A 72,089-nucleotide genomic window follows, 5' to 3' on the forward strand; every position below is an offset into this window, starting at 1 on the left:
GTAGGAGTGATGTAGATTATTTTGCAGAGTCCTTCAAAGCAACCCTTATTTAGCTTTTGAGCAGCATTGTTTTAGTGTCATTTTAATCAGGTACATTCAGACTGCTCTAAAGATTCAATTTATTCCTTATAATCACAATATGCAATATAATTATCACTCTCAGGAGTAATAAAATGCTTTCCATATTTCAACCTTGGCACTGACCCTCACAAACATATCTTGATTGGACTGTAATTACATAGAAATTATATCATCTCTGTGAGAGAGACAGAAAGGGGTATTTGCCCTCAGATAATCAGTTTATCTCCCTAGGACATGTGATGTTCTAGTAGGGAGGGACCTTCACTCGAGTTTTGACAACCCTTCTCACATTCTCCCTTTCGGTTCCTTGGCCTCACCTGTCCTTAACATTTCCATCTCCTTACCCACCCACCAGCTACACCACAGCTACAAACTCATCATCACGCAACCCTACTCTCCTGCCAAATTCCTGGACCTGAAATTCTTCTCTCTGTCCCCGTCTCTAACTTCCTTCTGTCTCTAACTCCCCGTGCTCCTACTTTCTCAATCTCACTCATTCTTCACTCTCGACAAAGTTCTTATATTCTAATCCTTTCCACTTCTCCCCCTCCTGGTCCTCCAGATTCCCACACACCACAATCCTTTCCACGTTATAAGTCCTGCTAATTCTCCTATAGCAATCCCTTTCCACAAAGGAAAATATGCCACCCAGTACTTCATACACTGTACTTCTGTCATTGCAGTTGACATATCGTAAGTATTTTTTCACAAGGCTCCTTTTTTCTGAGTCCCCTTGAGGACCATGCATTACTCCATTCTGTGTCTCCAGTGCCCCACAGGCTGCCTGGCACAATGCAGGCATTGGGGAATGTTTGGTGGGTGGTTGGTTGAAGAGATAAATGACTCTTTTTCATATCCATTTTGTGGCTTTTCGAAATCTGCATAAATGAAGGCTAACAAAATTAGGGATGTCATCATAAGTGTGGTGATAATAGAAATCAACCAGGGCACCTGGGGGGCTCAGTCAGTTCAGTGTCTGACTCTTGATCTCAGCTCAGGTCATGATCTCGCAGTTCGTGAGTTTGAACCCCATGTCGTGCTCTGCGATGACAGCACAGAGCCTGCTTGGGATTCTCTTTCTGCCCTTTTTCTCTCTCCCTCTCTCGCTCTTTCTTCCCTCTCTCTCTCTCTCTCTCTCAAAATAAACTTAAAAAAATAAATAAGTAAACCAGAATTTCACATAGCATGTAAGATGCAGGTATATGTATTCTTACTCATGCTCCAACTGCCCTAGAAACGCTACGCGCTATCTAATCACTATACCTCAAGAACATTATCACAGAACTAAGGAAGACCAAAGTAAGCACCACTACAATGATAAAAAGGCATCATGAAAAGGCACTAAATAAGAAGAGGTGAAAAACCTGGGGCTTTTGTCTGTGAGTTCCATGAGAACAATACCCATGTCTGTCTTGTCACTGCTGAATGTCCAGCCCAGTGCCTGGCACCTGACATAAGTGGGCTTTTGTACATGTTAGGACAAAATGTCCAGGAATGTCAGGAGGATCAGTGAGTAATGGATACAGGAGTGTTTGTGAACTATTGTGTCACGAATGATATTGTCATAATCATCTCTTCGTATCATGTTCCATTCATTCTATCAATGTTTATTGGGTGCCTATTTTGTGCCAGGCACTTGTGCTGGGTTCTAGAGATTCAACAATGAGCACAATAAGATCCCTGCCCTCCAGAGCTTACACTGTAGTATGGGAGGCACCAAACAAGTTACCAAGTAAATACATGATATGTTCCAGGTAGTGATAAATGCCATAGACAGAAATAAAGCAGGGTAGGTATATAAGGAATGATAGGGTTTTTTTTTCTCTATGGTGGTCAGGAAAGGCTTTGTTGAGATAGTATCTGCATAGAGTTCTGAATTAAGTGAGGAAATGAGACCTTGACTTAAAGAAGATTGGGGAAGAGAGTTCTAAGGAAAAGAAGCAGCAAGTGCAAAGGCTCTGAAGTGGGAGCATTCTTAGCTTTTTAAATTTTTTTAGTTTATTCATTTTGGAAAGAGAGAGAGAGCGAGCACAAACAGTGGAGTGGCAGAGAGAGAAGGAGAGACACAGAATCTTAAGCAGGCTCCAGGCTCTGAGGTGTCAGCACAGAGCCCGACGCAGGGCTCAAACCCATAACTGTGAGATCATGACGTGAGCTGAAGTCAGAGACTTAACCTACTGAGCCACCCAGGCACCCCTGTTAGCATTTTAGAGGAACACCAAGGACATCAGCATGGCAAGGCCAGAATGAGTGGAGGAGTAGAAGGCAAGGATGATCTAGGATTTGTAGGGCTTGAATCTGCAGGGAAGGATCCCCCTTAGGAAAAAAAAAACTGAAAATACGCATACAAAATTAGGTGCAGGGCCTTGAAATGGTCTTGCAAGTAAGCAGCCCTGAAGCTTAAGCTCATTAGCTTTGCAGGGAAACAGCTTCTGGTAGAGGAAGCTGGGGTCATAGAGACAGAGCCGCATCAGAGAGTATCCCGCAGGCCATTGCGAGGACTCAGAATTTCATTTTAAGGGTGGCGGAGAGCCATTTCTTTGGAGCAGGGATTTGAAGTTATCTGATTTATGTTTTATAAGCATCCCTCTGGCACTATATAAAGGTAAGTAGGATGCCAACAGTAGGCTCAGGCCTCAGGGAGACCAATTAAGAGGCCATTGTAGTAATTCTGGTGTGAGACCATAGTGGACCAAAGTGTCAGCAGGAGTTAGTAAGTGTTTGAATTTGAGATATAGTTTTTAAAGTTTATGTATTATGTATTTTGAGAGGGGGGAAACCAGTGGGGGAGGGGCAGAGAGAGAGATGAAGAGAGAGAGAGAGAGAGAGAGAGAGAGAGAGAATCCGAAGCAGACTCCATGCTTCCAGTGCAAAGCCCAACACGGGGCTCACACCCACAAATCGTGAGATCATGACCCGAGGCAAAGAGTCAGACACTTAACTGACTGAGCCACCCAGGTGTCCCTGAGATACATTTTAAGAGTAGACCCAGGCTGGCTCAGTTGGAAGAGTATGCTACTCTTGATCTCAGGGTTGTAGGTTTGAGCCCCATGTTGGGTGTAGAGATTGCTTAAAAATAAAATCTTAAAAAAAATAAAATAAAATAAAGTAGACCCAAAAGGTTTTGCCTGCGTATTTGATGTTGGATAAGAGAAGAACAGTTAAAGATAATTCAATTTTTTTACTTGAGCATGTAGTTGAATGCAGACGTCTGTAATATAGAGAAGAGTAAATGGAGAAAATAGAGGTACTTAGCAAAGGCAGGGTGCGTAAGTGGGTTAACAAGGGACTGGAGCAGGGTCCGAAAAGATGGAACGTTAAACGGTCACCTATAGCCACTGGGCAGGGCCTAAACTTCAAGGTCAGCCTTTGGAGAGCATTTCACTCTGGACATGAAAGTCCACGGAATCATCTGGCGATTGCATTTCCTAGACTTCTCCCAGGGCTTTAGCATGGGTCACTCAGAGGGCAGCCCTAGCCCCACGTGTGTGTATTACTCCTGCAACTTCGCATGGTGATGGAACAGAGTGTGCCAAATATACAAACTTTCCGGATTATGGCATGCATGAATGAATGATTTGATTAATAAAAAATGAATCATTTGCACGCACACATGGCTTTTCAAGCCCTCACTAGAATCCAATAAAGATATGTTGAAACATAGTGTCAAATGAAAGCATGAAACAGGACTTCTTTCAATGCTTAAAAAAAAACAACTCTGATTTTCATAGATTAGAAGCAGTTTTCTTTAAGAATAAACAGGGGTGCCTGGGTGGCTCAGTCGGTTTAAGCGTCCGACTTTGGCTCAGGTCATGATCTCACGGTCCGTGAATTCGAGCCCCGCGTCGGGCTCTGTGCTGACAGCTCAGAGCCTGGAGCCCATTTCAGATTCTGTATCTCCCTCTCTCTCTGCCCCTCCCCTGTTCATGCTCCGTCTCTCTCTGTCTCAAACATAAATAAACGTTAAAAAAAAAAAATTTAAAAAAAATGTCAGACTAAAATAGCAGCACCTTTGTTAGACTGAGTGATAAAGACACAAAATAATGTGATATAGAGTAGCTGTTGAACAGAATTATTTCTATCCCCTCGGCAGAGCCCTGTTAATACCTGGATGTCCACGGGGATGTTGAAATAGCCTGGTTATGTTAAATTAGACTTTGGAAGAGTATTGATACAAATAGATATCTGCTTTTCCCCCATCTCTTACATCTTTCTCTCTGGTTCCTCTCACACCCATGTGGGATCACCTGCCCCTCCAGGGCTGCTACGAACTCATCTCTGGACCGATGAACAGACATGCCTGGGGGGTTGCCTGGTTTGGATTTGCCATTCTCTGCTGGACTGTGAGTATTTCCCTGCACAAATTAAGGAGAGGACTTGAGATTAACCCCTGGTTAATCCAGCCACACTAGACAGTCTGGAAACAAAACCTTGGACCTGAGGGCTAGTCAGGACCAGACCAAGGACAGTGGATTCCCCTGACAAGTGGGTGTTTATATCCCCTACCAGGGAAGAGATGTGCCCTACTAGCCACATCCTTCTTCAGGCTGATGGGGAAGCATTTGCCTGCCCTTCCGGCTCTCTAGATCTCATGAATTCATTATAGTTAAATACCAAACACTGTCAGCTCCCTAGATGGCTCCTGCCCAGCACTGATCTGCGTTTGCTCCTTCCAAAGAGCTGCCTCCTCCAGGCTCACCTCATCTACTTTATGTGATGTTCATGCAACAGAAAGGTAGGGCAGTGGTTCTCAGCCCTGGCTGCACATTAAAACTTCCTGGGAAAGCTCGGGGAAAAGAAACTATGCATGAGCCCCAAACTCTGAGATTCTGATTCAGTGGATCTAGGGGCAGGACCCAGGCATTTAAAAAAAAAAATTTTTTTTTTTCCACATAATTCTAATTTGCTGTCAGGATTTAGAGCCACTCATTGCATTCAGGAAGAAGTTCTAAACTTTTGGTTTCAGAACCCCTTCACACTCTCAAAAATTACTGAGGACTCCAGCAAGCTTTTATTTATGGGGGCTATATCTATTTATAGTTACGCTATTAGAAATTAACACAGAATTTTTAAAAATACTTATTAATTCACTTAAAGTAACAATAATAAACTGATTACATGTTACTGTTAACAATATATTTTTGTGAAAAAAGTGCCTATTTTCTAAAACAAAAACAATGAGAAAAGTAGCATTGTTTTACATTTTTAAAAGTATCTTCGGTGTCTGGTTTTAATAGAAGACAGCTGGGTTCTCATATTTGCTTCTTCACTTCCTCTGTTAAAGTATATTGCTTAGGTTGAAGGATTTTAAGAAAATCCATCCTCACACTGATAGGTAGTGAAAAAACCAAGAATGTTTTGATAGCCTTATCTAAACGTAATCGTGAATATTCTTTGATATTACACAAAGCTTGACAACTAGTAGTTTTTAAACATTAGTTGCAACGTGGATTCTAAAATTATGTCAACAAACTTTTCAGACTGTTATATTAAAATAGGTTACATCAATTTGTCTTGAAATTTGCATATGTTATTTACCCATTCGTGATTCTATTAACAACATGCATCGGTTATTTGGGAAAATATTGGTTCACTGTGTTATGCTGATCTTCCAAATGTAGGCTGAATTCTCTATGCAACCAATAAATCACATTCATTGTTATTGCCATATTGGAAAGGACCTTAAGCATGGGGGTGCTATGGGCCCATCATGACAGAAACAAGTTTCCTGAGTTTTGCTTGAGTGCCCAAATTTATCACTGGCAACAAGTATTGTCAGTTGTTTTCCTCAAAGTGACAGACTCACTTTGTAAAATTTTGAGACAATGTCTGCCAAACATCCAATCTGAATAACTGTAGCTTGTCTATTATTAGTCATTTTTTCAAGTAAAAGTCATGTTGCATGAAAAAATGGCTGGTTTAGTATACAACTCAATTACACAAGTGCTTTGCCTTCAGACAACCATCAGGTTTCACTATGCAACAAACTGTTTTGTGCATACTTTGTTTCAAGAATATTAAAAAGATGTATATTCAAAGGTGAACACTTAATAAAATTAGTAATTCTTACTGCTTCACCAAAAACAACCTTAAAATTCTAAAACTCTAAATCTCTTAAGTCTGCCTTTTTTTTTTTTTACTGCAAGTACACAGCAGTGAAGAATACACTGACTACTAACACAGTTTAGTGCCTCTAACTTAAATCCTGCTAAGATGCCAGCAGTTTTACTTTCCACTGCTTTGCATCATCAGTACAAATGTGAAAACAGTAAAAAGGGCAAAAAAAAAAAAAAAAAAGTCTTAACACTGTTATGCAAAAGGTCTTGACCTCATGGACACCCACAAGGGTCCCTTGGGTGGTTATGCACCACACTTTAGGAAATGCTGGGTTTGGGGTGAGAAGCTGAGTGAGGCAGGCAGGAAGGGAAAATCATTTCCTCTGAGAAGTCATCGGTGGTCCCTCACCCACCCTCAGGAACTCCCACAACACTCTGCACACACCTCTGTCATGTAATGGTCACTCTACTACAATGTATTTGTCTCCGCCAAAAGCCTGGGAACCAGCAGCTTCTGTATCCCCAGGGCTTAGCAGAGCACATGGCATGTGCTTGATACTTTGTTGAATGAATGAAAAATTTTAACAGTGAAGTTCCTATTCAGCCATGCTAGCAGGAACTGTGGGATGATGTTTAAAGGCTCTCAAGGACCTTAAAACTCCAGACCAGTTAAAAACCCTTGACATTTCCACAAGCCTCAAATGGACTCTGAATCTAGGAAGCCCCCCTGAATGAAATTCAAAAGAGGGAAGGGAAGGAAACCAAGTGTAGTGAGGACCTGCTATGGACAAGGTGTCATATCCAATGCTTTTAGCATTAAATCCCTAGAATAATAGCTAGGTAGGTAGCCAGTCTCCTTGGTTAAGTTCCTCACTCTCTCAGTCTCTTCACTGGGTTCTGGAAGCACTCAGTGGAGTTATATGCGCAGCACTCACGACAGTGTCTGATGTGTAGTACGTAGTCAATAAACATCAGACATTAGCAGTAATGCTATTTTATGATCTCATTCCATCTTCTAACTTGGGGGGTAGGTGAAGAAGATGGTACTATCTCTACTTTCCAAATGTAGGGAGGGAGGAGCAGAGCTGCAGAAGAACCCAGATATTCCAGCCCCTTGCCTGAGTCAAATGCCTTGAGTTCTGTGGCATTCTGCAGGGGAGGCCGTACCAGGTCATAAGCATTTTTGGGAAAAGAGGGAGTCCTGTGGGAGGAGAGGTTCAATAGTAGAAGGTAAGAAAATTGTACCTCCAAATGGTACATACGAGAAATAGGAAGCCACTGGAGGGTCATTAGCCCTGATGGGAAGAAGAAAGGATTTCCCCAGGGGGGCTAGTTTAGCACAGAGGTGAGAGGAGCAATCCCAGAAGACGGCAAGTCTGGGTGCAGTTTGGGACAGGGAGGTGGGAAATGGGGAAGGTGTGTCTGAGTGGCAGGATAGTTACCTCTGCCCCATGAGGTGTTGTTTGTTTGTTTGTTTTTAGTTTATTTGCTTATTTACTAAGAGAGAGAGAGAATGCAAGCAGGGGAGGGGCAGAGAGGGAAAGAGAGAATCCCAAGCAGGCTCCATGCTGCCAACGTGATCTCAAGAACTGTTAGATAGTGACCTGAGCCAAAATCAAGAGCCGGTCGCTTAGCAGACTGAACCACCCTGGTGTCCCTGCCCCACGAGGTTTCTTAAGGTGAGATTACTCTTAAAAATTCAGCATCATCTAAGCCTGAGTGAACCTAACATCCTTTTTTTTTTTCTTCTTCAATATATGAAGTTTATTGTCAGATTGGTTTCCATACAACACCCAGTGCTCATCCCAAAAGGTGCCCTCCTCAATACCCATCACCCAACCTCCCCCCCCCCCCACCCCCCCACAACCCTCAGTTTGTTCTCAGTTTTTAACAGTCTCTTATGCTTTGGCTCTCTCCCACTCTAACCTCTTTTTTTTTTTTTTCTTCCCCTCCCCCATGGGTTTCTGTTAAGTTTCTCAGGATCCACATAAGAGTGAAACCATATGGTATCTGTCTTTCTCTGTATGGCTTATTTCACTTAGCATCACACTCTCCAGTTCCATCCACGTTGCTACAAAGGGCCATATTTCGTTCTTTCTCATTGCCATGTAGTACTCCATTGAACCTAACATCCTTTTCCCCCCAAGTATGAGATGTTTCTAAAACAATTCCTTATTTATTTTTTGGCCTTTCTATTCTAGTTTTGGGTTCTCCTGGGTACCATGTTCTACTGGAGCAGAATCGAATATTAAGAATGAAGTGTCACCATTATACCACCTTCCTCCAGCGACTCTGGACCGCGTGCTGCAAGCTTGCTTTCCCAGTATATATCTCACATCTGAGCCCTGAGGGGATGTGTGCATTCTTACTCAAATTACCAAGTCAGTTGGTGTGGTGTTCCTCTGAGCTCTCAGCCTCTCAAAATTCTCACTAGTGTTTTCAGCTTGGTCTGGGGTTCTGCGACATTTTTATACATGGTAGGAAAAGGAGACTTTAGAAAGACGGTAACTACTTCCACCCCTGTTTATGTTTAATTTGGGGGCATAAAGACATCCACAGGAACCTGTGATATCGCAGTAAACCCAAGTCTGTATTTGGAAGGCAAATATTTCTCACTGCTTTCTAAAAGAGACTTCCAAAGGCTTTTATTCAAGTCAAATTTGCACAGGTGGGAGAACTAAGGAAAAGTTGGCCTTTGTTCTATGGCCTTTGTCCTTTGGTGTCTTTGGCCTTTGTTCTATGGTGTCTCCCATCTACGCAGACTCATGTGATTCCCTTAATGCCAACTTAGGACACCTTTATTCTCCAGGACAATATCCAACCTTGAGTTAATAGTGGTTGAAACTTCCTCTCAGACACAGCAGAGTGATATGTTGTGTATTAAGCTCAGTTCTCCCATGAAAAGTATATGGACTTTTGGGGACAAAGAAGGGGCTTGTCACATATTCACCCATGTCAACTTTTAAAACACCTTTCAAACAAGAGAGAAGCAAGCTGGCTATTAGCTACATGATTTATGGTGATTTCTGTTACTGTCAAAATATTCCTCTTCTGAACTGTTTCTATTTGTGGTCCTGAAAGAAATTCTTATAATTCAATATTTGTTTGTCTAGTCTTATAAATAAAGAAGGCTTTTAAATATGTTCACCTTGTTTTGTGTTTACCCATGGCATAATTGGTCATATACAAGTATAACAAAATGAGTGGACCAACCGCAGAGCCTTTTAGGCTCATGGGAATTAAAGTGTAGGAGATGGAAAATGCAATAGGGTGAGGTTTCCTGCTGGATACTCTGTAACCCTGCTGTGCAGTTAAATGGTTGGAACTTCTAAATTTACTTTCACTTTTCACTCCTGCTGCACTTAGCCCAATAGCAGTGATGGAGCTCCAGCTCTTCAATCCTTTTCTTCTACAAAGGAAGCATCTCAAACTTCCAACTGCTGAACTGTGTCCCCTAGGAAGGAAATGTATGTTTCCTTCATGGTCTTACTCGCAGATGACTCACAGAGTGCCCTGATCTCATGCCCCGGCCAGGTTCTGGTGAGTTGGGCTGAGCCCTGGGATGCAGGGCGGGGGGCGGGGGAAGAGAGGAGTGCCTTCGCCATGTACCTGCTGGTAAAACTGGGGTGACAGCCTGATACTTAATTCCCAGGATAGGGGACCAAAGGCTCATGTCCTGATGCCCAACTGGCTTGCCCTCCCCTGCCTCACCTTATATCTCCAGGAGAGTGCTTGGGATGTCAGGATAAATGACACCTGTATTTGGCTGAGATTCTCTCCATGGTCTTTTAGAAGAAAGAGAGGGAAGGACCTCACTCTGGGGAAAGTTTTGAAATGCCTCTCTCATGTGTTCCGATGCCTTTTGCTTCTAGTGCTAACCAGGTTTTCCAGTGCCCTCATGCTCTCTGCTGACTGAGCAAATTCTGCCCCAAACCACTCCTGACTTTCCCTCTAGGGTTTCATGCTCCAAAAATCTACCTACAAAATTTCATTCTTCTTGTGATTTGATCTCTTCTAGGTTAAGGGAAAGCTTTGTACAGACTAATTCATACTAAGGAGTGAATGACAGCTAGTTCCCACTCCCTTAATCTTCTATGTGGATTTTTCATTGATAACTGAAAATGATTTCTAGTTGGTAAAAATCCAAGGCAGCTGTGGGAACAGGAAAGAGCTGTTGTGGGGCAAGATGGCCCGCCTGCTGCTCTCTAAATCTTACCTCCTGCCTTCTCTACCAAGAATTAACTAGAAAGAGAACAGGCCTTCAGTTAGTAAGTGCCCCTTGTCACCTCTCCAGCTAGCCTTCTACCTGGAGCCTCAGCCTCATCTTCAGAAAAGGTGCAAATTCCACTGTGAATGTGGACAGACTTCGTTCCTCCAAAAACCAAATAAGGCCCCGAACTCAGGTACCACTACATCCAGGCCGCTAACACTCGGGTAGGACATACCCTTCAGCTGAGAGAATCCCAGGCCTGGAGACTTCTCTGCACTGGAGAAGTTCAGCCACTCGGGACTGTGCTTTGTGCCCCAGGGGTCTTCAGTTTAACCTCAGGGCAGTTTCCACTCTGCCTAGTTTGGGCCTCCACCTTTCTCCACCTTCCCCGGAAGCCCAGCCTTCCTCACTTCCTTCTGGCTTCTGGGACTGTTAGTGGGACTCATACCACCATTCAGGCCCCGGGGTGAGGCCCAGGTCCAGCCTCAGCAGACCAGGGAGAGTAGGAGCACCTGGATCTGGGGAGCTGGCAGGCTGCTGGGCTCAAGACCCACCCAGACAAACCGTCTTGAGAAATTCCCACTTCTCCAACAGTCCATGGGCCTGCTTATCAGGTACCAAAGAGCAATTACTACCTAACACCAAAAACGGGTCAGGCTAACTCTGGGGTAGGTTTCACTTGGCGGCAATGGCAGATGGGTCATCGCACTCTCTTGGTTCGCCGATTCATCCCAGGTTGTCACCCGGGCTCCTGGCATGCTGCGTACACAGAATGTTATAAAGCCCACTGCTCAGGTTTGTTAGCCCTGTAACTATTTTTCCTACATGAGCTGGAATACACAGAAACTGCTCCAACTCTAAGCAGCACATCAGATACTTCCTGGCTACCCATAAAGAGAAAGAATAGTGGTCACGTGAATTCGAAAATCCAATCTCCTCTCAAAGCTCCACCCTACGCCCCCACCCAGCCCACTGAGGAGCAGGGTTGTGGCTGAGAAACTGGAAACTGAGCTGGTTTCTTATCTCTACTGAATGACCAATTGTCTTTCTCCTTCAGAATCAAGTATTTCCTTCCTTTTGTCTTTTCTGCTTCACCACACCCAGATCCTTATCACCTTCTATACTTGAGACTCAATCAAAAAAGAAACCCAGAAAAAAAAAAAAGCCAGAGAAGACTAGTTGTAAGCTACTGAGTTTGCTTTCATGTGTGACATTTTTATCATAAGGCTTGAATGATCCCATCTGATGAGATCCACAAACATCTTAGAAAAAGGCAGCATTGCTGAGAAATGCATAGTTCCCAGACCCTTCTCCAAGCAACCCTCCCCACAATCCCCAACCAATGCCCAACACACACACACACACACACACACACACACCCCTACCTTTGACGGAGACAAATAACCAAATCCTGGGGTTAGAGAAAGCTTGCCATCATGCCCTACTTTCTAATGGCCTCTACCCTGGGTTCCTGCTGAAAAAGAAAACAAGAGCAGCCCAACAGTCAGAAACTGGCCTGCACTCATACCTATAAACAATCCTATCAGATGTAAACAATCTCACAGAACACCAACTTCAGATAAGGTCACATAAAATGAGGCAAAGCAAGTCCACTTCATCATTTTGTCCAAGCACAAGTACAAGGTCACTGGGCCACCTGCAAAATACCAAACACACCCAATTTGGCTAAAATAAATGACTGCTATGAGTTTACCAATTACAGCTCTATTCTCCTGCTAGTCCCTATGAATAAAATGTAGACACGCTTATAGAATTGCCCCCACTTTCTGACAATGTCCAAACGTAGAGCACACCCTGCTTGCTCGGGCCCTCCCCAAATGCCCCAACAAAACCCAAACGCCATAATAGGTTCAAACTCCCTTTTTCTAAGACACCTCATGATTCCTTATGGCGTGTTCTCCCTCACTGGGAGTCATAATCCCAACTTATTTACTGCAAAAGTGTTCCTGGGGGTCTCTGAAGGGCGTAGCCATTCCAAATAACTGTCCATCCCTCTTTCCTTTCTTGGCATATTTGTTGGTTTGTTACCATGAAGTGGTTAAGAACACAAACTCTGGAGTCAAATATCTGGCTCCAAATCCCAGCTCTGCATGACTTTGGCAATTTACTCAGCCTCTTGGAACCTGTTTCAGGAAAACGGGTCTCTCCGAAAAGGAGACTGAGAGGACTAAAATATGTCAAGTGCGTTAGAATGGTAACAGGCTGTAAGAGATGCCAATACGAAGTTATACCATAAATCTGGTCTGAAGTACTCTGCTTGGCCCATAATTCCTGGGAACATGCCAACTAATGTCATGTTGCTTCAATTTATTATGATAAGCTTGATAATCAAATACGCAGTCCAAATTTACTGGCCCTGAAACAATAGCAATGAGTAATAGCTTTTTAGCAAAATTCCTACTCTATGGTGGAAGAATGTACTGGGGTAGTCCAGATAAGGCATTTTAATGGATACATCTCATGTACTGTATGTTATTTCTAGAACCCTAGCTACAGATGAGATCTCTGCCCTTGCTGCCATCACAGAGAAATTTCATAATCTCCTGAAAATGTGATATTCAGGGTGGGGGAACATAAGATACAGGGGTCAAGAAGAATGGATTCAAGTGACTTATCTCCTCCTCCTACCAACCTCGGTTAAGCTACTTAACTTGAATCTGTTTTTTTCTTTGCAGTACATACATACCTACAGGGCTACTGGCAAGATAAAATTAAATAAAATAAAATCACACAGGTAACTTGGCCAATACAGAGCAAGCATTCAATTATTATTATGACCCACCCTTCACCAACTTCTCTTCCAAGGACCAAAATTACACACACACACGAGGTTTGATTTTGAGTTTTCAACAGTCATCAATGGAACAACGGACCCTTTGCTGGTACAGTCAAGCTCCCTGAGAGTGAGACCCTCTCAGCCAGTCCTCTGTGAACACCTTTCAGACCTCTGAGGGCCTCTTAGCAGGTATAAGATGGTCTTCAGTGTACTTAAAACCAGTGACGGTGGCAATAGCTTAAATAAGGTACTAAGGAATACATTTAAAATTTGGAATGTGATTGGCAAAAAAGTACTTATGTAATATACCTGAATATGTTCCATCTTGTAGGACACGTTAATGGCTTTTGAGAAGAACTGTGTATATACAAAAATTGGAGAAAGTAGAGGTTTTGAGTCTAGCAGAAAATATCTTTCATCTCTCCTAAGAGTCCATCCACAGAGCATCTGGGACCCCTCGACAAACCTGTCCAATTGGGGTTTGAGTGGAAGTGAGGGGGCTAAGGGCAGAAAAACCAGGAAGGGAGTCAGGAAAAAAGTTCAGAGACCAGATGAGAATGAAACATACTTTTTAGATCACAGAAGATACCAGACTTCTCTGGGAAATAGGACAAAGATATATACACAGGAAAACTACCTTTGAAAATGAGAGAAGCCGGGTACCTGGGTGGCTCAGGCAGCTAAGCATCTGACTTCGGCTCAGGTCATGATCTCACAGTTCGTGAGCTCGAGCCCTGCTTCTGGTGAGCCCCACTTGTCTCTCTCTCTCTCTGCCCCCCATGGGATTCTCTCTCTGCTCTTGCTCACTTGTGCCCAGTCTATTAAAAAAAGGAAAAGAAAATGAGAGAAGCCAGCCCCCCTCCAAAAATTAAAAAATGAGAGAAGCCAAGATGAAGGCAATGTGGTCTTGAAGTCAGGACACCTGAGTGTGTGCCCTGACTCTGCCATTTACTAGCTGTGCCATTTCTGGCAAGTCCCCCACCTGTTCAGAACCTCTACTTCCTCATCTACCCTATTTGTCTCAAGAGTCAACAGGATCAATAAAGTGTGCGTAAAAACATCACAAGAGCATAAAGAATCGTAAAACTGAGTGGAAGTGGAAGTGAGAAAAAACCAACCCAAACTTTTAAAGGAGCACACTCTTCCAAGTATTTGTGATGTCCAAATAGACTGCACTCCTAATCCTTAGCAATTACGGTAGGCAGATCTACAAAGCTCAAAAACCTTGGCCTCTTTGTTGCAGTTGACAATGAGAACATACAGGGCAGGTATTGGGGAAACTTGGTTCCTTTGAGGCTGAACTCCTCTGCCCAGCTGTGGAGAGAAGGAGGTGGATGGCAGCCATGAGCAGGCAGGTGTCACACCCCAGTGCAGGTGAAGTGGCATGGTAGAGAAATAGAGGTCTTTTTTTTTTTAATGTTTATTTTTGAGAGAGAGAGAGAGAGAGAGAGAGGAGCAGAGAGAGAGGGAGCTGGAGAATCTGAAGCAGGCTCTGCACTGTCAGGGCACAGTCAGTGCAGAGCTCAATGCAGGGCTCAAACTGAGATCGTGACCTGAGCCAGAGTCCGACACTTAACCAACTGAGCCAGTCAGATGCCCCGAGGTCTTAAAAAATTCTGTTCCACCTTGAGAGGTTTCACAATGAGTCATTTCAATGACTGGTGCATTATATTGGTTGCAAGAATGATCTGAAGAGTAATAGGCATAGTACAGTGGTTTCTAACATTAAAAAAAAAAAAATGCAGATGCTTACTCGTCATTGAAAACACAGAATTTCCACATTGTAGTGGCTATATTCTGTTGCTATTTAATAAAAAACTGAATTCTCAAATACGGATCCTCAAATTCCTTGCACATATTATTCTCTTTCTTTACCCTCCCAACCATGACCTGGGACCCACAGCCTCCAAAGTGGGGATCCCTGGCATGGGCTTTTGGCAATTACAACAGGGCAGTCTGCATATGATTATAATTAAGAGAATGTGGGGCAGCATGCTAAAGATTCTGCAGAAAAGAGAGAGAATAGGAACATGAAAACCACCATTATTTTCTTTGCTAAATGGAGAAAAAACACAGCTTTTACTTGTCCCTACTAAGTTAGACGTAAAGCAGGCCAGCCCTAGGTAAACCTGTCCTATCTATAAAATGTATCTTCCTTTCAAATTTTCATTCCCCACTTGGGAGGTGACTGCTGCCTTTCTTGGGAGCCCCAAACCCTCCTATTCCCTCCCTCTCCCTGTTTGGGAAGGACATTATTTACACTTACTGGCTAGCACTCGTTCATGTTAAAGTTTAACGATTAAAGTGTCATATAATAAGGATGGATGGAGAGACCCTGGGGCACGGTTGCATTAATGCTTGCTTAAGAACATCCACATCTACCTTATTTATGTGCCCATTCATTCATGCAAACAAAATATTATTTCTGTTCTGACCCAGAATCCATCTCCTATTACCTTCCTTAGATAATCCTTGCACATCCCTGCCCCCCAACCCCAGGAAGCTCAGCGGTATTGGTGGATTCTCTCCCAAATCACTGCTGCTGCCCAAGTCAGTGCCCCAGCTCCACCTTCCTTATCAAAGGCTTCCCAAGCCCTGGCCTCCACCCCTCCTATCCTATAACCAACCAGGTGCGCCCCAGAGGCCAGTCCTGCTGCACCCAGTGCTGATGGTGGGGAAGGAGCAGGCACAAGAGGATGAAGAGAACAAAGACATGATAGGCCCAGGAGAGGAGATGCAGAGGCAGCTGCCATGGGCCTGCCGCCAGTTGACAAAGGGGAAAAACAGGAAGAAGGAACAGAAGGATACAAAAAAAAAAAGAAAGGGAGTAAGGGGACTCAGTCTCATTTGCTTGTAAACTGCTGAGGATTATGGATACTGAAATAAACACATCTACAGGCCTCAAACAACAGTGACAAACCAAGACTAGGCACCAAAAGCTTTTCCATATTTTACTACAGAGGTACTTTTGATCTATTATGAGTTAATATGTAATTTGTAAACAGCTAATTCATATCCTACACGTACAAAATCACTTTTACAAAAATACTTTAAAAACTAGTAGATAATGTGTTCCCTGCTGGGCTATTCCTGGGAAGACATGTCTGGGCAGGTAACCCCCAGGACAGGGAGCAGCAGCAGTGACCGGCACAACTGTGGCTGCTTCTCCATCACTGTCCTCCTCCCAGCCATTCATCCTCAAGTTCACCGCATCTTGATTCTTCACCTCTCTCCTCTCTTCTGAGGCCTTCTTCCCACCTGGGGCCCAGCTCTTCAGAGGAGCGTGCCGGATAAATGAATAACAGGTAGACTTCTTCGTACCTTTCTACCACAGACGAGAACAATTCTGGTTCTCTGAGACATTCAGCAATCCTATTTCCTGTGGGCTTTCTTAGCCCAAACTTAAATATCCTTCAATCCAAGTTCTCAAGTAGCTAGGCTTCATGGTATTCTTTGAATAGTCCTTTTATACTCAGTCCTTCAAGTATCTGTATTACAAGATTTAACCCTCAGGGGGAAAACAACCAAGAAAGCTGTCTTCTTCCAATTGTTTTACATCCCATATTACTTGGAGCTCTGCTAAGAAAATACAAAAAGAAAAAGTTCAGCTCGATAATTAGCTGCAACAAGTTCTTAATGTGTGCTACTAGTCCGAAAATTATTGGTCTCTAGCCCAAAATTATTGCAATGAAATATTCAGTTCTTCCGAATGTGTCTAGTCCAAAATTACTGCAATAAAATATTCAGTTCTTCCAAATGTCACCAGAAGATCCAAGGTCACGTCATGCACCAGACCAGAAATCCACCGTGATGTTGGTATATAAAGGATTATAATCCACAGAGAGTAATTTATAAATACAACTAGTCAACCCATCTGTTCTCCAGACTTGTGACACCTGATGTAAGAGCTTCATCCTAAAGATAAAAAGAACAGTGTAAATGGTAATGCAAGAATTTAACATATATTTCCATTGTTTTTTGCCCTGCCCCCAAATTTGACAAAAACATCTTTGTCAATTATCGTACCATCTGGATTTCCTGCTGCAAAAAGTTAATTTTCCCCATCTAAAGTAACAGGACACCAATGATAGCCATGTGTTCACGTGTCAGACCTCATGTTAAGACCCTAGGGGCCCATGATGGGAAGAGTCAATGCACCCAGTCTACAGGACAGAAGGACGCACAAGTAACACGGACACAATGCAATACGCACCATCCATTGCTAACAGGTCCTTGGCTAAGCTTCAGGGTATCTATGAATCCTCCCATAGTGCTGTCTGTAGGCAGGAGGGTACACACCTCTCCTAAGAGTCTCAAACAAAATCAGGATATATGTAGAAGAGGATGAATGAAGCAGAACCTGACTTCGTGAAGGAGTCTGGGGAGGGGGCGCGGAGAAAGTAGACATGACTGAGGCTTAGGAGAAAGGTGCAGGAAAGGACAACCAGGCAGGGTCATCATCCCATGCAAGATGCAGAGACATGCAAAGCAGCAGGATGCGCTTCAAGAAGCAGCAGCAATTGCATGGCAGGAGCCCGGGATGTGGGGAGTGGAGCAGGTGGTGAGCTGAATTGGTCTCTAGGAATTTGGGGTGAAGAGCAAAACGTTTTGGTGACAGTATCAATGTGGACAGAGATCAGAAACACAATGAGCTAAGTAAGGTCAGAGAAAAATAATACAGTATGATTTCACTTGTATGAAGTTGAAAAACATATAAAACTAAACAATCTTTTTTACAGGGATACACACCTCTGGAAAAACAACAACAACAACGACAACAACAACAAAGAAACAGCAGAAATAACGATCATTATCACAAGTAATAATCACAAAAATTCAGGAAAGTGTGACCTCTTGGGTTGGGGGAAGGAAATGGGTATGGGGGGGGTGGGTCACAGGTAACAAATATAATTTGGGTGGTGGGCACTACCACTGTTCATGGTACCAAGAATCTTCACACTTTTCAGACAATTTGTAAGTATTATTTTGCATCTATTCCATAATTAATTTTTTCTTAATTTAAAGAGAAAAATGCACCTCCATGGACAAAGACTAGAAAGACGCATGGAAAACAGAAGTAGCTGTTTTGTTAAAGTTGCAGATTCTAACACATGGGCTAAAAGACTTTTTTTTTTTTTTAGTTTTTATTTTTTTTTAATTTAAATCCAAGGCAGTTAACATATAGTGTAATAATGATTCCAGGAGAATTTAGTGATTCATCACTTATATACAACACCCAGTGTTCATCCTAACAAGTGCCCTCCTTAATGCCCACCACCCCTTTAGCCCACCCCCCACCCAACGCCCTGCCAACAACCTCAGCTTGTTCTCTGTTTTTAAGAGTCTCTTATGGTTTGTCTCTCTCTGTTTTCATATTATTTTTGCTCCCCTTATGTTCATCTGTTTTGTATCTTAAATTCCATATATGAATGAAATCATATTTGTCTTTCTCTGACTTATTTCACTTAGCATAATACACCCAAGTTCCATTAAAAGCCTTTTAATATTGTTTTAAAGTATAAGCTCTAACAAAGCCCTATAATATTTTAATACTGTTTTTTTTAATGTTTATTATTTATTTTTGAGACAGAGACTGAGTGTAAGCGAGGGATGGACAGAGAGAGAGGAAGACACAGAATCCGAAGCAGGCTCCAGGCTCTGAGCTGTCAGCACAGAGCCCGACATGGGGCTTGAACCCACAAACCATGAGATCATGACCTGAGCTGCAGTCAGACGCTTAACTGACTAAGCCACCCAGTCACCCCTAATATTGTTGTAAAATGTAGAAGAAAATATCAGAACAAAGAACTGTAGATTCTTCAACTACAGTCCCATAAAGAACTGACTTATCTGTCAGGTTCCTGGGTGAAAAGTCTAATTCCTGGGGCAAGAAAAGTATATGGTAAGCCTAGAACAGCTCATCACATAGGAGCACAGGTAAGGGAGCTCTCAAAACTAGTGTAGTTATGTCAAAGGACTCAGGAGTCAGCCTGAAGAAGATTACACTTGCCAACAATGAGATAAACTGAGCATTGAAAAGAATATTAACTACATCCTGAAGGATGCTAGGGAACATCAAGTCATCATTTTGAAAAATCAGCACTGATTCTTTCCCTTTATCTGCCTTTTCTATAAGAACCATACCTTGGCATACTCAAACAGATGAAGGCAAGGCCTTCTTTGCAGAAAAATCTAATAAGTGCAGAAGGCATGATAGAATATCAGAATTTTATGATTCCCAATGGAATAATAAATATATTCAATGAGCACCGATGGCTGATAAAATCATCAGGTGAAAGACTGATGGGGAACCTGGATGGGACTGGTAGCACCTAAATCCACAGATCAATCTTAATATCACAAAGAACCAACAAGCCATCATATCTTCCAGTTGTGATACAAGAAGAGAGATGTGACATCATTGATGAAGTGTTCTAACCCTGAACAGTACTGCACTCTGTTCAAGCCTCCAGATCTAACTCCCAGCTTACAAGGGAATATAGAGGTCAGAGGCACATATGAAGTTATACCACCAGGATGCAAGTCACAAAATCCACAAGGTATAAAATTGCAGGAGACAAATGACCTGATTTGTTCAACAAATAAAATGCAGCAGGCAGAAGGTAGTAGAGAGGTAATCTACAGACTGAGAGATTTCAGAGAGATCATCCAAATGCAATGTGTGGATTGTGTCTAGATTCTGATGTGAATAAACCAACGGTTAAGGGAAAAAAAATTATGAGACGATCAAGGAAATCCAAACACTAAGTGGATATTTGATGATATTAAAGAAGTACTGTTAATTTCATTTGAGGTATACTGGTTTCATTTTAGGTATACTGGTTTCTTTAAGACTTCTTATATTTAAGGATACATACTGAAGTATTTACACAGGATATGCTGTGATATCAGATTTGCTTATAAATAATCTAGCGAGGGAGGAAGAAAAAGCAGGAGAAGGGAGAGAGGATGTGAGTTGGTAACTGTCGCAGCTAGGAATGGGGCACATGAGGGTTCCATATACCACTCCCTCTACTTTTGTGTCTGTTTGAAAACTGCCTTAATAAAAAGCTTTGAACAAAAGAAACTGGCTCATCTGATTGAATTCAGCAGACCTCACTGACAGAAGAAACTAAGCAGGTAGCCTGCCAGCCATATGAATCCAGGACTTACCGTTCTATATTCACCTCATTGCCTCTGTCTCTAGTGTGGAAGATCATTGTATATTTACCCACATTAGGCATTGGCCGGATTATTTTCATTCTATGAAGCTCAACCCTAGAAGAATAATAGAAGTGTTTTTTTAAAAAAAGTCTATCCCACTTCATCTACCACTAGATACTTAAGAAGAATCATTTGCAAAAATTTACATATATGCACACACACACACACACACACACAGTCACACAGAGCTTGATTATTAGGATATTAGAATATTAAAATTAGGATATTAAAAAAAAGCAATCTTTTAACATCCGGCCTCAGGCAGCAAGTCTATAAAAGAATCACATTTAACCTTTATTATTGGGGTACAAAGGGGAGGTGTCAATTTACAGTTTGTCATTTTCTAAAACACCTCAGGAAACTTTTATGTTCAAGTCATTGGTTTATTCATAGTTATTAGTCAAGAACAACTCTGGAGACCATGATGTTCTTCTCAAATGAAAGCAAAACTGGGGTCTCCCCCCTGCCTTGAAGCTGAGGAGGATCAAGAAGATAGTGAAGTCACATAATACATGCAAGATTCTATTAGTCATCCCATCTGGACAGTGAAATGATTTGGGGAACATGAGGGATACTGTTTACCTCTAGTCCTTGTTACTCTTGCCCAGAAATCTATCAGGTGCCCTGTGTTTACTTCATAAGCCACAGCCACACAGGCTGCCAATGGGCCGGGCCTTAAAGTACTGATGCCCATCACTATGACCATTCCTATGGAGCCTGTGGTGAGGGAAATCCATTCTCTCCCGCCAGAAACATTCCAGAGACTCTCAGCCGAGACATGGGAGCAAGACCAACATGGAGCCCTGGCTCCTTCACTCTAAAGCACTGGGGCAGTTCTGGCAGTCACACATCTATTACTTCAGAACCCCAGCTAAGAAATGTCCTTCAGAGGGGCACCTGGGTGGCTCGGTCGGTTGAGCATCCGACTTCGGCTCAGGTCATGATCTCACAGCTCATGAGTTCGAGCCCCATGTTGGGCTCTGGGCTGACAGCTCAGAGCCTGGAGCCTGCTTCTGCTTCTGTCTCCCTCTCTCTCTGCCCCTAACCCACTCGCATTCTGCCTCTGTCTCTCTCAAAAATAAAGAAACATTAAAAAATAAAATAAAATAAAAAAGAAATGTCCTTTCTAAGAGGCAACAGTAGGAGGAAAGAGGGTCTCCCAATAGCCCCAAAAGCCTTATTATTAGAAGTCTGAAGATACTCGCCTCAATTGAGGCTACTGAATACTTATTCTTGGGAGCTAGGGATAAGACTGGGTCACAAAACCCAAGTTTGGCAGGGAGGGGGGAGCTGAGAGAAGAGTCCAGACATACTCCCTTTGAGCCCCCAGAGCAGAAAGTAGTGCAAGAGAACTTGAGGGTAATGCCAGCAGCCCTGAGTCTGGCTGGGGTGTCAGGCCAGCAGTTGCTCCCAGTGTGGGGGCTGGCTAATGCATAAGGGTGAAAGGGAATCTTGGTCTGATCCTGGGTGTGCCACTCCTCACAGGCTGTTGGCATTCTCTGCTCTGGAAATTGAGAACTGTGCCAGGATTCCCTGGTGTCTGGTCAAAAGCACAGGCTTATAGGAGTGTCTGGGTGGCTCAGTTGGTTAAGCATCAGACTTTGGCCTAGGTCATGATCTTGTAGTTCCCGAGTTCGAGCCCCGCATCAGGCTCTGAGCTGACAGCTGTTGCAGACTCTGTGTCTCCCTCTCTCTCTCTGCCCCTCCCCCACTCAGGGTCTGTCTCTCTCTCTCTCTCTCTCTCTCTCAAAAATAAATAAACATTAAAAAAAAAAAAAAGCTACAGGCTTACAATAGGCTCTCTGGCCACTTTCCTCAAATTGCAGTTTTGCAGAGTTCTGGACCCTGTCTCTGTAAGTAATACCCACCAAGTCCGCAGAAACCCCCATCGACACTTCTGGTCTCTAAACACCCGCGAGCCAGAAACAAACGACCCTCCATCATTTCTGAACTGCCAATGGCGAACGGCAATTTGGGCCATCCCGCCCTCCCCCTGCCCCCTGCCCCCTGCCCCCTGTCCCCTTTTAAGCCGGACTCCACGGCCTTATGACCTGCTGGACTGGCATCTAGAGGAACTATCCACAAATGAGGGTTTCCAGAGCCACCACTGATAGACAGCAGAGCCCCATGAAGGGGACCTATCCCTGTTGTTCACCTGAGTCTGAGGTCATCGTCTTCGCCTCCCCATCCCCAGTAGTTGTTAGAGAATCCATTCACCTTGAAAAATTGCTCTCTGCTTAGGGCAGTAACACCCCCAAAATATCCGTTGTAACGTAACCTGGAGCAAAAGAGAGGAAAGAGAAGGTAACATTAGCACAAGGCCGTCTGTTCTCCACACACTCTTCAGAAATCTCTATTTCAGGCCTGGCATTCTAGGAACAGTCTGAGGACCAGGCACTTTCATCCATCCACTCCTACTTGACATCCACCTCCCCCAACGTTCCTGGCCTTCCCTGTCTGCCCTTCTTTCCTGTCAACGTAAGTGCTCACGTCCGCTCACTAAGCAAAGTGCTATCCACCTGTTACTGTGAATGTTTGTGTGTGGAGGTCTACAGAGGTACCTGTAAATGTGCAGCACGACATCAGGGTGAACAACAGATTTCATCTCACGTGCCAATCCAGTGAATAGTAATGGCTGCCAAAGGCATGGGGTTAAGGATTCTGAGGCAGCCTCCAGGTTCAGCATGAATGAATGCCATGATGAATATACTGTTTTTTTATTTTTACTTTTTTTTTTTTTTTTGGCGGGGGTCAGGTAGAGAGGACACAGCTCCTGCACACACTTTGTATGCAAACTCCACTTCTCTGCATGCAAATCTCCATCTCATTGTCCGTGTGGTGGAGAAGCCAAGGCACCTCAACAATCCTGAGGTTTCTGGCTTGGGTAACAAGGTAGATGACACAGTCTTTAAAAAAAAAAAAATAGAGGGGCGCCTGGGTGGCTCAGTCGGTTAAGCATCCGACTTTGGCTCAGGTCATGATCTCACGGTGTGTGGGTCCGAGCCCCGCATTGGGCTCTGTGCTGACAGCTCAAAGCCTGGAGCCTGCTTTGGGTTCTGTGTCTCCCTTTTTCTCTGCCCCTCCCCCACTTGTGCTCTGTCTCTCTGTCTCTCAAAAATAAATAGATGTAAAAAAAAAAAAGTTAAAAAAAAAAAGAGTACACAGAACAATAAGAGGAAGACAGTGAATTATGTTTTGGATAAGCTGAATTTGAGATACCCCTAGTGCTTTTACTAGTGGGCAAAAGGATATAGGGTTCAAGTTCAAAAGAGAAGAGTGGCTACAGATACGGCTTTGGAACTAAGATGTCAAGAGGCAGTAGCTGAAGGGGCAGGAGTAGGAGACATGGCCTGAAGACAACATAGTAGGTGATAAGAGAGCACAGAGTGGAGCTATGTGGATACGATAAGAAAAAGGGAAGGGAGAAGAGGTCAAGAAGGACCTTCAGAGGTCAGAGAGCACCTCCCAGTCATACGGACTCTTATGGATTATTGGCACACAAATTAGCATATCTGAGAAATAAAGATGACCCCTGAATATCACACTGTAACAATTCAGAAATGCAAATGAGGGCAGCTTAATAACTTAGATGTTACTAAATAAAAAGGTATGAATATATGGAGAATTTCTAACTTTAATTAACTTCACTTCAAAGTATTCCAGGACCAATTAAATATTTCTGCTTTGCAGAGCACCTGGGCAACTCAGTAGGTTAAGCATCCAACCCTTGATTTTGGCTCAGGTCATGGTCTCACATTTGTGAGATAGAGCCCCACATCTGGCTCTGTGCTATCAGCAGATAGCTAGGGATTCTGTCTCTCCCTCTGTCTCTTATCTCCCTCCCCCGCTTGCACTCTCTCTCTCTCAAAATAAATAAAAATACACTTTAAAAAACAAACAAAAGGAAAGATCAATAAACACATAGGCATTGCTATCTAACAGGTGGAGTCAGTCCCAAAAGCCAATTTGTAATTCAGCTATTTCTATGTTCTGAGTATAGATGGGGAGGCCCTGTTTAACCCACAGGGGAATAGATTTACTTATAACCCCTCAACCTAAAATTCTAGAAAATGGTATTACAACAACCTAAAGTAAACAAAAGGAATGCAGGGCTCAGAAAGCAGCTGTTACTGGCCAAGACACCCACTGCAGTGACTTGAAGCCATGGCCACTGGACTCTGACAAGGGATTAAGGACCTGAGACCAGCAGCTTCATCAGGACACAGAGCAACATCACTGCCCAGGCACAACCTGCCAAGCACCAACAATGGGTCACCAGAAGAGAACCAGCATCACTGATTTGGGAGTGATGTATTAAATAACCACTATCCACTGTGTGCAAAACCGCTGGCTAGATGCTGTAACAGGTAGGCCCTGCCCTCAAAGAGCTTATAGTCTAACACAAGAGGCAAACTTCATCAGCGTTCTGAGGAAGGAGATGCCGTGCATCAGGGGGCCAGCAGGTGGGTCTGGGAGGATTCAGATAGGTAGGAAAATGGGGAAACTCTTGGTGGTCAGAACTCCATGAGGAAAAGTGGAGAGAGACACAAAGGAGGGCTGTCTGGGAGCACCCAGAAAGCAGTGCAGATGCAGTGGGAGGTGCCGTAAGAAAGGTTTAAGGAACTCTTAGTTTCCCAGCTGTTTCTTAGATGGCTAACGTCTATGTGTTTATTGATCTTTGCTTTTGGTTTTTCTTCTTACCAGGAAAAGCTTAAATATTAAATTGGCCTTGGAACAGTTTTTTTTTTTTTAAAGGGCTGTAAGGCCCAACGGTAGGGAAAACATCGTCATAAAATAACAGTAGAGTCCTTGAAGAAAGCAGGCAGGTACCAAAGGAATTCTTGGCAGTAAAATTTCCCACAGGCTGGTCCAGGGCTTCATCACTGATCCATAGTCAGTAGGATAAACAAGATTTATTTCTGGCCTCATCAGAGTCTGAGACAGTTAGGGCAAATTACTTCAAGTTCTTCCCTCTGCAGGGTAAAAACTTCTTGTACTTCTCCTCATGGGGCTGTGGTAACAATGATTAAAGCTAAAGTGCGTGGGGTTTTAAGCTCTGTGACTCAGTGAAACGTAGTGACCAGCAGGGAGAAGACACTTAGCTACCTTCAACCCCACCTGCCCTCCAGGCAAATAGAGGGGCTTTGCCCAAAGTAACAAAGGTAAGAAGTAGGTAAGCGGAGATAAGAGCAATTCCTACATTACTTGCACTCACCTCTCTCTGGCCCCAGAAGATGAAGCGGTTTACATGATTCATATAAAGAAGTAGAAAAATGTAAATAACAAACAACGAGGACCAGAGGAAAACTTAAATCAGAACAGAAGATTAACATGGGAAATATATTAGAACTGTGATCTACAGATAGATTCTTCTCTCAGCTTCTGAAAGAAAGCCATGGGTTTGGCTCAGAACTTCTTACATCCAGATCAGAAGAGAAGACACATTCAATCACCTGATTCAATCACCTCCCCTATTAAGAAATCACCCTACCAGTTACTCAAAGACGACAAAGGCTCTCTGATATCTAGTTATAAAAGAAATGTCTGGCCAGTTACGAGAACAAATCAAAACATCAAGATTCATACAGGGGCTGTTTTTAGAGTAAGTAGCATCTGATTGTGGCACTGAAGTTTTGCTGAAAATTTATTTCCAGCAGAAAAGCCCAAGAATTCAGATTCTTGAGGTCTGGCTTAAAAAAAAAAAATCTAGAATCCCAACAGAAAGCCTTTAAACAATCCCGTGTAGCTACACTCTGAAATAAACAACGAAAACAATCTTGTGTGATTATAATGTCTTGTCACAGATGTTCAGAAAGAATTGGACCCTATGAAAGGGTCAAAGTACAGGTGTTCTGTGTTATATACATGGTGATAGCTTATTAATTTTACGCAGATGGTTGACATGCTTCTGAAAATGCCAAGGTACCCTGACATAATAAGCTGCTTTCTTCCATGCAGAGGTGGCTCTAGGAGACCAGAAAACAAAACGTCCAGGTAAGAATCAGGATATAATTCCTCAAAGGAAAAAAATCCTGTGATTCTCTTCCAGACCCCTCCCCTGCCCTCTGGCCCCACTATTCCTGCCTAATTCAGGAGCATGGCATCTCCTCTCCCAGCTTCTCCCCTCTGCCTCGCTCCACTCAATACACTAAAGGCCAGCAATGAGCTTTGTCCTGTCATTCTGCAGCTGTAACCATGGGTCAGATGCCCCCCAGTCCCTTCCACAGGAAATCCAACTTCCTCAGCAGACTGAACGAGGCCTGCATAATCTGCCTACCCTCATCTCTTGCCTGTCCTCCCTCCACCATCCCAGACATTCATTTTCCAGCCCGAATGAACTACCTGCGTTTCCCCCCAAAACCACGCCATGTTCTCTCTTGCTTCCACGTCTTGGAAGCTGGGAAACTCCCACTGTTGCACAAGATGAAGGTGCCATGTTCTCTGGGGAAGAGCTTTAGACCCTTCCGTAAGTGTTTCTTAAAGACCTTGTGTGCTCACCCATTGTGGCTTATTCTAGGCATTTGTTTATATCCCAAGTGTATATGGGGCTTGGGTTCAAAGTCAGTAAGGCTGAACAGAAGCTATGTGTCTGCTCAGAGGTGGAGGGGATGGAAACGAAGATAGAAATGATGGTGGTGTCTAAGCAATTCTCACAGTGGTTGTGAGAGTGAGGAACTTGTCCTGGGTGTCCTGCCCCTGAACAGACTATTCAGTGGATATGCCCTTCCCCACTCTCCCTCAGAACCCTGGGAAGATGTCACAGTCTGAAAAGAAGAGTCAGTTTCACAACAGAGGCCTAAACGTTGACCGAAGGGGCATGCTCTTGTTGCCTGCTAGAAGGGGAAGTCAGGGACACCTACTCAGTGTGGACTTGCTTGTGAAAGCTGCACCGTGGGGGCACCGTGGGCGGGGCTGGCCCTCATTTGCAATGCCTGGATTGCCTTCCCTATCCTGTTCTTTCCCTTCCTCTTTCATCCTCTGCCAGGGTTGGTATAATTCCTGTTTTGAACTCTAAGTGATACGTCCTGGACCATTTTTCCTGTTCTTTATTTTTCTATAATAGTCTGGACACTACGCCCCCCACAGCTTTGATGACAACAGAGCGAGTTTCTCCGCCTACGCAAGCCCTGGGCAGAGCCACCGTACCGCTTACCTATACCCAGTGCTGTTCCGGCCAACCACCAGATGCTTGGGCTGCTCCTCACACTTATAAATGTTCAAGTCGTTCTCGGGGACCAGGTCCACATCGTGGAAAATAAAGCAGTCCCAGTTTTCATCCTTGAGAGCTTCTAGATAGCCCACATTCAAGAGTTTGGCTCGATTAAACTTTTTACTTCCAGCCTATAGATACAGAAATTAAAACTTGAAAAGCTCCGGAGATAAGGTTTCACACCATGCCTCTCTTCAGTTCAGAGGCAAGAGCTGGAATTATTCTTTCCAAAGCACAAGAATATACTTGTGACATGAAGATCTAACAGAGTAGATGTGATCATAAATGACCACTTGCTTGTGTGTTTGTTTTTTTTTCATATACATTTACATTCTAAAAGCTATAAACATGCCTTGAAATGGACAGTTGCTGTTTAATGCGTATAGAGTTTCAGTTTTGCAAGGTGAGTAATTTCTAGAGAGTGGTTACACAATACTGTGAATATACTTCACACTACTGAACTGTATGCTTAAAACCAGTTAAGATGCACTTTTAGTGACTGTGAACCTGGGGAGATTCCGGCAGGGCTCAGGGTGTCAGATTTCACTGTTCTCCCAGCCCATCAACCTTGCCTTGAAGCCCCTCAATAAAATAGTTTGATCCAAAAAAAAAAAAAGTTAAGATACTAAATTTCATGTATATTTCACCACAATTTTTTAAAAGGTCATACTTTTAAAATACAAATAAAAATAACTCAAAAAAAATTTTTTTAAACATACATTTATTCCACATAAAACCATAAACCTTCTTACATGGTAGTCATGCCAATTACCATCATTGCTTTACTGTTTAACCTCTAGCTAATCCAATCTTACCCTATGTAACAAATTTGCACTAAGCTTCTAAGAGACACAGCTTGCCAGAAAAACAAAAACAAAAAAACAAAAAAACAAGAAATCTGGACCTATAAACAGAAGTTATTGGGGTGAGGGGTGGCTCAGTCAGTTAAGCATCCAACTTCAGCTGAGGTCATGATCTCACGGGTCCGTGAGTTCGAGCCCCGCATCAGGCTCTGTGCTGACAGCTCCCGAGCCTGGAGCCTGCTTCAGATTCTTTGTCTCCTCTCTGCCCCTCCCCTGCTTACATTGTCTCTCTCACTCTCAAAAATAAACAAACATTAACATTTAATGGCAGAAGGTAATCCTCATAGTGACCTCATGGAAAGGGATTCATCACTGGGTAAGAAGAGAACACAATTCAAACAATAATATGAACAAAGCTATGTAGTATGAAAAAGATTTTACGGAATTAATTTTTTATGGCTATTTGGATCAAATTCCTTATGAATAAATTCCAGTTTAATAAACAGTTTATCATAACAGAAGTACAGGCAATTCTCAAGTTACCACAGTATTTTCCTGAAAAGAATAACAAAGCACACATATTTTTTCTAGTCACAAAATACTGTACATTGGGGGTTGGTGTCCTGAGTAAGGATGGAGAATGACTAACAATGTTAAAAAGAAAAATAAGCATAAACCAATAGTAAAATTTTGTTTCAAATCCTAAAAAATGGCCCCTGGTTATTAAAAAGTATACACTGCAGAACTGCATCTTCTGATTTGTCGAAAGTTGTCCTAAAACAAATACTGCTCGTTATAAAATGCAGTTAATGATTTTGAATATGAAGCATGCAGTTAATGATTTTGCATTCTTGTCATCTGTAAGGCTTTGAGGGGAAATTATTTGGATGGTCTGGGACAATTTGGGGGAGCTAGACACGGATATTTAAGTGGATATCTTATTTTTTTTTTCAATAAACATTAATACCAAATACAGGCATCTTTCATCAGCCACTCTACTTAGAGCTAAATTCTTCAAAAGCAGCCTACACTTATCACTTACTGTATACCTACTAAATTGTCCTCTGGAAGCCTAATACATGAGTTGAGAAAGTGAAAATGAAACATAAAATGTTTTATATAATAAAAGTTATAGTCAGAAAGGAGGAAACAGTCCTAGAACTCCATGGCTATTAACACAGTAATCTGTAGGATCCCCTGCCTAGATCCCCACTGAATAGCAATGCTCAATAATGAAAAATTCCAGCATCTCATCGTGCAGTGTATAGCAGCTGCAGGAGGAAATATAAGGTAAATCTCAGGAGAAAATCTTTGGGCAGTCATTGGCTAACAGAGAAGGGCTCACACAGACAAAAATAAAACAAACCAGACTTCCTCCAGAGGTTCACATCAGAGACAGTAAAACTCCCAGCACTTAGTCTGATTATTCCACACTCTGAGACAAGAATTTCCTTTACTCCTTTCATGGATAAATGAGGTAGGAGACCTTTTCTTTGGTGACAGTTTGGTGCTCCTTTTACCTAAGATACCCAGAGGGCCAAGTCCCTCGGTCTCTCCTCACAGAGAGGAGGACTGGGAGGGCAGAGCCTGGGTGTGCCCCCCACACTCACCTGGTGGATGACGTAGATGCCATAGTCCAGCTGCTGCCTCTGCAAGAAGGGATGGAGGTGTTCGAGCAGGTACAGCAGGTGTTTCTCTCGGTTCCGGTGTGGAATGAGGATGGCGACCCGCTGGGAAGCCTTACATTCCTCGGGGTGATACCGGCCTCTGTGCACTTTGGGATTTTTTGCCTCCACTTCTTCCAGAGTGAGATCTGGTTTGAAAACAAGCTTGTTTTGGCCCCCTACAATAAAAACAGGACACAGGAAAGAACAGTAGCTGTCTCATCAAGGGCTGATAGGATTATATGAGCACTGACCTAAAGCCCTTAGAACATTGCCCAGCACACAGTGAGGACCATGAGTGTCAGCTTTTATTATTATTACTTTAAAGCCTCTTTTGGTCATGAACTATAACCAGAGTCATGTGACCCAGGGTATTTTCTGCAAAAGCAAGTAAATGACATATGAGAGCATTCTCTTGTGGCGGGGTAACCAACTCTGGGTCTGTGATTCATCCGTACAGAGGAGATGCATCTGTCCCACTGACCATGGTCAAGAGCCAAGATCAGGGCTAGACTGAATAACTTCAAATTTGCTCGATCCCCTTTTCCTTCTCAAAATTAAAACTCAAGAGCATTCCATGGAATCAAGCTCACGCTCAAGGCCATTTTCCCATTCTTTCCATGAGCTCCTGGGAGCTATCCTAGCTCCCTGAAGGTAAAAACCATGAAACGAAATAGCAACTAGCCTCCTGCCTAACCCAGCAGTAACATGTATGTGCAACATCACAATTCTCCCATTGTGCATGGTAGCAGACATCCCAGTGGAGCATTTGCTCAGCGAGTCTGGACACAGCCTAACTGGATGAAACCCAGCGCCACCCATGGGAACCGACCTCATGCAAGGCTTTACAGATCAGGCTGAAGACACTGGCCCTCCTCCTCAATCTGAATTAACAGGGAATACTGACTGGTAAGAGAAGAGGCAGAGCTTTGGATAGAGAACTCAGCCACGCTTTTTTTTAACTCCATATATACTGGCCGGGCCATAACATCTCAAGATGCTTGCATGTTGTGCCGTCCTCTCCTGAACAAAGCAGTCACAGCTCCCTCCAATGTGTAAGTCACCACGCCTTGCTCCATGTGACCACTGCTGTCCTGGCCACAGCTGCTTAGACCAGGCTCCAGTGTCCGTGAAGTGGCTGAAAGACTCGGCCTAATGGCACCAAGGGCAAATAACTGCTTCCAGCCACCTACAGACAACAACCAGCCTCTAGGAAAGAGCCTTTCCTGAAGGTATGACACATGGAGTTGGCAGGCAGAAATGCCCTAAAAACAAACAGTAAGAAAGGGAGGGACGTGAAAGGCAAGCTACCAGAGCTGCTGCCAGGCCGTAGAGCAGCCAGAAGATGATGGTGTGGCTGTTGGGACGGCTTCCCATGTAGCCTGTTATCAAGCCCCACCATGTGAGTTAACCCACGCCTCTATTCTTGGCCCCTGAAAGAGCCCCATGCGACAAGTCTGATATAAGCTAGTCCCCTTGCTCACTTTCTCATTGTCTTAACTTTTCAGGTGCCCTACCCTTCTAGAGCCTGCTTCCATTCACTATTAGTCTCCCTACCACTCCTTTGGGATCTTCTCCAATTTTGTTTCTTCTTGGGTCACTAATGGCCCATGTTACTTCATCACTACTTTTGTCACCTTCTTAATCCAGGTACTTCCTCAGTATTATGTCATGGCCCATGTATTTTTATGAAAACTTTAATTGCTTAAATATGTTGTAAGGATTTTGAACAAGGGAGACAGTACAGTCAGATGTGCAGTTCAATGCCTCATTTTCCTATCTCAACTTGTGTAACTTGTGAGCAGAACAATTTCCCTCAGGTAATCAGGAGTGATATTTTGGCTGTTCCATGACTGAGTAAAGAGAAGCAGTATGCCAGTAGAAACACAGCACAAGGCTGTGATTCAGTGAGGAAAGAGAGTCTGCAGGTTTTCGTTCAGCTAAGAGCAAGAAGCTACCCCACGGGGGGCTACTTTAGTGTATGTACTTTTCTGAGACAGAAGGAATCTCAACTGGATTTTTGATGAACAAACAGGAATCCACCAGGCAGACAGAGATTGAGGAAAGGCATTCTGGAAAGAGGAAACAGTATAAGGCTCAGAGGAGTATCTGGAGAACTACAAGTGCTTTGATGTTCTGGAGAATCAGAGGTCTCATATAATCCACAAAGATTCTAATATTGCTGTGGAGCTTTTCCTCTCTAATCAGTGTGTTCCATAGAACCAATTTACCATTAATTTATTTTTTTATTATTATTTTTTTAATGTTTATTTACTTTTGAGAGAGAGAGAGAGAGGCAGAGTGCAAGCAGGGCAGAAAGAGAGGAAGACACAGAATCCCAAGCAGGCTCCAGGCTCTGAGCTGTCAGCACAGAGCTCAATGCCAGGCCTGCACCCACGAAACACGAGTTCATGACCTGAACTGAAGTTGGACACTTAACCGACTGAGCCACCCAGGCACCCAAACCAATTTACTGTTAATTTAAACTGAAAGGCAAGACATCAAAGGGGAATCAGAACATACAATATATTTAAGAAATAAACACTAAAGATGACATTGAAAAACCTACTCAGTCCTGTCCCTTGACTGCATACTTCTGGCCATGGGAATGCTAACAGATGTGACATGAGTGGATTTCTCCACCTGTGCTCTTATGTCCTGTGGATGCCAGGAGAAGGACATCCTCAAGTGAGCTCATTGGTCTCAGGTGGAAAAGGTAAGACATATGGAGCAGAGCCACCAGCCTAAATCAGTGCACCCCCCAATTCATCTGGCAGACTTGTGAACGAAATACATGCCTGTGGATGTGAGACTTCTGTGGCTTGACAATAAAATTGGGTATGCTCGTATAATGGAAAACTATACATCAGCAATATAGACACATCTCACAAACATACTGTTGAACAACAAAAGCCAGACACAAAAGATTACACATCGTGTTTCTAATTATGTAAAGCTTAAAAACAGGAAAAATCTAAAGGATGGTGTTAGAATCTTGAAGTAAGGGTCATGACTGAAAGAAGCACGAGAACTCCCAGGGTTCCAGAAGGATTCCAGTTCTTTTTTTTTTTTCTTTTTTTTTTTTTTAATGTTTATTTATTTTTGAGACAGAGAGAGACAGAGCATGAACAGGGGAGGGGCAGAGAGAGGGAGACACAGAATCGGAAGCAGGCTCCAGGCTCTGAGCCATCAGCCCAGAGCCCGACACGGGGCTCGAACTCACGGACCGTGAGATCGTGACCTGAGCTGAAGTCAGACGCCCAACCGACTGAGCCACCCAGGCGCCCCAGGATTCCAGTTCTTAATGTAACATACTGATGACACAGGTATATGCATTTTGTGAAACTTAACCAAGTTGTACACTTCTGATTTTTATGCTTTTCTGTATCTATAAATGTGATATTTAATTAATAAGTTTACACAGCACTTGAAAAAAAGAAAAAAGAACTTACTGAGGTATGGAGACACAGAAGGGCAGTTGTTGAGGTCTGCTTCTTTCACGGATGCTTCCTGAGTCAGAGTTTTTCCCTTCCCCCAGACTAGGACCTTGTTGAAATTGGCCATGAAATCCTTTGCTTTAGGAATCTCTTGAATAGCACCCACAAAGTAGTTACTGGTGGCCCACCCAAGCACTGTCAGGCATAAGAGAAAAAGCAACAGTAACCGGAACTTGTAGGAAAGGTGGAAAGTCACGAAGAAGCCCATGTCTGTTATTACGTGAGGATTATGTCTCTCTCCGCTTCACTGCAGGGGAAGCTTCGAGTTCAACTCTTGTAATCTGATGGCAAACTTGGTGACAACTGAAGATGCAATGCCTGCTTTTGTTCAGTAATTCCGCTCCAACAATCTCTGGAAGGCAATCACAAAGACATGTTGTTTCACATGGAAATCCTATCCTGAATGATTCACATCAGTGCAAACTGAAAATCTATTCCCAGTGGATCTTGACTAACAGGAATGGGAATTCTCCAATGAGGGGTTTGAGATCAGAAAATCGGATTTCAGAGGTCGAAGGTTCCAACCAACTATACATCCCAGGAGTTACCACCCAGGCTGTCTGTCACCCAAGAGGAAAAGGCATTTCCAGATGTCGCACAGGAGGAGAGGGCAAAGAGGAAGCTGTGAAAGCCTCCTCCTCAGTACTGAGTCGGGCATGACCCAAACTACAGCTCCCCAATTTTTTCTTTAGTGGCCCCTTCCTAGCACAGCTTTAATAGACAGTTAGCAACATGTAAAAATCTTGTATTTTGACTCAAAGAGAAAATAAGGAGAAAGACAAAAGCTCTTCTCTGTGACAGCTAGAAAAACACGTTCCTCAACAACAGGCATTAAAGTCCAGGATGTTGCAGCTATAAATGTTACATTCACAACAAGGCACTGGCACAGGGCACATCCCAACAGGTGAGGGTGAGGGCAAGAAACATAAGAGAAGGCCAAGACAGGAGCTCAGTAATCTGTAAGACTAACAGGTGGAACTACAGTGCAGTGTTTAAGATCAGTGGTTTGGATTTAGGCAGAAACTACAGCTCCACCACGTATCAGCCATGACACCTCAAGTCAGTCACTTGACTAACTTCAGTCTCTTTACCTGTAAAATCGGGATAAAAACCGTACCTCCCTAGAGAGGTTACTGTATGACTGAACAGCCTAATGTATTAATACATAAAGTGTAGCCCATGCCTGACGCACAGCGAGCACCAACTACGTGCTGACCACCACTGTTGTTATTGTCCTGTTACTTACATAAAGTGACTCTAAGGATGGCCAACAGGTGGGCACACTGGTGGCTGCCCCAAGCACCACTCTATCATACTGTATTTCTCACTGCCAGCTGATGAACTGCCATTCTTCACGAGCATGTGGTGGAATAGCGTGAACTCACTTCTGAAAGGTCACTATCCTCTCAGTTCTTGACAAAAATCCAGTTTCTGAAGCCACAAAGCTGATGGCCCACTCTGGACCATGTGAACATATTAAGGTGATGAAGGCTACTTGGCAAGTCCCCCAAGGACACAGCCAGCAATCCCCCCCCGCCACATGTTCTCTGCATTGCCAAAACCACATCTGCCCTCAAATTCTAAGTGTGCTATCAGAAGGGGATAGAAAATGCTAAAGCCACAGCAGCAATAATCTCCACAGCCAAACATGCCCTCAGTTAAATGGATAGTTAAATGGAGACCAAAATATTTTCTGTGCCAAGTAATAACATGAAAACAAGTATGATCAAATCTTAAATAAAAGAAAAACAGAAATAAACTGTACATGTGTATGATATTACTCAAACTACAGAAATAAAACTCCAGAGAGAAATATTAGCCAAAAGCTAACGAGAACTGCATGAAGAGTAGGGATTAGCCAAGGGTACTTTTTTCTATTTTTGGAATTTTGTATGATATACTTCTGCCCTTTTATAGTGAAAATTTAGTTGTTGAGTTTTGTCCGTTTTTTAAAATTAGACATAGGGATCCCTAGGTGGTAATTCAATGTGAAAAATAAAAACAAAACAATCTTAGCACCTCTTGAGATAGTCCCCTAGTTACTAAAGGGTAGGATTCCAAAAATTTAGCTCTAGGCTAGTTTGAAGGAAACCTAGAAAGCATTTCTCTGTAGATTCAACGTTATAAATGAAGATTAGATTCCTGAGTCAAGCCACAAATGAGATTTGACTCAGGAAGCAACTAAACACTATGGCCTGTGTTTAGGGTCTTGTGAAGGCATCATAAGAAATGATGCCGAAGGCAGTAATAACAGCTAATAAGAGTGATTGATTTGTGCATCTACTCTATGGCACGCGCTGAAGTGAAATCATTTGTATTAACTTACTTCGCCTCTCAACTTTGCAAGGTAAGAATCACTAGTCTCATTTTATAGAGGGGAAAAATAAAGGGAGATTAAGGAACGTGCCCTCGACCACACAATTAGTAAGTGGTGGAGCTGGGGTCTGAACCCACAAGGCCAGGCCCAAAGCCTACCTCTGACACACCCTTCACATAGGCATTTCGATCTCTTTCCTCATCTAGGTACCTGGGTGCACCCAACACAAACCCTTAGAATATGCAGAATTCCCTTTGGCAGCCCCTCTCTCTGTCAGCCTCCTGTCCCTTTCCTTGGGACTGTGTTGGCATGGCTTTCTGTATCTGTTAAGTCTACAGGTTCCTGGGGCCAATCAGACAACATTTGGGGACTCAACTATACGAGGCTTAACTGCTAGAATTGGCAATAGTGGTTTTTTAAAGTTTTGGGTTTTTTTTTAAATTCCAGTGAACATACTGTGTAATATTAGTTTCAGGTATACAATACAGCGATTCAACACTTCCATCTCAATCTTGGAAAGTTTAGACTGAGAACACTGCTCTTCTAAAAGCTGCTTATGGAGGGATAGCCCCCTGACAAGCCAAGAGATTTCTGATCACAGAGGTACTATAGTGTTAGAAGCAGAAACGAGCAGAAAGCACACAAGTCCAGCACCCCCTCCTCTTACAGAGGGAGGAAGAGTGGTTTAGAGAGATTTATTTTTTTTATTTTTTATTTTTTTTTAACATTTATTTATTTTTGAGACACAGAGAAAGAGAGAGAGAGCATGAACAGGGGAGGGTCAGAGAAAGAGGGAGACACAGAATCCGAAACAGGCTCCAGGCCCTGAGCTGTCAGCACAGAGACCGACGCGGGGCTCGAACCCACGGACCGCGAGATCATGACCTGAGCCGAAGTCGGACGCTTAACTGACTGAGCCACCCAGGCGCCCCTGGTTTAGAGAGATTTAAAACCTACCCAAGCAGTGGCAAGCTGGGAATAATCGCAGACTAACATAGCTAAACTGCAGCCTACAGAATTTGTCCAAAGATAAGAAATTTATTACAAAAGCAAGGAACCATTCTTAATGATTACTTCATAATTAGCCCTTCACTGCTAACTCCATTTCTTAAGACATCGATCTAGTTAAAAATAATCACTTCCCCTTTTTCCCAAGCCTTGGTGCTATCCTCAAACCAACTGTACAGGGAGCCAGCACGAAGGAAGTTCAAGTGTGAGGTCTCCTTGGCACCTGGGAGTAAACATCTGAGGTGTGAAGGGTCTCTAACACTGGTCCAAAGATCTTTCAAGAGAGATCTCCTGCCCACCCTGCTTATCAGCTGAGTGACTGAGGGCAACCCCTCTCAACAACTTTATCAAGCTATTAAACATAAAGATATATATGTACTTATCTTAAAATGTTGCTATAAGAATTTAACGAGATGTTGCACCCAAACACACCTGGTACATTCCCAGGAACATAATAGTTATCAATCAAATCTATTTACCAATGTGATTTATGCTCAAATTTTATCAGGGTGCCAAGCAACATAATGTTAAATTTGGAATTACATTATGAAGTCCAGATAATTTTCCATTTCTCTGTAATTTATTTTTCTTTTAATCTTTTTTAACGTTTATTTATTATTGAGAGACAGAGAGTGAGCATGGAAGGAGCAGAGAGAAGGAGAGACACAGAATCTGAAGCAGGCTCCAGGCTCTGAGCTGTCAGCACAGAGCCTGACTTGGGGCTCGAACTCACAAACCGCGAGATCATGACCTGAGCTAAAGTCAGACGCTCAACCGACTGAGCCACCCAGCACCCCTATTTTTCTTTTAATGGGTAATATATTACCTTTATGATTTAAACAAATCGTGATTTTTAAAAGCAAGTTCTTTCTAGGGCAAGTAACTCTAGGTTAATGTTTAGGGAACTGTCATTAGACTGGACTTATTTATAATAACATTAAGTAATTGACAGACCTTGAACCTACCCTTGAAAAGTTTCCTTTTTCAATCAAAAAACAGACAGGAAAATCATGACTGTAGGCAATAAATTCAGGTAACGTGAAAGAAGTTATTTTAGGGCAAGACTCTAGAAGTCTGTCTTATAGTTCAAAATGATGAGGCTTTCAAAACTGGTTTTTCCTCCCTCTCAATTCAACCAGTCTTTTCTGAGCATCAGCTATTTTCAGGCATAGTGCTAGGCACTAAGGGGAGAAAAGAGAATTAAGGTAGAGTCCTTGCACTTAGAGTTTATTTCAATCCTTTCTTAAATTTCAATGAGTCTTTTGTTTTAAAATATGCCAGCCCCACCCCTGAAAATGGAGGAATAGATGAAATAAGACTGACAAAATACTGAGATGTATTGAATTAGCTGATAGGTACCCAAGGGTTCATTTTGCTTTCCTCTCTACTTTTGTGTATGCTTGAACTTTTCCATAATAATGAAAGAAAAAATCTGGCAAGGAAGATAAGCTATAACTAAAGATAAATCAGCATTTATGCTAGGTATCATTTTTGGAGAATCTCTACACATACACATCTCTGTACCACAGGGGATGGAGGGAGAATACTAGGTGCAGTCCACAAATATTTACTAAACATTAATGCACCAGAAGAAAGGGTGTGGTCTTCATTTAGCTGCCAAGAGTGCCAAGTCAGAGTTCTAAACCCAGCTGTTTTCCAAACCCATCTGGTTGTCCTTTAAGCACAGAGCCTCTCAGGGCACGGCCCCAGGCACATGATCCTACTCCCATAGGCCTCTCTGGAGCAGCAGCAGGGGAAAGGCTGGTATTATGCTACTCGTTTTACTCTTGCAGAGTTCCTGAGAGCTGAGTGTCTGCACACATGTTGTCCTACCTTCTTTGGGCCTCTGGTATTCGTTCTTCTATTTATAGCTCCCTTACCTGGCTGCTAAGTGATCGCTGCCCAGACCCTGAAGAAGCAATGATTCCCTGGGTTGGGGGTAAGGATGGGATAGAAATGATGACAGCCACTTACAAGCACAAGCCATTTAAACTCAGAGCCTGAGCCCCTAATTGTAAGCTCCAAAACTGTAAGCATTTAAGCAAGAAAATGATGATGGCATTGCATGTTAACTCACAGAATACAATGAAGAGTCCACAGTGATACAAATGATCAAATAAACAAATGGGAGGAAAAAGGGCAGCTCTTTCTTATAGGAAACTCTCAATTAATAAGGAAGCAGGAGGTAGAAAAAAATCACTAGGCAAACACCACTGCATCAATTGTTGCAGACAAGATCCATCAATGAGAATTAAAATTAGTGGATGAAAAGTTGAGGATAAACAGAGTTTGCATAGTCTCAAGTATCTCCCCCAAGATAATTATTAGTTGCAAAGGGAAAGACAATAACTTCACAGCAGAGTAACATAGATTTCACCCTAAGTGATCAGGTTTAGTATCATCAGTGTTAAGACCTATCAACCTCATGAATCAGTGATATATTGAACTCCACAAAATAACCAGTACTCTCCAAAAGGGTCAAAATAATGAAGGACAAGGAAAAACTGAGAAACTATCTCAGATGGAAAAGACAAAGGAGAAATAACTAAATGCAATGTAGATCCTGGATAGACTATGGGAACAACAACAAAAAATTATTAGCAGGAAAACTGATGAAATCCAAATAAAATCTGTAGTCTAGTTAATAGTACTGATAATTGAACCATGGTTATGTAATGGTCTAATATTAGGGGAGGTTGAGTGATTTCTCTGTACCATTTTTGCAACTCCTCTCTAAGTCTAAAATTAATTAAAAATTAAAAGTTAAAATTTTAAAAGTCAGAGACTGAGCAAAACCCAAGTCAATATACAGCAGTTAACTTAATTCTCAAAGAGAACCATTGTTTTTTGTATTCCTGGACCTCAAAATGACCTGACACATAGCAGGTGCTGAATTTGGTAAATAATCAGTGACCTTCTAGAGTATACTAGTTGAAATACATAAGGACATACCATAATCCCAGGCTACTACTAAAAACAAATGAGAAGGCAGGAGAAGGAAAAATAAAGATTAATAAAGAAGAGAAAAAATTAAGTGGGTCTCAAATTCCATTTGGGGAACGTTTTAAAAACTGAAAAAGGCTCACCCCCATGCTGGCTCCCCTCAGGTAACTAACACCAACACTCTTCTAAGAGTAATGAGCCCCATCTCTAATAAATGGCACTTCTTCTCGGTCATGCCCATCGCCTTCTGCTCCTCTGCCATTGAGTATTCAAAAGCAGTGCCTCTCTCACCTGATTCTGAAAGGAATTGCTGCTTAGACCATCCCTTCCATCCGGAATTCACAGAGCACACAGGAGCAGTGTCTCGCACTCTAGGCAAGAGCTTCCCGATGGTCCTGCAATAACTGTTTCACGGTAAGAGTCACCACAAAACAATCAGGAAACAAGCAGTAAATTTAACTAGCAAAGGACTGACACTGTTTTATATAGTAAATGTTATACAGCATAACAGAGTCTGTAAGAATTTCTGATGGGGGCTTTGAATGGAGATTCATTGTGTATGTCTGTGTCAAGTTCAGGTATCCCAGAGAACCCTGCAGGGGGGTCAGTCAGAGTTCCCTTTCTGCAGTCCTTAGGGGCACACCAATGAGAAGGTTTGAGAAGGCCTAAGGTAGTGGAAAAAACAAAGGCTCTGAAGTCACAAAGAGCTGAGTTCAAATCCTGTTACCAGATGCATGAATGGCTTTCGGCAAGTGACCTAAATTTCTGAGTCTGTTTTGCTATTTATTTAAAAAGCATGTTTCATACATGGTTCCAAGAATGCCTCTTACCAAATATGGCGGGGAATGTTAAAATTGAAGATTGCTGGGCCCTACTCCAGAGCTAATGGGTCAGAACAGCTGGGCCTGGGACTCAGGAAAATGATTTTTTTTTTAATTCAAAAATTGTTTTAATGTTTATTTTTGAGAGAGAGAGAGAAAGAGAGGGCGCATGCACAAGTTGGGGAGGGGCAGAGAGAGAGAGTGGGAGACAAAGAACATGAAGCAGGCTCCAGGCTCTGAGCTGTCAGCACAGAGCCCAATGCTTGGCTTGAACCACGACAACGAGATCATGACCTGAGCCAAAGTCAGGCGCTTAATTAACCGACTAAGCCACCCAGCCCCTGGGAAAATGAATTTTTAACAAGTTCCCCAAGTGACTCTTCTACCCATTAAAATTTGAGAACCACTGAAATAAGAGAATGAACCTAGAAGGCAATAGATCCTTTACAAATGTTAATTTTCCTTCTAGTGAGGAAAAGTAGTGAGAAGATACGTGAAAATGAGATTTTAAAATGCATTTGAATAGCTTTTAACTCCATCACTTAATTTATTCTAAGGAAATAATCAGAAAGGCAGACCACGATATTCAAGCCAACATTATAAAAATAAACAAAAATTGAAAAGAATCAGAATGTTAACGATATAGAGCTGATTTAATTAATTATGGTAACTCCATATGCCAGAACATATGCTTTTATAAAAAGGTGTTTAAAAAACTTAACTACATGCGAAGGTGCTCATGATAGCAAACTGGAAAAAAAAACCAGAATATAAAAATGTACACAGAATACAATTCCAGTTATTCTCTAAATGTATGGTGTGCATTTATGTCTTTTACATATATATATATATATATATACACACACACACACATACACATATATGTGTGTATGTGTGTGTGTGTTTGTGTCAGAAAGAATGGTGGTTGTTTGTTAATTATAGGATTTGGGAAATTGTTTTTTCCCATATGTTCTAATTGTTCTAAAGTGGGGTTTTTGTGGGGCGCCTAGGTGGCTCAGTCGGCTAAGTGTCCAACTTGGGCTCAGGTCATGACTCACAGTTCAAACCCTGCATCAGGCTCTGTGCTGACAGCTTGGAGCCTGGAGCCTGTTTCAGATTCTCTGTCTCCCGTTCTCTCTTTCCCTCCCCCATTCATGCTCTCTCTCTCCAAAATAAATAAATAAATAAACAAACATCAAAAACTTAAAAAATAAATTAAGTGGGGTTTTTGTGATCAGAAACGTTTTTTTTCTAATACAATGACTATATAGATTTCCTTCAAAATACATTAAAATTTATAGGTAACACAATAGATAGTTGTACAAGATACAAGACTGTAACCTTCAGCTCTGTAAGTTTGGCAGCATTCACATAACTTTTAAGGAAATCTGTTCTAAAGAGGCCCCAACAAGCCCAAATCTGAAAGAAAAAACTCAGAGGCTGTCAATAATTCTCAGTGCCACAAGAAAATCCTGTGATCTCTGTTTGAAATTCCTATCCCTAGGCTCTACTCCCAGAGATTTTTATTTCAAAGGTCTAAGTGAGGTCAGAGCATCCATATTCCATATTTTCAATAGGAACTTAGGTATGTTTGAGAAACCACTGTCCCTTGACGACTTAAAAAAGAGAACAAACCCGCCACTGACTTGCTTTTGATGTTTCCACTCTGAATAAAAGATCTTCAAAGAAATGATTAGTGCTCAAATCATTTGCATGCATCTCTGGAAAAAGCACCCATTATTATTAGCTCAGTTTAAAGTAGATACTAAACACTTATTTGATGTGGCACATAAAACACAATATCAGAGCTAGTTTTACTGCCCCCCCCCCCAAGATTATGTGGTCAAACAGGTCAATATTTCTAACAGATGTTTCTAACCTGATCAAGGCATAGATCTTCTCTCCCAATAATGCACAAAGACAGGAACCTGAACATTTTTGCAATTTCGTGGGGGTTAAAGGCCAACCAGAAAATAAAATTCCAAAAAGATAAACTATGGTCCAATCAAGCATTATCTCCTCGCCCTAGAGTCACATTCCAGAACTCCTGCCCAGCCCTCCGGCCTAGGATAGCCTTCTCCCTCTCTTTTTAAGCCCAGTCTCTTAGCCTGGACCCTGAATAATACTGATGCCTGGACTTTCTTGCATCCCTAACATGTTACCTTCCTTTAAATTAAAAAAATTTAGAAATTAAAACACACACACACACACACACACACACACCTCCTGAACCCTCAAATTACTATCTTCTTGCTCCTCCTTTTGATCACCAAAGGGCTGCAAAGCGCTTCCTGAGCCCTGGCCACCTCCACGTCCCCATCCCTCTCCCACTCTTGAACACTATGCAACCCAGCGCACACCCACTTTGTAACTGCTCTCCAAGGCTAGCAATCCAAAGGCCTTTTCTCAGTCCCAATCCTCCTAGACTTTTCTATTCTTTTCAAACTAGAGACAGCCTTTATCTTCTAATGGAAGCCAATCAACAGACACTGATCGACAGACGGGGGATGGCCTCAGAGCCCACTCCGGGCAGGCGTCTCTGAAGTACTTTAAAAGCCAGGTGACTCTCACAACTCTCCGGCGCCAGCAGGCCGCAGGCTGGGATCAGCTGATCGGTTTCCTAGGAGAAACCCTGGGAGAGAGGGCTCTAAGGAGGAAGGGGCTTTCTCACGTTGATGTGCCCGCGGGGAAAGAGGTGCTGGGGGACGACCCCAGATTCGTGAGACCACCCCTGAACCTCTCCCTACCTGGCAGCATCTGGCCCGGCTTCCCCGCCGGCAGCAGAGGGAGCGCCGCGGAGGTGCTCGCACCTGAGCCGGTGCCTCCCGCCAGGCTCGGCCTCCGCAGGCCCCCTGGCCGACCTCACCGCTCGGACTCGGGCAGGACCGCCCCACCGAGCCAGGCCGCGCCGCTGCGCTGCGTCCGCCCCACCGCACGCCCAGACCCAAATTGGTACCCACCCCGGTGCGCCCCACGGCGGTGCCCACCAGGAGCCCGCCGCCGCCCTCCGCACCGGACTGCGCGTCCCGGGCGCCTGCGGAGCCAAGGCCCGGCGCACTCACCGTAGACGCGGCCCCGGCCAGCACCGCCGGGAGAAGGGAGGAGGCATGAGGGCCCATGGGGACCGCCCCCGCCACCCCAGAGGAGGTTCCCGAGCGCAGGCTCCGCCCCCCGCGTCCGCCCCGAGAGTCCGGTCCTCCGGGCCTCGCGGGCTGGTCTGCCAGTTTCTCCGCTAGCGTGGCGCTCCACCCCAGGCCGGCCGGACCCCACCCGGGCAGTGGAAGAACGAGGAGGGAGAAAGAGGGGTGGACATCTTGTCTTTTGGAAGACCTAAAGCCTGGTGCCAGTAATACTGAGCTAGGTGCTGGGCGCTTCCCAGATTCACCCCGTAAATGCTCACAAAGCATTGGCTCGTTCAAAGAGGGGGTTAGTTCTGGTTTTACAGAACAGGAAACTGAGGCTTCAGAGGTTAGTAAACTTACATCACCTGACAGGTTTCAGCTTTCTCAACTACGTAATGTACCAATTCACCTGCCTTCCCATTTCACAGGACGATTGAAAATATTAACTGAATCAATTATTCGAAATCCTAATATCTTCAAAGATATTATTATGGAAGGTCAAGACAGAATGATGTTTATACTAAAGATTTAAGTGAAAAATCATCCTGGGTTCTGCTTAGGCAGGCAGGATAGCAGGCCAGATTCTCCAGGACACCCACCACTGACAAGAAACTAAGAGATTCTCCAAGAATTACCCCGACCCAAAAGGAACAAACCGTGGGAAGAACCAGCACTGGGTCATTGACCTCTGAGCACCAGGCTTTGCTTGAGAGCACGTGGAGAGTTTCTGCTGACACTGTGATCTGGGACTGGAAGAAGGAGACCCAAACATGAGGCTTTAAAGAGTTACCAAGTTCCCTGTGTTCTAAGCAGAAGCAATAAAAAAAAAAACAAAAAAACAAAAAAACGCACTCTGGAGGACGCTTCTTTGATTCAGTCCCATAAGATTCATGCAAATGCAAGTTAATGACAAAATCCTGAAACACAGGAGGTCACACATAAGTGACAGTCAGCAGAACTGATACACAATAGATTAAGGGCTTCTCTAACACAGAATACAAACCTTTTGTTTGTTTGTTTTTTGTTGTTGTTGTTTTTAATTTAAAGGAAAAGAAAAAAAAGAACATCCTTGGCTATTACTTACCAATTATGATGGAGATAGAGTGCCAGTACATTGGAGAAATCTTGCAGATACCACCTTAATCAAGTACTCAAAGTTAAGTTCACCAGTAGTACAAATTGGCATCACACATGAGGTGGTGTTCTAAGAACATGACATCACCTTTATTGTATTCCAAATACAGAACTGGAATTTAATCACAAGGAAACAGATAAGCCCAAATTATGGGACAGTCTACAAAACAACTGGTCTGTACACCTCAGATATTTCAATGTCGTAAAGACAAAAAAAAAAAAAAAAACTGTTTCAGGGGTGCCTGGGTAGCTCAGTCGGTTAAGCGTCTGACTTCGGCTCAGGTCATGATCTCACGGTTTGTGAGTTTGAACCCCACGTCGGGCTCTGTGCTGATGGCTCAGAGCCTGGAGCCTGCTTCAGATTCTGTGTCTTCCCCTCTCTCTCCTCCTCCCATGCTCACGCTTTGTCTCTCTCTGTCTCTCAATAATAAGCGTTAAAAAAAAATTAAAAAAACAAAAACAAAACTGTTTCGGATTAAAGACTGTTCCTAGCCCAATGAGACTAAGGAGATTTGACATCTGAATTTCTGGATTGAAAAAAAGTTGCTGCAAAGTATATTATTGAGACAACTGGAAATGAATATGTACAATGTGATAGATTTAAAATAACCTGTAATTCTTTGACATTCCTCTGGCTGAGAAATGGGGACATATTTCTCCTTTTAAATCTGGCTGGCCTAACGGAATGGGAAAAGATATTTGCAAATGACATATCAGACAAAGGGCTAGTATCCAAAATCTATAAAGAGCTCACCAAACTCCACACCCGAAAAACAAATAACCCAGTGAAGAAATGGGCAGAAAACATGAATAGACACTTCTCTAAAGAAGACATCCAGATGGCCAACAGGCACATGAAAAGATGCTCAACATCACTCCTCATCAGGGAAATACAAATCGAAACCACACTCAGATATCACATATCACCTCATGCCAGTCAGAGTGGCCAAAATGAACAAATCAGGAGACTATAGATGCTGGAGAGGATGTGGAGAAACGGGAACCCTCTTGCACTGTTGGTGGGAATGCAAATTGGTGCAGCCACTCTGGAAAACAGTGTGGAGGTTCCTCAAAAAATTAAAAATAGACCTACCCTATGACCCAGCAATAGCACTGCTAGGAATTTACCCAAGGGATACAGGAGTACTGATGCATAGGGGCACTTGTACCCCAATGTTTATAGCAGCACTCTCAACAATAGCCATATTATGGTAAGAGCCTAAATGTCCATCAACTGATGAATGGATAAAGAAATTGTGGTTTGTATACACAATGGAGTACTACGTGGCAATGAGAAAGAATGAAATATGGCCCTTTGTAGCAACATGGATGGAACTGCAGAGTGAAATGAGTGAAATGAGCCATACAGAGAAAGACAGATACCATATAGTTTCACTCTTATGTGGATCCTGAGAAACGTAACAGAAACCCATGGGGGAGGGGAAGGAAAAAAAAAAAAAAGAAGTTAGAGTGGGAGAAAGACAAAGCATAAGAGACTCTTAAAAACTGAGAACAAACTGAGGGTTGATGGGGGGTGGGAGGGAGAGGAGGGTGGCTGATGGGTATTGAGGAGGGCACCTTTTGGGATGAGCACTGGGTGTTGTATGGAAACCAATTTGACAATAAACTTCATATATTGAAATCAATCAATCAATCAATCACTCAATCTGGGCTGGCCTGTCACTGCTTTTACAAATGGAATAGAGTGAAAGTCAAGGGATGCCAATACTGAACCCAACCTTTATTTTATTTTATTTTTTTCTGAGCTCAATCTTTAAAAGGCAATTTCTGCTTCTTCCACTTATACTCTTTCCTGAATTTGATCATTGTATTGTTGTTATATAGGAAAGTGATTTTATTCTTAAGATTTATTTAATGATTAACTATCACGATGTCTGCAATTTCTCTCCCATAGTTCAATTAAAGTGTGTGTGTGAGAGAGAGTGAGAAAGAAAGCGTGCACAAATGTGGCAAAATGTTAACAACTGATGAATCTAGATGAAGTGTATACAGGTGTTCCCTGAATAATTTTTACAACTTTTCTAAGCCTTCATATTTTCCCCCAAAAAAGTTAAAAGAGAAAGGATTAAATCTCAAAGAGAGGGAAAGAAGCAATGACTAGACTTCTCTTTTTGGCCAAGATGAACACACAAGGACCATCCCACCCAAAGTATCTAAAACAAACAAACAAACAAAAAAAACAGACACAATATCTAAAACAACAGTTTTTAAGGTACTCTATATGAAGCAACGGAGGACAGTGATCTCTGAGAGACAGGAAACTGACAAGGTGAGTCCTACAACTGCCCCAGCTTGCTACTTTGAGAGTTTCCAAGCATGGCAGAAGGAAGAGAAAGTTGAGACAGAGTCTGGCAGACTCCCTGAGTTCAGAAAACAGACCCTAGAGTCCAGGGAGACTGAAGCAGCTAGAGTTCACAGGACAGAATAACAGAAAAAAGACAGCTTCACAGAAACAGAATACTGGACAGATCTGCAGAGAGTCCTCCCTCAACTATTTCTGATCAGTGTATGCATCTAAGGAAATGGTCCTAGGCCAGAGAAAGAACCACCTGTAAAGATTAGAGGGAAGCGTTCTTGTCATTCACATTGGGCTAGGAACAGCACCTATTTCAATCAGGCTGGAAAAACTCAAAATTTACAAGGCACTGGGTAGAGTATTCAGGAAGGTCTTGCCTCAGTAGTGGAGAAGCAGCCCTACAATGAGCACCGCTCCAGACCTACCTGGCATCCAAACAAAGATTACCAGCTATACAAAGAGTCAAGAAAATACAACTGATAGGGGGAAAAAGAATTAGTGAAAAGCAATCCAGAAGTGACATAGATGTTAGCATTTACAGAAAAGAACATTAAGACAGTTATTATAACTGTATTGTATATATTCAAAAAAGTAGAGTCACAGAAAATATTAAGGAAGACCCAAATGAAATGAAAATGAAAAATGAAAAATAAAATGCATGACAATATCAAATAGGCCAGGAGGGGATAAATGAAAGAATATATTGTAAGGTTCTTATATTACGTGTGAAGAGGCATAATATCACTTTAAGGCAGACTATGATAGATAAATACATATTATAAACCATTAAGCAATCACTAACATATCAAAATAAAGAATTATAATTAATAAAGCAACTAAGGAGATAAAATCATATCAAAAAGAAACTTGATTAGTCCAAACGAAGGTAGAAAACTAGGAATGGGGCAACAAATAACAGGTGGGACAAATAGAAAACAAACAGCAAAAGGAGATACTCAAATCTAACAACATTAATAATCAAATTAAATATAAATGGTGTAAATAGCCTGATTAAAAGGCATAGCTTATCAGGTTGAATAAAAAAGCAAGACCCAACTATATGCTTCCTACAAAATGTACACTTTAAATATGAAGATGATGTAACAAATAGGTTAAAAGTGAAAGGATGGAAAGAGAGAAACCACGCTAACACTAGCCAAAAGAAAATGAGATCAACTACTTTAAAATCAAACAAAATACATTTCAGACCAAAGAATATTTCCAGGGATAAAGAAGGTCATTTTATCATTATAAGGATAAAAGATCAATTCATCAAGAGAAAATAACAATCTTAAACATTTATGAACCTAATAACAGTACCTCAAAATACATGAAGTTAAAACTGATAGAACTGCACAAAGAAATAGATGACTCCATAATTATAGTCAGAGATTTTAACACTACTCAATAATTGCTAGACCATGTATGCAGAAAATCAGTATGGATATAGAAAATTTTAAAAACTAATCACTTGACCTGATTGACTTTTGTAAAACACCTAACAATAGCAGAATACACATTCTTCTCAAGTGCACAAAGAACTATTCTGGGTCACAAGACTCAATAAAACACAATAGGATTCAAGTCATACAACCTATGTTCTCTGACCACAGAAAAATTAAATTAGAAATCAATAACTAAAAGATCCTTGGAAAATCCCCCAGTATTTGGAAACCAAACAATACCTTTCTTTATAACTGGGAGATTAAAGAAAAAATCAAAAGAGGAATTTTAAAAGTATTTGCAACTGAATGAAAATGAAAACAACATATCAGGATTTGTAGATGTGATTAACACATTACTTAAGGGAAAACCTACAACACTAAATGTCTATATTAAGAAAAAGAAAGCTTTCAAATCAATGATCTCAGCTTCTACCTTACAAAACTAGAAAAGAAAGAGCAAATCAGACATAAAGCAGAAAAAAGGAATAATAAAGACCAAGGCAGAATCCAATGAAATAGAAAAGAAGAAAACAATAGAATCAAATAAAGCAAAGGCTGGTTCTTTCAGAAAAATCAGTAAAATGGATTAAGCTGTAGCCAGACTAATCAGGAAAAAAAGTAAAAAGATAAATTATCAATAACAGGAATGCAGAGTTGATATCACCACATATTCTATAGGTATTAAGAATAAAAATAGATCCTTTTGTAAGTCATAAGTGTGATAATTGATGTTCATGCTGTTTTGTGACATGTGCCTCCTTCAAACCTTGTAACAACTGCAGTGTATTGTCCATCTCATGTGAAAAACACAAACAAACAAGAAAAAGGGGGTAAAAAAAGATTATTATGACTAGTAATAACTTTATGCCAATAAATTTCACAACCTAGATAAAATGGAAAAACTCCTTGAAAGACATAACTTACCATAGCTCACACAAAAATAAATAGATAACTTAAAAAGCCCTATATCTGTTAAAGAAATTGAACTTGTACTGAAAAGCCTTTCCACATGGAAAATTTCAGGCCCACATAGCTAGAAGTAATAATATTAGCTCTATAGAAATTATAGAGGGGCACCTGTGTGGCTCAGTCAGTTAAGCATCCAACTTTGGCTCAGGTCATGATCTCACAGTTAGTGGGTTCGAGCCCCACATCAGCCTCTGTGCTGACAGCTCGGAGCCTGAAGCCTCCTTTGGATTCTGTGTCTCCCTCTCTCTTTGCCCCTCCCCAGCTTGCTCTCTCTCTCTCTCTCTCTCTCTGTCTCTCTCTTAAAAATAAACATTAAAAAAATAAAGAAATTAGTATCTGTACTAATACTAATTCTATAGAAGGAAGAAGTAATACTAATTCTACACAAGATTTTCCAAAGAAGAACTCCCAACTCATTCTATGCGGCCAGTATTATCCCAACTCCAAACCCAGACAAAGATATTACAGGAAACAAAACTACAGACTAATATCTCTCATGTACATAGAAGCAAAAAATCTAAACAAAATTTTAGCAAATTGAACTCAACGGTATAAAAAAGGATAACATAATATAACCAAGTGGGTGTGTTCGCCCCCAAAATGCAGAATTGTTTTACTGTTCAAAAATCAAACAGTAGGGAATGCAAACTGGTACAGCCACTCTGGAAAACAGTGTGGAGGTTCCTCAAAAAATTAAAAATAGACCTACCCTATGACCCAGCAATAGCACTGCTAGGAATTTACCCAAGGGATACAGGAGTACTGATGCATAGGGGCACTTGTACCCCAATGTTTATAGCAGCACTTTCAACAATAGCCAAATAATGGAAAGAGCCTAAATGTCCATCAACTGATGAATGGATAAAGAAATTGTGGTTTGTATACACAATGGAATACTACGTGGCAATGAGAAAGAATGAAATCTGGCCTTTTGTAGCAACGTGGATGGAACTGGAGTGTTATGCTAAGTGAAATAAGCCATACAGAGAAAGACAGATACCATATGGTTTCACTCTTATGTGGATCCTGAGAAACTTAACAGAAGACCATGGGGGAGAGGAAGGAAAAAAAAAAGTTAGAGAGGGAGGGAGCCAAACCATAAGAGACTCTTAAAAACTGAGAAAAATCTGAGGATTGATGGGGGGTGGGAGGGAGGGGGGGGGTGGGTGATATGTATTGAGGAGGGCACCTGTTGGGATGAGCCCTGGGTGTTGTATGGAAACCAATTTGACAATAAATTTCATATTAAAAAAAATCAAACAGTAATTCATCATATTAGCAAACCAAAGGAGAAAAACCATATAATCATCTCAATAGGTGCAAACACTGCATTTGACAAAATCTAATATTTATTTCTAATAAAAATTCTTGGCAAGCTAGGAGTATGAGGAAACTTCTTCAACCTGATAAAAGACATTTATAAAATACTGACAGCTAACATCACATTCATTGGTTAAAGACTGAATACTCTCCCACTAAGATCAAGAACAAGATAGGGGGATGTCTTCTATCACCACTTTTATTCAATATTGTATATAGATACAAAAACTCTAAACATAATTTCAATAAATTTAACAATATGTAAAAAGGATACTACATCATGACCAAGTGGGATTCATCCCAAGAGGAATTCAACCCTTCAAAAATCAACCAATTCAATTCTTTTTTGCAAACTAAAAAGAAAACCCAGGTGAAATCATATTTCTAAAAAATAAATAAAAGGAGTCCATATTGAAGAAAGAAGAAAAACTGTCTTTTCATAAATAACATGATTATCTCTGTAGAAATTTCAGTGCAGTATACAAAACTGCCACAAAAACTAATAAACTTAGGGAGGCACAAGATACAAGATTGATACACAAAAATGAATTGAATTTCTATATATTGGCAATGAACAATTAAAAATTGAAATTTTAAGATAGCATCAAAAAATAATGAAAGACTTAAGGATAAATGTGACAAAAGATGTGAAAAATCTTTTTTTTTTAAAACTACTTCATTGACAAATGATTGACATACAAAAAGGTATACATGTTTAATGTGCACAACTTGGTGAGTTTCAGGTGTGGCTGTTTTTTTTTTTTTTTTTTTTTTTTTTAATTTACATCCTAGTTAGTTAGCATGTAGTGCAACAATGATTTCAGGAGTAGATCCCTCAATGCCCCTTACCCATTTAAAACATCCCCCCCTCCCATAACCTCTCCAGCAACCCTCTGTTTGTTCTCCATATTTAAGAGTCTCTTATGTTTTGTCCCCCTCCCTATTTTTATATTATTTTTGTTTCCCTTCCCTTATGTTCATCTGTTTTATATCTTAAAGTCCTCATATGAGTGAAGTCATATGGTATTTGCCTTTCTCTGACTAATTTCACTTAGCATAATACCCTCTAGTTCCATCCACATAGTTGCAAATGGCAAGCTTTCGTTCTTTTTGATTGTCGAGTAATACTCCATTGTATATATTTACCACAACTTCTTTTTAATACTTTTTAATTTATTTTTGAGAGAGAGAGAGAGAGCATGCGATGTTGGGGGGGGGGGGGGGGGGGGGGACAGAGAGAGAGGGAGACACAGATTCCAAAACAGGCTCCAGGCTCTGAGCTGTCAGCACAGAGCCTGATGCAGGGCTTGAACCCATGAACTGTGAGATCATGACCAGAGCCCAAGTCAGATACTTAACTGACTGAGCCACCCAGGTGCCACTATATACCACATCTTCTTTATTGCTTCATCCATCGATGGATGGATTTGGGCTCTTTCCATACTTTGGCTACTGTTGATAGTGCTGCTATAAACATTGGGGTGCATGTGTCCCTTTGAAATAGCATGGATGTGAAAGATCTTAAACTGAAAAGGACAAAACATTGCTGAGAGAAACTCAAGAGACCTAAATGAATGAGATACATACTTTGTTCATGGGTCAGAAGACTCAATATTGTCAAGATATCAACTCTCCCCAAATTGATCTATAGGTTCAATGCATTTCTAATAAAAATCCCAGGAGATTTTTTTTTTCTCCAGAAATTGACAAGCTGAAAATCATAATAAAATCCAAAGGACCTAGAACTCCTAAAAACAACTTTGGAAAATAATATTAGATGATTATGAGCATTATTGTAAGGCTACCGTAATTAAAACAGTATAATATAAGCATAAAGATAGATTAATGGACTATAACCAAGATTCCAAAAATAGGGTCAGTTGGCTGGTTCAGCCAGTAGAGCATGCAACTCTTAATCCAGGCTCTTGTGTTCAAGCCCCATGTTGGGGGTAAAGGTTACTTAATAATAATAATAAAATAATAATAAAAGAAGAAGAAGAAGAAGAAGAAGAAGAAGAAGAAGAAGAAGAAGAAGAAGAAGATTCCAAAAATAAAATCATGTAAAAATGACTTTTGACAAAGGTACAAATGCAATTTAATGGAGAAAGGATGTTTTTTTCAATAAATAGTGCTTGAACAACTAAATATTCCTTTAAAAAAAAAAAACATCTCAACCATGTACAAAAATAACTCATAATGAATGACAGACCTAAATGTAAAACCTAATGTATAAAATATCTAGAAGAAAATCTTTTAAACTGGACTTAAACAAAACCACTCTTTGAAAAACACTTAAGAAAATGGACAAACACCAAATCAAATAAAGATACCACAAAAAACAAGAACTACAGGCCAATATGTCTTATGAATATAGATGCAAAATCCTCAACAAAATATTAGCATACTGAGTCCAACAACATATTTTTAAAAATCAAACATTATGATCAAGTGGGATTTATTCCCAGGATGCAAGTGTAGTTCAGTATTTGCAAAACAATCAATATGATACATCACACCAATAAGAGAAAGGATAAAAACCATATGATCATTTCAATAGATGCAGAAAAAGCATTTGACAAAGTATAACATCCATTCGTGATAAAAACCCTCTGCAAATTAGGTCTAGAGAGAACATAACTCAACATAATAAAGGCCTTATATGAAAAAAAAACACAGCCCAAATCACACTCAATGGGAAACAGCTGAGAGATTTTCCTCTATGGTCAGGAACAAGACAGGGATGTCCACTCTACCACATTTATTCAACATGGTACTGGGAGTCCTAGCCACAACAGTTAGAAAACCTAAATAAAAGGCATCCAAGGAAGGATGGTAAGGAAGAAGTAAAACTCTCATGATTTGCAAATGACATGATATTATATATAGAAAACTCCAAAGACTCCACCAAAAACCTACTAGACTTGATAAATGAATTCAGTAAAGTCATAGGATACAAAATCAATGTATAGAAATCAGTTGCACCCTATACACTAATAATGAATCAGCAAAAAAGGGAAATTTAAAAAACAATCCTGGGGTTGCTGTGTGGCTCAGTCGGCTAAGTTTCCGACTTTGACTCAGGTCACGATCTCACAGTTGGTGGGTTCGAGCCCTGCACTGGGCTGTATGCTGACAGCTCAGAGCCTGGAGCCTGCTTCAGATTCTTGTCTCCCTCTCTCTCTGCCCCTCCTCCACTCACGCTCTGTCTCTCTCTCTCAAAAGTAAACATATTTTTTAAATCTTAAAAAAAAATCCCATTTATAATTTCACCAAAGCCAATAAAATACCTAGGAATAAACTTTACCAAAGAGGTGATGAAAGACCTGTACTCTGAAAACTAAAACACTGATGAAAGAAATTCAAGATGACAAAGAAATGGAAAGACATTCCATGCTCATGGGTGGTAAGAATAAATATTGTTAGAATGTCTATATTACTCAAAGTAATCTATAGATTTAATGCAATTCCTACCAAAATATGAAAAGCATTTTTCACAGAACTAGAACAAACAATCCTGGGATGCCTGTCTGGCTCAGTCAGTAGAGCATGTGACTCTTGATTCCAGGTCATGAGTTTGAGCCCCACATTGGGTGTAGAGATTACTTAAAAAAATGGAGTAGAACAAACAAACCTGAAACTTGTATGGAACCACAAAAGACCTCAACTAGCCAAATCAATCTTGAAAAAGAAAAACAAAACTGGGGGTATCACAATTCCAGATTGCAAGTTATATTAGTTATATTGCAAAGCAGTAGTAATGAAAACACTATGAAACTGGCATAAAATAGACATACAGATCAATGAAATAGAACAGAAAACCCAGAAAACTGGTCAGCTATGTGCGAAAGAATGAAACTGAAACACTTTATTTCACCATATACAAAAATAAACTCAAAATGATTAAAAACTTATTTATTTATTTTTAGAGAGAGATTGAGAGAGAGAGAGTACAAGTGTGGGGGTGCAGAGAGAAGAGAGGGAGAGAGAATCTTAAGCAGACTCCACACCCAGAGCCCAGCAGAGCCTGATGTGGGGTTCAATCTCACGACCCTGAGACCACGACCTGAGCCAAAATCAAGAGTCAGATGGTTAACCAACTGTGCCACCCAGGTGCCCCAAATGGATTAAAAACTTATATGTGAGACTTGAAACCATAAAAACCCTCGAAGAGAACACATGCAATAACCTCTCTGACATTGGTTATAGAAACTTTTTTCTAGATAGGTCTCCGGGGGCAAGAGAAACAAAAGCAAAAACAAACTATTGAAACTACATCAAAACAAAAAGCTTCTGCATAGTGAAGGAAACAATAAAACTAAAAGGTAACCTACAGAATAGGAAAATATATTTGCAAATGATATACTCAATAAAGGGTTAGTATCCAAAATGTATAAATAACGTATACAACCCGATATCTAAAAAGACAAATAATCCAATTAAAACTTGAGCAGAAGATGTGAACAGACATTTCTCCAAAGAAGACATACAGATGGCCGATAGACACATGAAAAGATACTCAGCATCACTTATCATCAGGGCAGTGCAAATAAAATCCACAGTGAGATATCACCTCATTACCTGTCAGAATGGCTAAAATGAAAAACTCAAGAAACATCAAGTGTTGGTAAAGATATGGAGAAAAAGGAATCCTCATGCACTGTTTGTGAAGATGCAAACTGGTGCAGCCACTATGGAAAAAAGTATGGAGGATTCTCAAAAAATTAGAAATAGAACTACTCTACAATCCAGCAATCACACTGCTGGATATTTACCTAAAAAAATACAAAAACCCTAATTTAAAGGGATATATGCATCCCTATGTTTATTGAAGCATTATTTACAATAGCCAAATTATGGAAGCAGCCCAAATATCCATTGATACATGGAGTGGATAAAGAAGATATGGTATATACATACAATGGAAATTATTCAGCCATAAGAAAGAATGAAATCTTGCCATTTGCAACAAAATTGATGGTTCCAGAGAGTATAACGCTAAGCAAAGTAAGTCAGTCAGAGAAAGACAAATACCATTATGATCTCACTCAAATGTGGAATTTATGAAACAAAACAAATGAGCAAAGGAAAAAAAAGAGAGAGAGACAAACTAAGAAACAGACTTCTCTTTAGAGAACAAACTGATAGTTACCAGAGGGGAAGAGGGTGAGGAGATGGGGGGGATATAGGGAATGAGGATTAAAGACTCAGGTGCCCGAGTGGCTTAGCTAGTTAAGCATCTGACTCTGAATTTCTGCTCAGGTCACGATCTCACGGTTTGTGAGTTTGAGTCCCATATCAGGCTCTGCGTTGAGTGTGGAGCCTACTTGGGATTCTCTCTCCTTCTCTCTCTGCCCATTTCCCACTCTCAAAAATAAAATTAAAACTTAAAAATTTTTGGGGCGCCTGGGTGGCTTGGTCGGTTGAGCGTCCGACTTCAGCTCAGGTCATGATCTCACGGTCCGTGGGTTCGAGCCCTGCATCGGGCTCTGTGCTGACAGCTCAGAGCCTGGAGCCTGTTTCAGATTCTGTGTCTCCCTCTCTCTCTGCCCCTCCCCTGTTCATGCTCTGTTTCTCTCTGTCTCAAAAATAAATAAACGTTAAAAAAAAAAATTAAAAAAAAATTTTTTTAGAGTACATTTAACACCATGAAAAAAATTTTAATAAAGAAAAAATAAATAGGGGCGCCTGGGTGGCTCAGTCGGTTGAGCGTCCGACTTCGGCTCGGGTCATGATCTTGCGGTCTGTGAGTTCAAGCCCTGCATCAGGCTCGTGCTGACAGCTCAGAGCCTGGAGCCTGTTTCAGATTCTGTGTCTCCCTCTCTCTCCCTGACCCTCCCCCGTTCATGCTGTCTCTCCCTGTCTCAAAAATAAATAAACGTTAAAAAAAAAAATTTAAAAAAAAAAAAAAGAAAAAATAAATAAAAGAAATTTTAAAATAGAAAAGAAAATGGAAAAGCAGGCCCCAGATGAGGGAGAAATTCTTGCAACAAATATATTCTGATAAAAAACTTGTACACAAAGTATACAAAGAACTCTCAGAACTCAGTAACAACCAAAACAAAAACCCCCAAGTTTTAAAAAATGGGCAAAAGGTTTCAATAGATATTTCACCAAAGATACGCAGATGGAAATTAAGCTTATGACAAAATACTTAACAGCATTAGTCATTAGAAAAATGAAAATCAGGGGCACCTGGGTGGCTCAGTCAGTTGAGTGTGGACTCTTAATTTCAGCTGAGGTCTTGATTTCATGGTTCATGAGATTGAGCCTGGCTAAAATTCTCTCTCTCCTCCCCTTTGCCCCTCTCCTCTGTTTGCTCTCTCCTTCTCTCCTTCTCTCCCCACCTCTAAAAAAAAAATAATAATAATAATAAAATAAATCAAATCACAAGGGCATATTACTACATATCTATTTCACATGGCTAAAATTAAAAAGACTGACCACAGCAGGTATTGGCAAGGCTATGGAGCACCTAGAAGTCTCATATACTGCCAGTGAGAATGTAAAATGGTACAACCCTTTTGGAAAACAGTTTGGCAATTTCTTAAAAAGTTAAACATACACCTACCATGGGATCTAGCCATTTCATATTTAGATATTTAATTTTAATTAAAAAAATGTTTTTAACATTTATTTATTTTTGAGAGACAAAGAGAGACAAAGCACAAGCAGGGGAGGGGCAGAGAGAGAGAGGGAGACACAGAATCTGAAGCAGGTTCCAGGCTCTGAGGTGTCAGCACAGAGCCCGACGGGGGGCTTAAACTCACAAACCATAAGATCATGACCTGGGCCGAAATCAGACATTTAGCTGATGGAGCCACCCAGCCACCCCCCATTTTTAGATATTTACCTAAGAGAAAAAAAAATATGACAATACAAAGACTTGTACATAAATGTTTATAACTTCTCTACTGATAATCGCCAAAACCTGGAAACAGCCCAAGTAACCATCCACAAATGAATGGATAAACAAATTGTGGTATATCCACATGATGGACTATTACTCAGCAATAAAAAGTAATCAACTATTGATAAATGCCACATGTATAGATCTCAGATTATGCTGAGTAAAAGAAGTCAGACCAAAAAAAGAATACATACTGTATGATTCCACTTATAGAAAACTCTAGAAAATTTGAACAAATCTATAGTGAAAGAAAAGAGATCAAATAGAAAAAACAACAGTTGCCTAGGGTAGGGCCTGGGACATACTAGAGGGAGGAATAATAAAAAAGGCATGAGGAGAATTTTCAAGGTGATAGATATGACCCATGTCTTGGTGGTGGCAATGATTTCACATGTGCATACATAGTCCGAAACGTATCAAATTATGCATAGCACTATGGAAAAACATGGGAGAATATTGCTATAATCTACAAGTGGAGGGTACCTTTAGAAGCATGATTCAATACTCATAAATTACAAAGGAATATATGTATAAATTTAAAACACTTTAAAATTCCACGGCAAAAGCATAAAAAAGTCAAAAAGATAAATAAATTTGGGGAAAGTATTAGTAACTCATATTACAGATAAAACCTTAAATTCCTTAATGTAGAAGACTTTTACAAGTTACTGAGAAAGTTCAACTAACTGATAGTAAAATGGGAAAAATATGTAGTAATATGAAGTAAAACTTACAGTTAAGGAAATGTAAAGGCATCTTTATTTTATGAAAAGACGCTCATTCTTATAAAATAAATGAAATTCAGATGCCAATTAAAACTACACCGGGAGGGACGCCTGGGTGGCTCAGTCGGTTAAGCGTCTGACTTCGGCTCAGGTCATGATCTCATGGTTCGTGAGTTCAAGCCCCAAGTGGGCTCTGTGCTGACAGCTTAGAGCCTGGAGCCTGTTTCAGATTCTGTGTCTCCCTCTCTCTCTGACCCTCCCCCGTTCATGCTGTGTCTCCCTCTATCTCAAAAATAAATAAACGTTAAAAAAAAATTAAAAAAAAAAAACTACACTGGGAGAATTAGTGGCACTGATTTTTAGCAATTGCACTGATGTGAGTGTGAGATAACAGGCAATCTTTCTTTTATTTAACTAGTAAGAGTGTATTAAATTAGTATGACTTCCAGTGAGGACAATTTGGCAAAATTATCAAACCTTTAAAAAATACACATTGCCTCTGACGCAACCATTCTTCCCTAGAGATTTATCCTACAGATATTCAAGCATATATGTCTGCAAAGATATTCAGCAAAGTATCATTTATCATAGCCAAATCAGAAACTAATTGCCATCAATAGGACCCAAATATACTTGTATGCTTGTACATGTATAAAACATCTCAAAAATAATACATAAAAACTAATAAGAGTAGTTACTTCTGAAAAGAAGAACTGAATGGCTGAGGGACAAATGTGCAAGAAGACTAACTTTTCCCTCTATGGCTATTAGTACCTTTTAAATTATGTAGTGTGTACATTTATTGCCTCTTCACAAACAAAATAAAAAGTAGTATAATTAAAATCTGAAAGTTCTAAGCGATATTAACGAGAAAAGCATATGTCAATTCAAAGAGAAAGTCAATTGCAAACTCTAGGTAAAACAAAAAAGTTTTTTAAAAATGTAGCATGAAATATGAAGCAAACTATATGATATGATTTCAGCAAGTTATGCAGAATAGGAAAGAAGAATCCACTCAACCTTGATGTTTGTTTCATTCTCCTTTGAATAGCTCAAGTTTAAAGATGTGGAATTAGTTTATCTTCTGAGTGAATCACTCTGTATTCTGTGGGAAATAATATTTGCATGACCATAAACTATAAGTCATAAACTATTGATTTCAATTCTTAGAATCAATCAATAGATAACATGCAGAAAAATTAATTATACTAACAGAAAAAATGCAAATGTTATATAAACCCTAACATTGTAAATGTAAAGGTAGAAGAAGAGAGACACTGGGTAGTGGGTAGGAGCATAGGGTGGAAGTGAGCACACAAGAAGAGGTGAATAGCAATTTGACGGTGCTATTTTTCTCATACTACCTGGTAGTGAATCAAGATTTACTACCTACATTAAGAGAACAAGAATCATAGGTTAAGCGTGGTATTTAAATTTGTAATGACAGGGGCACTTGACTGGCTCAGTGGGTAGAGCGAGGGACTCTTGATCTCAGGGTTGTAAATTCAAGCTCCACATTGGGCATCGAGTCTACTTAATAAAAAATATACATATATAATGATAAACAATAGGAGAATGGGAAATAATATAATTAAGAAAGCACACGAAGAGAGAAAAAAATAGAGTCTCAATGAGGTATATTTCTCATCCATAGTGTGGGGTTAACAGACACTGAATAAAGTAAATAAATCAAGAAAGTGATATAAGCATGGAGTTTACAGTTACAATACTATCAAAAGAATTAAAAACAAACTCTGGAAGGTGATAAGACACGGGTGTGAAGGAGAGGTTTGAGGAGTGAGGCAGGAAACTTTTCTCTTTTGCCATTGAATTTTTAAACCAACTGCACGGATTACTTTTGTAATAGATATTCCTTATACAATTTTATCACTTCAGTTTTGTTTAACTTTAGGTGTAAGGCACACGAGGAAAATATAATGTACCTAAAGTTTTATGGTCTGACCGTTTGTGTTTTCCAGATAAAGCTACATGCCACTTGACGGCTTGTTTCCACAGTGTTATTTTATCCAAAGAAATGCTAACCTGCATCCAAAGATAACAGTAAGGCAATTTAAGACTTTACTGCACTGCTTGAAAACATGAAAAGGGGATTCCCCTCATAATATATAACAAGACCTCTTAAAATCTTCTTTTCCTGACCCTCTCTCGATATCTCACACATATGGTGCCCACCCCAAAATCTCTATCCTCCTTCTCTTGAAACCTCCACAGAACATGCCTCCAGTCTCCTTCACTCACCACTTCCCTCCCCTCCCTTTTTGGGCCTGTTCTCTTCTAAGTCTCTGCCCACTCAAATACAAATCAAGCTCCCCCTATATCCATTTCATACCTTACAACAAGAGTCTTTCTTCTTAGTCTGGGGAAACTAACATTTTTGTAATGTTATCCCTAAAAGAAAAAATTCGAATTTCCAAAGGATCTGCCCCAAACAAACATTTGAGACTCATTCTGCTGGACTTTGGTGATAAAGCTTTTGTTTCTCCCCTGTAAGCATCTTAAAGATAGGATCAAAACACATTCTTGTATTTGGGTGGACGAGAATGTGCTTCACACATATAACACCTCACATACTAAATGCACATTTTACTGTTGAATTGTAATTTGGAATTGAGCTCTTATGGGAGAGAATGGGGGAGAAGAGGAGGAAGGAAGATAATGTCTACTGAGTATCTACCATGGAGCAGGCACTATGCCTTTATGGTGACAGTGCATTTTCTAGATCAATAATTCTCAAATTGGAGCAAAAAAAAGCAGATGTGGAGGAATACATGTAGTTTGAAAAAACCCTCCACATGCTGCTATTATTCCATACTGTGTGTATAAGCACACACGTCATAAAATATTCACTTACCCTGACAGATATAAACTAAGACACTTTTACAAACAGTAATGTGTCCAAAATACTGTTTGACCTTAAGTGTTGAGGATGGGGAGTAAGATGAAGAATCATGGATGGAAATTCTGTGTGTGTGTGTGTATTTATATATATATATATATATATATATATATATATATATATATATGTTGTATGTGTACGTACAATGCATATTCATTCAAAGATGCCCACTAGATGGCAAACCCACATTTCAAATGTTGACGATTACTGTGATGCCCCTTCTGGGCGTTTTAATAATTCAAACCAAATCCCTATAAGGCCACGATATTGTGTACAGTTTAAGCAGTGTGGAAGTTAATTTTGTGGTGAAGGTCTTACAAATAATTTCTAGTATTTCTAGAGGCTGAATTTGTAGTTCCATGGTTTCTAAAATCTATTATGACTTATTTTTCAACCAAGATGTAGTATTAATGAAGGTAAATTAAATTCCCTTATTAGATCATCTGATTTCATATTTAGGCTTCAATATGAATTAATTGTGGGACTAAAGCAAGTGACAAGGCCAGGATTTGACCCCAACTCCAGAAGCTAGGCATTAATTAGGATGCATCTCCTCCCTTCGCAAGGGTGAGAGGGAAGGCTCCAAAGAGGCATGCTAGTGCCCTTCCCCTAGTCTGGTCTCCTCCGTCTGTTTCTTCCTTCACTCCTACATCACTGCCAGACTTAGCTGACACTGTCTTGCTCAAAATTCTCCAGTGGCCACCCATTATAGGATTAACTCTAAACTAGCATAAGCTACATATGCTACCAATCTCTCCCACACCCAACCTCACTGATTTGTTTTCCATTCCCTTAACAAGTTCTGGGCTCATTCACCTCTTAGTCTCTTGAAACACTATCCTTGCTATCCTAAAAATCCTCACCCCTACTATCTGCAGGAACAACTAGTCATTCTTGAGGTCTCCACCATAGTTACTTCATCTAAGGTGCCCACACTGGCTACACCAGGAATCAGGCACTTCTATTTCAATACTCCCATTATGCTGTTTATCTCATGATTTGGCAATAGCCAGTGTGCCTGGCCCTTTGCCACTAGATTGAGCACTCCATGAGGGCATGGATGGTGTTTTTCCAACGTTGTGTCCTCAGTACAAAATCCTGTGTCTGGTACATAGAGGACATACAGTAAATTTGACTGATTGAATAAATGAACAAATGCTGAGTGTAAAGAGTCAAACTGCAGACTCTCTTAAAAGCTCCAGCCTTTGGGTCATGGGATATAAAAGGGAGATAGTTCCTACACTGAATCCCTTGCAGAGGAAGGTGGATGGAGGAACAAGGGGCCAGAGCCAGAGAGGCCCAATCAAGGAGGCTGTGGGCTATTACAGTGGGCCCACAAAGCTTCCTTTCTCTGGTGTCCCAAGAATAATCCTTCAAAACATTAAAATACATGAGAAGGATTCCCCCAACCTCCTATATCCCACCATCCTCTACAATCAACTGAATCCCTGGCTATTTCTGGAACTATTCTCCTTGCCCTCCTTTGGAGCTCTCCTTGACTTCCTTTGAAATGAGTGTTCATTGCTTAACGTCAATACCACCCAGAGATTCAGATATTTTCTGGGAGCTCCACAAAGAGACATCTGAGATTACTTCAACTGTGACCAATTTGGCCATGAGAATAACAGGTTTCAGTGCAGAACTTGGGGGTTAGCTCTGCTCACTAACTATGTTGGCTTCATTAGTCTGCTAGTGCTGCCATAACAGAGTACCACAAACTGTGAGGCTTAAACAACATAAATTTATTATCTCACAGTCCCGGAGGCTGAAGGTCAAGATCAAGGTGTTGGCAGAGTTGGCTCTTTCTAAGGGATGTGAAGAAGAATCTATACCGTGCCTCTCCCCTAGTTTCTGGTGGTTCCCTGGCAATGCTTGGGATTCCTTGACTATAAAAGCATCACTCCAATTGCTGCCTTTGTTTTCACATGGAATTCTCCCTGCGTGCATGTCTGTGACCAAATTTCCACCATTCCTACATAAGATACCAGTCATATGGCATCAGGGACCCATCCTAAACCAGTTTGTCCACAATTTAACTTAATTAGTTACATCACAGCCACCCTATTTCCAAAGAAAGGTCACATTCTGAGATTCTGGGAGTTAGAACTTCAACATATGATTTTTGAGGGGACACTATTCAACTCATAACATTGACCATATTTTCCAAAGCAAAAATTAGGACCCCTTCTTTAGCATATGGTTTCACATTGGGACAGACTGTTTGAAATCAGGACTGTCTGGGAAATGAGGGAGTTTAGGGAGCATCATTTTTAAAAGTAAATCCAGGCATGTGCATGTTAATCTGAAGGGTTTTAAAACACATTGATTCTCATGAAATCATATCAATATAAAATGGATAAATGATAGATAGTAGACACACACACACACACACACACACCTTACTTTGAAAGAGTACACAAGTAAATGAGATTTGTGTACATTCGACTGGCTTATTTTAGGATCAGTATGAAGAATTAACTACTTGTGTATTAAGGATTGAAAAAAGCAGAATGTTCCCTGAAATAGATGTAAGAATTTTCAAGTGTGATTTTTATTACAAACTGGTACCATTTCCCCACCACCAACAAGCCCCACAACTTTGTAAATGTATATCTAAAAGGTATAAAGAAAAACAGAAATATATTATCTAGTTTACAAACATTCACAATTTCAGGGATACAATTATATACTGAGAATAACTTATATCTGTAACCTATTATAACTCCTGTCCTCAAACTAATTTCTGCATACTGTGTTCCCAAGATAGAAATAAAAACAGGTCTGGGGACACCAGAGATGCAAGAAAAGTGTGTTAAAAAATCTCACAGGGCCCTAATGGATCCACTTAAGTTAAAGCCTCAAGTCAGTAAACCAAGACTTAATACCTGACCTAACTGCAGTACCCCCACCCCCACCCCACCCCCAGCAATACAACCTTTAACAAGTTGACATGAGAATTTCCTGGTCAGCACTAAGAAGTTTATTGATAAGCCCCTTTCATTCCCCTTTGGAGGGCAACTTTGACTAAAGCAATAGATTCTTTGCTAATAATTTCCTTTTTTCTGCTCCTTCTCTACCTTTAAAATCCTTTCCTTTTCTGCAGCTTGATGGAGTTGCTTTCTATCTGCTAAAGGGGATGCTGCCTGATTAATGAATCATTTAATAAACCCAAATCTTTAAATTTTACTTGTTTGAAGTTTTGTTATTTAACAGACTTGGTGGCAGCAAAAGGACCCAAAGTGAACTCTGGCCGCATTCAGGAACAACAAGAAACACAGGTGTGGAGCTCTGTGAGCACTTTTGAGTTCACTGTCTTTCTCAACATCTCCAAGGACCACTGGTAGATTCCTCTCGGTTGAGCTCTACTCTTTTTGCGTTTGAGCTCCCGATCTAATTGGCTTTCCTTTACAGGGCAGGTCAGCTTGGGCTCGCAGATGGTTCTGCCCAATGCCCAACTGAGCTGGCAGAAGTGCCAGCCAGAAGCCAATCCTGTATACTATCAGACCACAATTCCCCAAGTGGAAAATCCCAGACCTTTGCTCTGTCCCTAGGTTCCATGTTGGGAACTGTTGGTGGCAGCTGCAGTTCTCCATTGTGCTTGAACATGGGGTTTGCTAGATCATTCCCTTCTGCGGTCTAATGTTCCATGGAAATTGATGGTGGTGTGAAGAGGGTCTTGTTGTGGGCAGGATACCATCATGTCTCTCGGTTACTGCCGATATACTAAGGTGCACATTTGTCTGTCTTGTTTTGTGTAAGTAACAGTTATTGCTAAGGGAATCTCAGAAACCAGAAAGCAGCAAAAATTGGTGGGCACAGGTCAAGTGTTTAAAGGCTTGTAGAATGCTTGCCACTTCAAGAAGACTCCTTTGATAAGATAATCTAACCTGTAGGAAACAGGTTAGATTGACACTAGGTCACCAGCCAACTTTAAGAAAACCTTCATGCAATGAGGTACACTATAAAATATCCCACAATCCCCAACCCAGAGTCTGTCCCTCTTTTAGGTATTCGTTTGGCTCTGAGAAATACAAAAGTCTAAGTAAAAGAATGGGATCCTTTAAATCCAAAATACTGAGGGGTACCTGGGTGTCTCGGTCGGTTGAGCATCTGACTTCGACTCAGGTCATGATCTCACGGCTCGTGAGTTCGAGCTCTGCATCAGGCTTTGTGCTGACGCTCAGAGCCTGGAGCCTGCTTCAGTTTCTGTGTCTCCATCTCTTTCTCTGCCCCTCCCTGGCTTGTGCTCTGTCTCTCTCTCTCTCTCAAAAATAAATGAACATTAAAAAAAAAAAACCTTTAAATCCAAAATACCGAGCCCGCCACTTTCCAGCACACCTGCTTATTTTATGTCCAAGCACTATAGTCCTGGAAGTTGCAGATTATATAGTAAAATAGCTAAATGCTAGTAAAAGCAACCTAAAATTACATTGACCATTATGGGGAATGTTTCAATTAGATAAGAACATGTAAGAAGGGCCTTAAAAGCAAGGGTTTTTGCTCCACAAATATCAATAACTATAAGGTCTTTATGTCTGTCTATGTGTTTGTGCATTATCTATCTATCTATCTATCTATCTATCTATCTATCTATCTATCACCTATTTACATATGATATATATACATGTCACAAAATATATATGTTATAAACATGAGATACTTTTTTACTTCTGGGTGGTATTAATAAAATTAATTTGTAAAAGAGCCCTTGTAGTTGGTTTAAAGACCAGCACTTGTAGGTTTGGGCATTCTAAATCAGTATTTTTTTTTAACTTGTTAAATGTTTATTTATTTTTGGGAGTGGGGGGGCAGAGAGAGGGAGATACAGAATCTGAAGCAGGCTCCTGGCTCCTAGCTGTCAGCACAAAGTCCAACGCAGGACTTAAACTCAGGAACCACGACACCATGACTCGAGCCAAAGTTTGACATTTAACCCACTGAGCAACCCAGGTGCCCTGGTTTGGGTATTCTAAAAGGCTCAGAAAGATCTAAACTAACCCAAATGTTTCTCAAGTGCACATGAGCTGGGAAAATACTCAGTATTAAAGCAGATTTAAAGTTGTTGGTTTAATTACAATAAACAGGTCCTTAGGGTTATCAGCATTAAATATAAAACTTTTATTCTGTCTGGATTTACTGACAGTCAAATAAGTTCATATTATTTATGTTGCAAAAAGTTGCCAGAAAAAATAACTTAGAATAATGGTTGAATTTGTCTAATGTGTCATGAAGTTTTTGTGGGTAACCTAAACATAAGAACAAGTAAATTAAATACACGTAAATAAGATAAAAAGTTTTCAGGTAAACTTTCTAAATAGTTTCTTCCAAATCTTTTGGGTAACCTGAAATCTAAAAGTTTTGTTAAGTTAAGGGATGAGTTAAGTCCATTAAATATCTAAATCATTTCCAAATAAGATAAAATAGTGACACAGTAATTACTGAATATTAGTTTATTGGCTTTTGGTTTCCCTATTACAGAGAAACTGAAGATAAATCTGGATCTGTTAACAGACATGTTTTGTGCTTTGTTCAGAGATTAGATGATGAAGCAGCATGCTTCTAGATGTTATAAAATGTATTCGCAAATTTATCTAAAGAATACTGGTGTAACAGTTCACAATTTCTTACTTCTCAGCTTCCACTAGAAATTAAAGCTTCTAAGGGTTAAGAATTCTAATTCATATATGTGGTTAAAGCTATTAGAAATAACAAGGGAAACATCTCTGTAGGCAAGAAAGGTAGGATGTGTGTTTTTAGTAAAAGAAGGTATGAGAAATGGAAATGCATTTTTGTGGAAGGAAAAGAAAGTAATGTTATCCTAAAGTGAGGAAGAGGGAAAACTTAGGACAAAATCTGAATGTAAAAAGAAAGTTGTAGAAGACTTATGAAAAAGGAATCTTTGGAAAGAAATTTTATGTGTGGTCAGTACTGGCTAAGATTAAACTAAATTTAATTAAGTAAATGAGTTTTGGGGCATCTGGGTGGCTCAGTTGGTTAAACCTCCAACTTCAGCTCAGGTCATGGTCTCTAAGCTAATGAATTAGAGCCCCATATCAGGCTCTGTGCTGACAGCTCAGAGCCTGGAGCTGCTTCAGATTCTGTGTCTCCCTCCCTCACTGCCCATCCCGCACTCATGCTCTGTCTCTGTCTCTCTCTCTCTCAAAAACAAAAATAAACATTTCAAAAAATTAAAAATCAAGTAAATGAGTTTTAATATCAAAAGTACACTGGTGCAAAATTAAAATTTTGTTTTCTCTTTGGTAAAAGAACAAAGTTTACTTGAACTACTGGTCTGCTCTTAATAAATTGTAAACGAAACTATTTCTTTACATTTAACATTTATCTCTGTAGAAAATAAGGATTTTGTGTTTTGCCAAAATAATTTCTTATGTTTATCAGGGTTTTTTTTTTTTCCAGGTCTTTGATTTCTCAAGAATATTAAGTCTTAATATTAAAAGAGTCAAACTTTGCTTTCAAATATATAACCTTCTGCATTTTCCTTTAAAATATTTTATTGTCATTTAGGTTAAATGGATAATTAGGTATTGTTTCATAATGATCTGTGATCCTATTTAATCAAATGCTGAAATCTTTTGATAATTTTGATATACTTCCAAAATCAAATTCTAAAATGAAATCTTTTGACCATAATCTAACTGAGGAGATCCAGAAGTCCCCTGCAACATTTCAAGTTTTGTTTTCATTGTGAGAGATAATAAACCATCTAGGCTTATTTATTTATTTATTTATTTATTGTTATTTTAGAGAGAGAAAAAAAGTATGTGAGGGGGGAAGGGGACAGAGGGAGAGAGAGAGAATCCTAAGCAGGCTCCACACTCAGTGCAGAGCTCATGGCAGGGCTTGATCCCACAACCCTGGGATCGTGACCTGAGCTAAAATCAAGAGACACTCAACCAACTGAGCCAAACACCCCTAACTAGGTTATTTAGCATGTTAAATCACATGGGAAACATTGTCAAATAAGTGATACTAAACTTTTGATTATATTTGTATAGATATATGTTGTTAAAATAAATGTTCTAGAAATGGCATGAAACTCCTAGAAATCTGATATGTCCTAATATGTTATTAACGTAAAGTGTTGTGTGTCATAGAAATAACCAAATTTCCTTGTCAATTTCAATAAAAGGACCTCCTATCAGATCTTTAGCCATGGCCATTTTTAAGTCTTTTGTTGCTTACAATTATTGTTTTACTCTGATGCTTTTGCAAATGTGTTTCATCATCAGTGAAATTCATGGGAAGAAATCTGGCAAGTACTCTAGAATACAGATTTCTGATAACTTTCAGCTCATACAACTGAACTGGAATTTAGAAACTCTCAAAGACTGCCCTTGAATCTCCTTGGAAGGGACTATACTAGGTCCTCATCACTAACATATGGCAGCCAAACTTCAGGGACTTACACCTTGAACATACACCTCACAGCTAAATATCGCTCCACCTGACATCTGCTCCTATACAAAAGTGAAAACCTCCAAATCAAATTGACTAGGAAGAGAAGTAGCTGACATCAGGGTAGGCTGCTTCTGCCCAAGATGCTGAATCAAGACTTCATACTAACTAAACATGAAATGCTTCCTTCCCCTTCTTTCCTTTAGTCTGACCCTGGCCTGGAAAGACAATGCCATCATCTGTATCTTCCAGGTTATTGCTAAAGGAAGTAAGCTTTGCCTTTCAGACTTTTGGATTTGTCATCAAAAACTTTTATCTGTCCATCAACAGCGCCATCTTAGTGAAAGTGGTTTGTACCCTCAGTGAAAGGATTTTGTCTTCATCTGTGGTGTTTATCATTCTCCTTGGGCCTGTGAATGCTAGATTCCTGGTGCCTGGCCATGCAATGCCTCCTCCATTACCTAACAGTGCTCCTAATTTTTCACAAGCAAACTAAGACATCTCATTGGTCGACTCCCCTGGATTTACATTATCTTGTTAAAAAAAGACCTAGTAGGAGATATTCATGACTCAGGATTTGCTTCCTTTGGCAGGGCCAGACTTCCCTGGTTAGGAGTAAATGTAAATGAGAATATGATCAGGAATGTCTCCTTAACTCTTAAAGATATTGCAGAATCCATTGCTAAGACAATAGCTGCCGGACAAAGATCCTTGATTTTTCTGGCCAAAGTTGTTCTTGATAATAGGATAGCCCCTGATCATCTTTTAACTGAGAAAGGAGGTATCTGTGCTATGGCCAGCACTGCCTGCTGCACATTCATGAACACTTCTAGGAAGTTAAAACACAACTCATGAGACCACTGAGCAAGTCACTTGGCTTAAAAAGGAGACTCCTTCAGCAAGGTCTTTCTTTTACTTCTTTGATTTTGATTGGTTTGGGTCTTAGAGACTATGGTTTCAAAATGTAGTCCAGACATTGGGAATTATCTTGCTTTTAATAATCATAATAACATCCCTGGTGCATGGTATCTCCTAAAAGCTTCAAATGCATGTTTGCAGCTGCTAACATCCAAGCAAATGATCTCCCTGATGAGGTTTTTGGAGTGAGAGTGGGGTTCATGGGGTCCGGAGCGGGCGACCAAGAAAGAATTCTCGAAGATGTCTTTGGTGCAAATAAAAAGGTGATTTTATTGAAGCTTGGGGATAGGACCCATGGGCAGGAAGAGTTGCCCCGGGACCAGGAGAAGAGACTTGTTTTATACTATGGGGTTAGGGGTGAGGTAAAGTCCAAAGGAAGTTTCCAGTGAGATCTTCATATGCTAAAGAAGACTCACAGGATACTGGAAGCCTAGCTATTGTCAAGCTAATAAGGTTGTTTTTCCCTCTGGCAAAGCATTAACATTAAGACAGTAAGGAGTTCCTGGAGAAACATTTTACTCTGCCAACCTCAAGTATTTGTCAATCGACTGCAGGTTATAAGGAAATGTAGTTCTATCTGCCATTTCCTTCTGCCTTTGTTTCCCACATCACTATGGAGGGGTGATGGAAATTTAGGTCCTGCAGGACTATGATATCTATTAGTTAACCATTTGTTTTTCCCCTTTCCTTTGTTCCTGGGCAGCCAGGAGTGCCCACAGGAATACCACACATATCCCACCTGGCTGGGGTGGGGGTGGGGGTGGGGAGGTGTTTGCGGCCTGTTAGCTTGCCTTATGCTCCCTCATCATCCCTAAGACTGGAAGGTCAGAAAAGGAAGGAAGTGGATGATGGACTTAAAAACTGTGAGCTTGAAGTCATAATCTGTGAATATCACAGAGATTAAGCAAAAATGTCATGACCTATGAATAGCACACACACAAAACAACAAAAAGCTTGGAGAACTCTGAGAGTGGCACTAATGTCTTAAATTTTGATCACATTTCAGTTAAGCTGAGAGCCTGATCAAAAAGGAGGAATTATTGAAAAGAGAACCACAGGGTCATAATGGAGCTACTTAAGTAAACCAAGACTTAATACCTAACCTAATTGCAGTTTCAACCCCCCAGGAATGCAACCTTTAACTAGTTAACATGAGAATTTCCTGGTCAGCACTAATAAATTTACTGATAGACCTCTTCCATTCTCCTTAGGAGGGCAACCTTGACTGAAACAATAGATTCTTTGCTAATAACTTCCTTTTTTTCTGCTCCTTCTCTACCTTGAAAATCCTTTCCTTTTCTGCAGCTTGATGGAGCTCCTTTCTATTTGCTGGATGGGATGCTGCCTGACTCATAAATCATTTAATAAAGCCAGTTAGATCTTTGAAATTTATTTGTTTGAATTTTTGTTATTTAACAAGTGAGAGCCACAATCAAAACTCCTTCCCCAATAGCCCACAAACCGCAATATATCTTCCCTGTTAGAAGACTGTTTAACAGGAGGCCACTTTACCATTTCTGAAAAATTTTCCACATTCTAACACATAAATGTAAATCATTACAAATCATTTCTGGAACTAGGAAAGATAAAATAAAAAAAATAAAATAAAATAAACTTAAAGTCTTACAAATGTGTTTTACATGGGACACCCTTGTAATAGGAAATAGGAAAAGACCCGAAGAAATTGGATAGTGATGAAGGGAATAGTAGAATTGCTAAGGAAGATGATAATAATCACTCTTCATATATGAGCACTGATCTAGATTCAGGCAAAGCGTAGGCTATTTCCTTATCTTATTTAACCCTCACACAACCCTATGGGTAGCTATTATGACTTCATTTAACAGGTGGGACAACTGAGGCTCAGAGAGGTTAAATAGTTTGTCCAACCAAGACCCTGGGGCAAATAAGTTGCAGAAGCAGGCATAGAATCGAGGTTAGCCTGAACCCATAGCCCATGTGGCCAGAACTGGCCAGGGGCCTGTGGGGATCTAAAGCTTTCATTAAGTGCTTCTACAACATCTCCCTCTCAGAGAGAATAGAGGAGCAAGGCCAGGCGTCTGGAGAAAGGTTGGAATGGACTGGGAGAAGAGTGAGGAGCTAGATTAAGGGGCATCAAGGTTTCACAACAACTGTGTATTGGGAAAACAATTTTGTTCAAGAGGGCTATTTATAGGGATGTTTTTCCTCAGCACTCCCTGCCCCCATCTCCTCCCTTTTGTGTTAAAAGGCGCCTGGCAGAGTGGTAGAGGGTTACAGGCAATGCAC

General features: G+C 41.0%; 2 protein-coding genes and 1 non-coding gene across 4 annotated transcripts in view; 2 read left to right on the forward strand and 1 right to left on the reverse strand.

Moving 5' to 3' along the window:
* Window positions 1-9,276, forward strand: part of UPK1B (uroplakin 1B) — a 30,083-nt gene extending 20,807 nt beyond the window's left edge. Inside the window, exons 7-8 of the mRNA XM_049628231.1 lie at window positions 4,341-4,424; window positions 8,339-9,276. Coding sequence (XP_049484188.1) covers window positions 4,341-4,424; window positions 8,339-8,389 — 135 coding nt within the window. The 3' untranslated portion in view covers window positions 8,390-9,276. The remainder of the gene's footprint in view (window positions 1-4,340; window positions 4,425-8,338) is intronic.
* Window positions 9,277-16,070: 6,794 nt separating this feature from the next.
* On the reverse strand, window positions 16,071-43,739 carry B4GALT4 (beta-1,4-galactosyltransferase 4). Of its 2 annotated transcripts, none has more exons than XM_049628233.1 (7): window positions 43,694-43,739; window positions 33,498-33,894; window positions 29,992-30,224; window positions 27,522-27,709; window positions 22,524-22,646; window positions 20,318-20,422; window positions 16,071-17,059 (listed from the first exon to the last, which is right to left on the reverse strand). In XM_049628233.1, exons 2-7 carry the CDS (start codon window positions 33,748-33,750, stop codon window positions 16,927-16,929), a joined length of 1,035 nt encoding a protein of 344 aa, XP_049484190.1. In that variant the 5' UTR covers window positions 33,751-33,894; window positions 43,694-43,739; the 3' UTR covers window positions 16,071-16,926. The 2 variants fall into 2 exon arrangements, with proteins under 2 accessions (XP_049484190.1, XP_049484189.1); XM_049628232.1 differs by lacking the exon at window positions 43,694-43,739 and adding an exon at window positions 40,102-40,773.
* Window positions 43,740-49,346: 5,607 nt separating this feature from the next.
* On the forward strand, window positions 49,347-49,449 carry LOC125922258 (small nucleolar RNA U13). The gene has a single exon (XR_007457677.1). It is a non-coding gene; the product is annotated as a small nucleolar RNA U13 (small nucleolar RNA).
* Window positions 49,450-72,089: the final 22,640 nt, after the last annotated feature.

Source organism: Panthera uncia, chromosome C2, assembly GCF_023721935.1.
Source record: "Panthera uncia isolate 11264 chromosome C2, Puncia_PCG_1.0, whole genome shotgun sequence".
NCBI lineage: Eukaryota > Metazoa > Chordata > Mammalia > Carnivora > Felidae > Panthera > Panthera uncia.

What these genes read in the sequence shown, in the direction of transcription:
- B4GALT4 (XM_049628233.1), bottom strand. Translation starts at nt 33,750, where the DNA reads ATGGGCTTCTTCGTGACTTTCCACCTTTCCTACAAGTTCCGGTTACTG. An exon ending in TTCTGTGTCTCCATACCTCA is followed by an intron (nt 30,225 to 33,497) that starts GTAAGTTCTTTT and finishes TTTTTATTGTAG; the next exon opens with GGGGCCAAAACAAGCTTGTT. An exon ending in CGGAACAGCACTGGGTATAG is followed by an intron (nt 22,647 to 27,521) that starts GTAAGCGGTACG and finishes CTTTTGCTCCAG; the next exon opens with GTTACGTTACAACGGATATT.